This window comes from Nicotiana tabacum, chromosome 9 (assembly GCF_000715075.1).
Source record: "Nicotiana tabacum cultivar K326 chromosome 9, ASM71507v2, whole genome shotgun sequence".
NCBI classification, from domain to species: Eukaryota; Viridiplantae; Streptophyta; class Magnoliopsida; order Solanales; family Solanaceae; genus Nicotiana; species Nicotiana tabacum.
Window position 1 is genome coordinate 126,474,580 of NC_134088.1, and position 72,089 is coordinate 126,546,668.

The 72,089-nt window shown below is 38.3% G+C and overlaps 5 protein-coding genes, 1 non-coding gene and 1 pseudogene across 7 annotated transcripts; 2 read left to right on the forward strand and 5 right to left on the reverse strand.

The window, feature by feature from the left end:
• The first annotated feature begins 8,843 nt into the window (after positions 1-8,843).
• On the forward strand, positions 8,844-12,836 carry LOC142164140 (uncharacterized). The gene is made up of 5 exons (XM_075221328.1): positions 8,844-9,414; positions 9,901-10,052; positions 10,158-11,008; positions 12,379-12,600; positions 12,788-12,836. The coding sequence occupies exons 1-5, from the start codon at positions 8,844-8,846 to the stop codon at positions 12,834-12,836; spliced, it is 1,845 nt and encodes a 614-aa protein (XP_075077429.1).
• Positions 8,871-8,977, reverse strand: LOC142164432 (small nucleolar RNA R71). Its single transcript, XR_012695203.1, has one exon. It is a non-coding gene; the product is annotated as a small nucleolar RNA R71 (small nucleolar RNA).
• An 11,010-nt stretch (positions 12,837-23,846) lies between the features above and the next one.
• On the forward strand, positions 23,847-26,260 carry LOC107806107 (tetrahydroanabasine acetyltransferase-like; annotated as a pseudogene).
• Positions 26,261-26,904: 644 nt separating this feature from the next.
• LOC107806108 (uncharacterized) lies at positions 26,905-28,413 on the reverse strand. Its single transcript, XM_016630218.2, has one exon. It carries the CDS (start codon positions 28,372-28,374, stop codon positions 27,199-27,201), a length of 1,176 nt encoding a protein of 391 aa, XP_016485704.2. The 5' UTR covers positions 28,375-28,413; the 3' UTR covers positions 26,905-27,198.
• A 629-nt stretch (positions 28,414-29,042) lies between these two features.
• On the reverse strand, positions 29,043-31,559 carry LOC107764001 (pentatricopeptide repeat-containing protein At1g05600). Of its 2 annotated transcripts, none has more exons than XM_016582522.2 (2): positions 31,410-31,559; positions 29,043-30,652 (listed from the first exon to the last, which is right to left on the reverse strand). In XM_016582522.2, the coding sequence occupies exon 2, from the start codon at positions 30,626-30,628 to the stop codon at positions 29,132-29,134; it is 1,497 nt and encodes a 498-aa protein (XP_016438008.2). In that variant the 5' UTR covers positions 30,629-30,652; positions 31,410-31,559; the 3' UTR covers positions 29,043-29,131. The 2 variants fall into 2 exon arrangements, with proteins under 2 accessions (XP_016438008.2, XP_075078357.1); XM_075222256.1 differs by lacking the exon at positions 31,410-31,559 and adding an exon at positions 31,078-31,324.
• Positions 31,560-64,438: 32,879 nt separating this feature from the next.
• Positions 64,439-65,964, reverse strand: LOC107782904 (uncharacterized). The gene has a single exon (XM_075222376.1). The coding sequence runs from the start codon at positions 65,958-65,960 to the stop codon at positions 64,731-64,733; it is 1,230 nt and encodes a 409-aa protein (XP_075078477.1). The 5' UTR covers positions 65,961-65,964; the 3' UTR covers positions 64,439-64,730.
• Positions 65,965-66,620: 656 nt separating this feature from the next.
• LOC142164141 (pentatricopeptide repeat-containing protein At1g05600-like) lies at positions 66,621-68,113 on the reverse strand. Its single transcript, XM_075221329.1, has one exon. It carries the CDS (start codon positions 68,094-68,096, stop codon positions 66,621-66,623), a length of 1,476 nt encoding a protein of 491 aa, XP_075077430.1. The 5' UTR covers positions 68,097-68,113.
• Positions 68,114-72,089: the final 3,976 nt, after the last annotated feature.

Here is a 72,089-nt window from a genome sequence, read left to right on the forward strand (position 1 = left end):
GAATCACAAGTATTTTGCACATTGTGCCAACTGAAAATTTTAATTTCCTTTCTTTCTTCTTTTCAATAAATTCCGTAAACAATTTTCACAACACATAATGAACCCCCATTCCAATAGGCCATAAAATTCATAAAATTTGAAATCAATTATTGCGAAATCATATCAAAACCCACTGTAGTGAGAAATAAAAAGTCACTTTTGGACTTATAGCCCTCAATGGTGTACAGAATAAAATAATAGACATATGCTAACATCATCAAACCTCCCAACAGGGATAAATATATAAGTGGTTTACAAAATTACGAAACTCACCCATAAGCAGAGCATAATAGGAGGACTCATATCAATATTCAGAACCGAATCAAATTAAGGAAAAATATCCTTTTATAACAAATCAGGATCATACCTATAATGACACCATCTAGTGTAGTGGCCTCAGACACACCATAGAAAATATATAAATGGGTTGGGCCTCCCCCTCTAGGACGCCCTCTACCCGCCTATCCTCCACCTCTAACTGGATGTGCACGTGGGGTAGTAATTGCATTGGGCCCCATAGCCTGAGTGTTCTAATAAAATCCACCCCTTTCAAGTCTGGGACAATCTCTCATAATGTGCCTAGTATCACCACACTCATAACAACCCATCTGAGGTTGCGGCTGCTCATACTAAGTATGTTCCGGATAACTGGAATAACCACTATAAGAATCTCGTGTCGGTGGTGCACTATAAGAACTTACTGGAGCACCCCGAGTAATCTGATGCACGAACTGAGCTGGACGACTACTCGAGCCTCCGCCATAATGGGTCATAGCTGAAGAGTAAAATCCACTGAACCCTCCAGAGCTTTGAGACCTTTTGGCCTCCTTAGACTCATTTTCCTCACCTAGAACACCCTTAATCCTCCTCGCAATCTCCACTACTTGTTGAAATGGAGTATCAGTTTGCAACTCTCGATCCATGCATATTTTAAGATCATAATCGAGCCCCTCAATGAATCTACGAACTCGTTCTCTGACTGTAGGTACCAAGATAGGTGCATGACGTGCCAACTCACTAAACCCGATAACATATTCTGTCACTGTCATAGTGCCCTGACGCAACCATTCAAACTCTGTGCGCCAGGCATCTCGGAGAGTCTGGGGAACAAATTTTTTCAAAAACATTTCCGAAAATTGAGCCCAAGTTGGTGGTGTTGCATCGGCTGGTCTACCTTCTCCATAAACTTGCCACCACTGATACGCTGCGCCTGATAGCTGAAATGTAGTAAAGGTAACTTCACTCACTTCCACAATACCTATGGTGCAGAGAATACGGTGACACTTTTCTAGAAATCCTTGGTCATCTTCTGAAGCAGTGCCACTGAAAGTAGGTGGACTATACCTTTTAAACCTCTCAAGTCTCTTTTGTTCTTCTTCTGATGCCTCTGGCCTGACCTCAGGCTGAACCGGAATAACAGGTTGTATCGGTACTACACCCGAAACCTGACCAATGTGAACCTGTACCTCTGGAGTCGTGGTAGGAGTCCGAGCTACTCTCCCAATCTGTGAAATATTTGGTGCAACAGAGATCAATCCCGCCTGGGTTAATGTACCAAACATACTCAGGAACTATGCTAAAGTCTCCTGAAGTTCGGGGGTAACAACAGGTGCTTCTGGTACCTGTCCCCCAACTGGAGCTATTGGCGGCTCCTCAACTGCTGTTCTGATAGGTGCTCTAGTCGCGACACGTGCCCTTCACCGGACTCTACCTCGGCCTCTACCTCGGCCCCGACCTCTTGCGGCCCTAGCAGTATGTGCGGGTGTCTGCTCAGCTGACCCGATAGCGCGTGTCCTCACCATCTGCGAGAGAATAGAGATGCAAAGGCTCAAATTCCAAATTCAACAAATTCCGCACGACAAGAATGAAAGAAGTGGAAATTTCCTAACAGTTCTGTAGCCTCTCGAAGATAAGTACAGACGTTTCCGTACTGATCCGCAAGACTCTACTAGACTCGTTCGTGTCTCGTAAAACCTATGAACCTAGAGCTCTGATACCAACTTGTCACGACCCAAAATCCCACCGCAGGCGTCGTGATGGCACCTAGTCTCTGAGACTAGGTAAGCCGATTACAATTACATTTCAAGTCATTTAAAAAAAAATAGATAAACGAAACCAATAGCGGAACAAATATGAAAACCTCCCAAGACTAGTAATACTGAGTCACGAACTCTAACTGAATACATGGAATGATCTCAAGGATCAAATACTCAATACTGTTTGATTAATAATTAACAGTACAATAAAATAGAAAGACTCCAAGGGACTCCGACGACCAAGTAACTCTACCTTGAATCATTGCGATCCCGCTTTAACTCTGTCCGAGTCCGATATCTCCAATATCTGGCTCTGCACAAAAATGTTCAGAAGTGTAGTATGAGTACACAACAGTCGGAACCCAGTAAGTATCAAGACTAGTCTCAGTGGAGTAGTGACGAGTACAATCAAGATACTCACTAGTCTAATAACCTGTGCAATATAGTATACAAAAAATAATAGGAAACAAATAACAATAATGGCAACACTAATCAACCAGTGATATGCACAACAGGGTATCAAGAACACCATTAATATTGCTCAACAAATAATAAATACAAGTACACCCATTTAAATCAAGTCCTTCAAATATAAATCTTTCGCCTATATGCTTCTCAAATAATAATCTTCAGGATATAATTCTTTCAAATATAATTCCTTCAAATAAATATTTTTCGAATAAAAGTCACTTGTGACACCTTATTTCAAAATTATAAAATACGGGTCTCAGCCCACTTTCATATTTCTACAGCACCTCGTGCCAATTTCTTTATCACAACCACACGGACAACTCACGTGCCAATATCATTATCATTTAACCATGGCACCTCGTGCCCATATTTCATATCACAACTGCACGGACAATTCAAGTGCCAATATCATCATTATTTACTCACGGCACCTTGTGCCCATATTTTATTTCATAATCCGCCTGACAATAGCTATAGGCTCCCAATTTCAACGTAGATCAGACTATTATCAAGTTTACCGAATCAACAAGACAAATTGAACAAGATATAGAAACAAACACGAGGAAAATCACAACATCACATAAAAATTACCAATGCAATAACTCCACATCATCACATATCATCCCTGACAATAGCCACACTTATCACTCCTATAATAACCTCTCTTATCCCTCCGCCCTGACAATATCAATAGCCACCCTTATCGCTCCTATAGCCACCCTTATCTCTCCTATTGCCACCCTTATCATTGCGCCCAAATAATACCCCAACACACATAACAACATTGAGATGCCACCCTTATACCCACATAAAATCAACAATAGAATGCCACCCTTATATCCTCAAAATAATAATTCAAATAACACAACAATTTACACAGAATTTTATCACGTCAACATAACAAAATCAATTCATATAACAATTTGCCTAATGGCCACAACTAATTTCAAAGATATAACAAAATTAACTAATTTCACAACAAATAGCCCAAGGCTCCACATAATGTGTATAAAACCTAAAAACATCAACAAAGATGGAAAATACTCAGTATAGGGCAACACCTTCATTAATCCAAATTCTTAATAATTATATTAACGCCTTAATTTAAACTTATTTCATCAATTATTTGCAGATGAAAATCCATAATAAAATTAAATTCCAAGAAATATCAAATAATCAAACTCACGGAATTCACATAAATATACAAGTAATAATCACATCAAATTGTCATATAAAAATAAATTCAACAAACACGAATTGACGCATGGCAAATGGATGATTTAATAAATACCAATGGTTATCCAATTTACTACACAATATGCCAAAGACTTTAACCCAATATATTTTGCATATATAAGCCCGAGTACGTACTCGTCACCTCGCGTACACGACTTTTCACATTTCACAAATAGCACATGAGACTCGATGCCTAAGGGGTAATTTCCCCACTCAAGGTTAGGCAAGATACTTACCTTTTTGAAGTTAGGCCGATATTCCAAAATAGCCTTCTTGCTTGAATTGACCTTCGGGCAGCTTAAATCTATCCAAATTAATTGTATAACTTCATTAAAATTTATCGAAAACAATTTTGGATAATAAAATACCAACTTAAAATTTTATTCTAAAAAGTCGACGCTGGGCCCGCCCCTCAAAACCCGATAGAACTTTTACGAAATCCGAACACCCATTCCGATACGAGTTCAACCATACCAAAATTATCAAATTCCAATAATGGATCGCCCTTCAAATCTTAAATTAAAGTCTAGAAGATTTCTATCATTTTCAACCCAATTCACTAATTTAGTGATAAAAACAATAATAGATTCATGTAATTTAACCAAAATCAAGTTAGGAATTCTTACCCTAATATTTTACTTGAAAAACTCTCGAAATATCGCCTCACCCGAGCTTCCTTGGTCCAAAAATGGAAGACTGAGATGAATTTGGACTTTATTCTGCTGCCCAAGGGTTTGTTCTTCGCGTTCGCGACCCTCCCCTTGCGTTCACGATGAACAAATTCTCCAACAGACATTTTTAAACTTTTCTCAAATAGCCTCTAGTATAATGATCATAACATTTTGTGCAAAATTCTAAATAATGAATGGTTTAACTTTCTGAAAACTAGACTCCAAGATCTATAACATTCATATGTTGCTTATCTCCTAATTCCTTATAGATTGCGAGATATAAGCTTCCAAAGTCAGTCTTGTGCAGCAAAAATTTCCAAACTCTTCCCCGATAGCCTGTAGTATATCTACTATACCGTTTCGTACACAACTCCAAATGACAAATGGTTTACCTTTCTGAAAAACTAGATACAAAGAGCTACAACTTTCATTTTTGAATCATCTCCAAATTCCTTATAGATTGCGAGATATAAGCCTCCAAAGTAAGGCAACGGACAACAAAAATTCCTTCTTCGCGAACGTGAAGAACAAAGTCCCAACAGCAAAATCCTTCTTCGCGAACGCGAGAGGCTCCTTGTGAAGGCGAAGAACAATACCAGAACTAGCAACCAGCAACATCAATACATCCAAACTTAGTCTGAAACCACCCCGAATCAAATCCGAGGCCCCCGGGATCCCGTCCAATCGTACCAACCAGTCCCAATACATAACACGAACCCGCTCGAGGCCTCAAATCACATCAAACAACATCAAAACTATGAATCGCACCCCAATTCAAGCTTTATGAACTTTAGAGCTTCAAACTTTTACATTCGACGCCAAAACCTATTAAATCAAATCCGATTGACCTCGAATTTTGCACACAAGTCATAATTGATATTACGAACTTACTCTCACTTTCGGAATCAGAATTCGACCCCGATATCAAAAAGTTCACTCCCGGTCAAACTTCCCAAAAACTTTAAATTTATAACTTTCGCCAAATGAACCCGAAATAACCTACAGACTTCCAAATCCACATCCGGATGTTCCCCTAAGACCATAATCACCATACAGAGCTATTCCCAGGCTCGGAATCCCAAACGGACATCGATAACATTAAAATCCACTTCAACCCAAACTTAGAAAATTCTTAAACTTTAAAAATGCCAACATTCAGTAATAGGCACTGAAATACTCCTGGGCCACCTGATACTCGACCCGAACATACGCGCAAGTCCAAAATCATCATACAGACCTATTGGAATCATCGAAATTCCATTCCAGAGTCATTTACTCAAAAGTCAAACTCCGGTGAACTCTTTTTATTTAAGCTTCAAAAATGAGAATTGTTCTTTCAATTTAAATTCTGAATCTTCCAAAAATCAAACGACCGCACACATAAGTTATAATACGTATTACGAAGTTGCTCAGGACCTTAAGTAGCTGAATGAGGCATAAATTCTTAAAATAATAAGTCGACTCATTACAACACCCCCTCTTACACATACGTTCGTCCTCAGGATGGATTTCGTCCTAATTTGGCTAGGACTTGATAGTTTCGACCCTACAAGCCCTTAACATGTATAAAAGGGGTTCTAAACCTATTTCTTAGGGGTTAGACATTATTGGAGAGGAAAAAGCCTATGGGAACACTTAGAAGCAATGAATCGCAAGAGTGTTTCTCTTCCATTCTTACTTAATCTGTATTTTAATGCTTTCAATTATTATCATGATTGTTAGTATGGTTATGAGTAGCTAAACCTTCCCATCTACGGTTTGATGGAACCTATTGGAGAATTATTTGTTCACAACGTTTAATATAAATTGGCAAAATGACCTCCCAGCCACTTAAGCTTGCACCTGTTATTCAACCCGGTAAATCAACTTAGCATTTTCCCATTTAAACACTCCAACTTGGTAAAAAACAAATACTAAACACTTCCCGTTGAGCGTATCTCTCAAGTGAAGTGACATAGCTGACATATCATATTCTTAGCCTATTATTATTTGACATGTATGATTAGTAGGTCCCAATTTATTTTCACCAATTTATCAAAAATTCTAAGATCATTCTTTCTTTTTTTTTCTTCTTCTTCACCGGGCAGCCACCAGTACCATTAATATTTCATAAACACCATTCTTCTCCGCTCTAAAGTATCAAATCAATACATAAGCAAAGTTAAAATTTTATCTTATTTTTACTCTCTTCCTTTTCACTTTTTTTCTTCAGTTTCATAGTCGTTGGTATCACCGTTCCCGCTACCTGTCTCGTCGGAATTTCTGCAAATCGTAACAATTTTCTCTTATTCCTTTTCGTTTAGCAAAACATTCAAAATTTTTATCATATTCCCTTCAAAGAGGGATTTCGTACCCCTGTGAATTGGATTTCATCCATCCAAACTTTTACCGGCGCAAGCAAGCTTGCCGGACTGATTTGCGGACTTGGGCAGATTTGAAACCTTGCCTATCTATGTAGTTTGTGGTAAAACAATCACTAGACTGCTTCTCTAGTAAGCTTGCCATACTGATCCGACCAATTTCTGATTTCTTTCTTCAATTTCACAATCCCCGGCGTGGCGTCTCTAACCCGACCAGCTAAGTTCTCGGACTACCTGCATTCTTTAGAAAAAGTGAGCTCTTGATACAAATGGTTGTGAGTGATATTTGGGATTGCAAAGAAAATGGTAACTTCTAAGGTGGATTTTAAAGAAATTTAGTGGGGGGAGTAGGGATTTTGAGAAGACGAGGAGAAGGCAGTGCTGAAGTGAGGGGGTTTGGAGAAGATGGAGAGTGGGTGGGGGTGGATTTTCAATTTTGTTTTTATATTTTAGAATTCATTTACTCAATTAATTTATACTCACGCGCCTAAATTAGGTGAATTGCACACAGTATTGCCACATCACACATGTGGTTGCCACATAAGCATAGTCAACGGTCAAAGAAATTTATTAATATGCAAATAGTTAAGTTGAGGTGTTAAAATAAAAAAATTCTAAGCTCCTTTATCTGGTTGACAAACATCTACAAGTTTAGGTGGCCTGGAGGCCATTTTGCCATATAAATTTGTGGTTGATCTTTCTCTACTTGTTCAACTATATTGTTGTTGCTGTTAATTGAAGAGCTCTCAATTAACTGTACCTATTTAGTATGTATTACTCGAGAGAGAGTACTTATTTAGGTAGTCGTTGAACAACACCACTCCTAACGTATTTGAGAGATCAATACGGAGGGTTTAAAAGCGGGATTAGAGATAACAAAACCTTGGTGCGATCGTAGTGAGCTGTGAATTAGTGCCAACTAGCGTAGTTCGAGAGAATATGTATAGTAAATTATGGTAGTTGCTCGAGAGGGAGCTATGACATCCAAAGTGCTCATGATCGGTACAAAATACTTAGGCAAATTTATAGAAAATATAGCGGGGGAGATTCCAATAATAGGGGAAATTATAACCATAGACTTTTCCAAATCTTGTCTACAAGGTTTGCTATATTAATATAAATTACTGCATTTTAATTACTCTTATTTTAGTTAGTAAATACTCAAATCGATATTTAGTATTTTGAAGGTTAATTACTTGAATTCTTGCGAAACTAGTGGTTACAATTAATAGGTTAATTCCCTGTGGGATTCGACTCCAAACATGTAAACTAGATTATATTTGCAACGAACGCTAGACCTCTTAGGAGGCGTAGTTAGACGTGATTAAATTTTGGCACCATTGCCGGGGAATTAACAGTGTTATTAATTACAGCTAGAAAAATTGCTAGGATTCTAAGTTTAGTCAATTTTTGTCATTTTAAATTCATTATATTGAAATTCTTACATTTTTAGTCTTGTGTGTTACAGATGCATGCCTAGAAACTACTCAAGAACTGGTGAATTCTTTTAAGCATTTTCGGATCTTGAGAAAGCTTTCAAGACATTAAATCGTGCAAACAAGAAGGACAAACGACAACAAAACCTAACAGAACAGATCGAACTAGAAATGGGGGACGTCATAGACGACCAGAACAACCGAAACAATGTGAATGACCCGAAAAACTAGGGTGTGGCACCTCTTGTGCCAGAAGCGGCCTTGTATGATTGGGCACAACCCACCACTGAAAATCTGGCAACCGCAATTGTAGTCCCTCAGATACAAGCGGAGTCTTTTCAAATAACAAACAACATGTTACATCTGTTGCAGAACAAGGGACTGTTCTCCGGGTCTTACATTGAAGATCCACAACAGCATCTGAAAAATCTTTTGTCAATTTGTGTCACTCAAAAGTAACCGAATGTGACACCGAAAGCAATCAGATTATTATTGTTTCCATTCTCAGTGACTGGAGATGCTCAGACTTGTCTTAATTTGCTCCCCATAAACTCCATCACTACTTGGGAGGAATTAATCAAGTAGTTTTTGAATATGTTCTACCCACCCAATAAGACTACCAAGCAAGTTGATGAGATACTGAGCTTCAGGCAGAAACCAACTGAAACACTACAAGAAACATGGGAGAAGTTCAAAGGTATGCTGGTTAAATGTCCACATCATGGCATTCCAAATCAGATGTTGGGACAAAGGTTTTACATGGGATTGGCAGATAGCTTGAAGGCCAACATTGATGCTTTAGCAGGTGGAGCATTTTTTAGCAAATCATTTAGAGAGTATAAGGTCCTGCTAGATAAAATGGCTCAAAACACAGGATGGATTACAAGAGACACTACAATCACCCCTGTAGTTCACTCAGTAGCTTTTGACCCAAACAACTCCATAGTCGAGAATATGGCCACTCTGATGACACAAATGAGTATCCTCACCAAGAAGATTGACGAATCATGCCAGAAGCAGGTACACATAGTTGACACGACTAATGAGGGCTTATGTACACCATGCATTAACCAACCATATGTGTGCTCGTGGAGTGGTGAAAGTGACAACCAGAACTTTCAGGAGAATATGAACTATGTGGGCAACTATGGGGGCCAGAGGCAAGGTGGTTAGAATTGGGGGCAGCAGAATTAACAGTATAGACCAGCACAACAGCAGTACAATAACAACAACAATTTTGGAGTTATGCGACTACATGGTCAAGTCGTGCCTTACCAAAGGCAACATGGATACAATCAACAAAATTATCAGCTTGCTTATCAACAGCCTCAACAACAACAGATAGTGAGATAAGATGATGGGTTGTCTGAAATTGAAGGAATGCTGCAACAACTGATTGGGTCCAATGAAAAAATTCAAGAGAAGGAGGAAGCACATGACTCAGTGATAAAAGGCATTGAGATTCAATTGGGGCAGATATATATGGCTCTGCATAATCGTCCCCAAGGAAATTTACCTGCAAACACACATGTCAATCTGAAAGAGCAGGGCCCGAAGTAGCTTATGGCAGTGAGTCTAGGAAATGGTTGAGATCTTGATCTAGAGCAAGAAATTGCTTGCAAAAGCTGACAAACTGAGATACTTGTGCCAGTACCAATTGAGCTGGACAATTCAACAGGGTTAATAGAGGTAACAACACAACATGCACAAGAGGAACCAAGTAAAGAAAAAGAGGTTGCAAGAAAGACTGAGAAAGTGCAAGAGCAGGCATCAGAAATAGTGCCGGGGAAGGATCTAACTCAAGTCACATGAAGGAAGCGACCTCTAGCACCCTTCCTACAAAGGTTGGATAAATATTATAAGGATGAGCAGTACAAAATATTCATGTAAATATTGAAGCAAATTCAGGTAAACATTCCTCTGATTGATGCTTTGAGGGAGATGCCCAGTTATGCAAAAATGATGAAGGACTTGATGTCTCGTAAGTTCGACTTTCAAGACTTAGCAACTGTGACATTGACTCAGACCTGTAGTGCTGTTATGACAAGACCTATAGCGGAGAAGCTATTTGACCCTGGAAGCTTCATGATTCCATGCACCATAGGTAGCTATACATTAGCCAAAGCATTGTGTGATTTGAGGGCGAGCATAAATCTGATGCCATTGGCTATCTATAAAATGTTAGGCATTGGAAGAGCAAGTCCCACATCCATGTTACTACAGATAGCTGACCGAATGATGAAAAGGCCATCAGGTATACTTGACGATGTACTTGTGCAAGTTGGAAAGTTTGTGTTTCCGGCAGATTTTGTCATTTTGGACTGCCAGGTTGATGAGGAGATTTCCATAATTTTGGGAAGGCCGTTCTTGGACACAGGAAGAGCTCTGATTGATTGTGAAACTAGGGAGCTAAAAATGAGGCTAAATAATGAAGAAATAACATTTAATGTGCAAAATTCCATGCGGCGACCTAGTGAGTTTGCAAATTGCTCTTTGATAGAAGCTGTGGATGTGATCATGGAGGAAGCTGATGAGGCACTTAATGCAAAAGACCCTCTAATAGTCTTCCTCATGAATTTAGAAGAGGTAAATGGTGAGGACTTGGCGGAGTGGGTGTTGGCTCTTGAAGGCCAAGGGTACTGGAAAAAAGAGCTCAAATTCGAGTTTTTATACTTAGAAGAAAGAAGGACCCCTCCAACTAAGCCATTGATAGAAGAGCCACCACAATTGGAACTGAAACCGCTACCATCTCACCTCAGGTATGCTTTCTTGGGACCTAAATCGACTTTACCAGTTAATTATCTCATCGAGTTTGTTAGATGTGCAGAAAGAACAACTTTTGCAGGTATTAAGTGAGTGCAAAAAACTACAATTGGTTGGACCATTGCAGACATTAAGGGTATCAGCCCGGCCTTCTGTATGCATAAGATTCTACTGGAAGATGGCCACAAACCTTCCAGAGAACATCAAAGAAGGTTGAACCCCAACATGAAGGAAGTTGTGAAAAATGAGGTGATAAAGTGGTTAGATGCGGGGATCATTTTTTCCATCTCTAACAATAACTGGGTTAGCCCAGTTCAATGTGTGCCAAAGAAAAGTGGAATGACTGTGGTGCAAAATGAGAACAACGAGTTGATTTCAACAAGTACAGTCACGGGATGAAACATTTGTATGGACTACAGAAGATTGAACAAGGCCACCTGAAAAGACCTTTTTCCCCTGCCGTTCATTGATTAGATGTTAGATAGATTGGAAGGGAGGTCTCACTTTTGCTTCTTGGATGGATACTCGGGGTATAAAAAGATCTCTATTGCCCCGGAGGATAGAGAGAAAACACCATTCACCTGTCCATATGACATCTACGCTTTTCGGAGAATGTCGTTTGGCATATGTAATGCACCCGCCATATTTCAAAGGTGCATGATGGACATCTTCACAGATATGGTAGATGACATAAATGGAAGTTTTTATGAATGATTTCTCAGTGGTGGGAAACTCGTTCGATGACTACTTTAGGAATCTGAAAAATACTGCTGAAGAGATGTATGGAGACTAATTTGGTGCTAAAATAGGAAAAATGCCATTTTATGGTACAGAAAGGTATAGTCTTGGGACACATAGTGTCAAGTTAGGGCATTGAGGTGGATCGTGCTAAGGTTGATGTAATAGAGAAGTTTCCACCACCCACTTCCATCAAGGCAATAAGAAGTTTCCTTGGTCACGCAGGTTTCTACAAGCGGTTTATAAAAGATTTTTCTAAGATTGCTAACCCCTTGTGTAAATTGCTTGAAAAAGATCACCCTTTTGTGTTTTCTAATGACTGCAAGGTAGCTTTTGAGGAATTGAAGAAGAGGCCGGTGTCTGCACCTATCATAGTTGCACCCGACTGGTAGTAACAATTTGAGCTGATATGCAATGCAAACGATTATGATGTGGGAGTAGTGTTGGGAAAATGAAAGGAGAAAGTCATGCACCCAATTTATTATGTAAGTAGAACCCTAAGTGGGGCCTAACTAAACTACACAGTGACCGAGAAGAAAATTTTAGCAGTGGTGTTCGCATTTGATAAATTCTGGTCATACCCGATAGGCTCGAAGGTAATTGTTTATACTGACCATGCTGCTATCAGGTACCTAATTGAGAAGAAGGATTCAAAGCCGCGCCTGATTCGATGGGTGATCCTACTACAAGAATTTGACCTTGAAATCCATGACCGAAAGGGAATAGAGAACCAAGTGGCGAATCACTTATCCAGGCTGAAAGGAGCGGAGAAGAAGGTTGATATAGAAGAGATCGTGGAAACCTTATCGAATGAACAACTGTTGGCCACAAGACTTGTCGTAGCGCCATGGTATGCAGATATCGCAAGCTACCTGGCGAGCGGTATTGTTCCATATGACTTGTCCTTTGTGCAGAAGATAAAGTTCTTTCGTGATTGTCGCATGTATTTTTGGGATGAACCATATTTGATTAGGATTTGTATTGATAACATGATCCGGAGATGTATTTCCGAGATATACCAAGCTTCTGTTTTGCAGGCATATCATGCTTCGCCTTATGGAGGCCATTTTGGTGGAGTCAGGATAGCTGCTAAAGTGCTGAAGTCGGGCTTTTATTGGCCGACTTAGTTTAAAGATGCACACTTTTGGGTAAAGAGCTGTGCAGAGTGCCAACGGATGGGAAATATTTCCCATCGACATGATATGCCCATGAACCCGATTCAAGAGGTAAAAGTATTTGATGTATGGGGAATCGATTTTATGGGACCATTTGTCAACTCATATGGCAACAAGTACATACTGATAGCTGTGGACTATGTCTCGAAATGGATAGAAGTCGTGGCACTCCCAACAAATGATGCAAAGGGAGTTATTGGTTTTCTAAGAAAAAATATCTTCACCCGATTTGGCACTCCAAGAGCGATTATCAGTGATGGAGGCACCCACTTCTGCAACCGAGCCTTTACAAAGTTGTTGGAGAAATATGGTGTTCATCATAAGGTTGCCACTCCGTATTCACCCCCAAACAAGTGGGCAAGTGGAGGTGTCAAACATAGAAATCAAGAGTATTTTGACCAAAACTGTAAATGCTACTCGGACTGACTGGGCGAAAAAATTGGATGATGCACTATGGGCCTACCGCACTGCATTCAAAACTCCGATTGGTATGTCACCGTATAAATTGGTATTTAGAAAAGCGTGTCACTTATCGGTGGAGTTAGAGCATAGAGCATCTTGGGCGTTAAGAAAATTAAATCTTTACTTGGAGGTTGCTGGTACGAGTAGAGTCACAGAGCTGCATGAACTTGATGAGTTTCGTTACCATGCGTTTGAAAGCACTAGGATGTAGAAAGAAAGGATTAAGATGATGCACGATAAACATATTCAAGAAAGAATTTTCAGTCTTGTTGTACAACTTAAGATTGAAATTATTTTCGGGTAAGCTGAAGTCTAGATAGTCATGACCATTTAGAGTTGTGCAAGTATTCTCAAGTGGAGTTATAGAAATTGAATCTGAGGATGGAACGAACAAGTTTAGAGTCAATGGGCAAATATTGAAACATCACTTTGGCATGGATGAGTAAAAACTGGTATCGGTGATTCATTTGAAGGAGCCTCAAGTGTTGAGTGAATTGTGAGTCCGATTGACTGCGTCGTGCCGTGAAGTTAAATTAAGCGCTTGTTGGGAGGCAATCCAATTTTCTTGTTTTCGTTTAGTTGTCATTTAGTCAACAAAAAAAAAAATAGTTCAGCGCCCAGTTGGGCGCCAGGAACCGATGAAAACAACAAAGGAAGAATCAAAAAAATGCACAGCTGCCCTATTCAGTGTCAGACGCGGATGAAAATGCCCAGGTAAGTCCCCCTACCTGTGTTACCCCCAACCCGACCCAAACCCATCTCCCCACCTAATAATAATATTAAAACACCACTTTCTAACATAAAAACCAACCCGAACCGTCACACCCTAAACCCCAAATCCCCCCACGCCAGTTCTCTTCCCCCCTTCCCCCACTCGCTTCTTCTTCTTCTATCAAGCATAAGGTGAGTATTTCTTCTTCTTCTTATTCTCTTATTTTCATTTTTTTTATTGTTGTCTTCTCTTATTTTTTTTTAATTAATTCTTGATTTGGTATTATTGCGTGTTTTCTCATCCCCCCCCCCCCAACTTCTCATAGAGTAGAGTGTTGGCAAGTGTATATTGAATAATATGTTATATTGGCGTTGTTAATTGACTAGGGGTGGATAACTCAAAGTCCCACCACCTCATTTAATTTGGGAGGGTATGTCACTTGTCCAATGGTTTGAAAGGCTTGAATGAAAGTGTTGCTCACCAAGTGTTCAATGAAATTATTTAAAGAACATTATTGATGGCTGGCAAAGTCTGAGTAGTCGAGCATTGTTTGTTGGCACTAAGGTGTGAGTGTGGGGGTATTAGAGAGTGATGTCGTGCACGAAGGTCGTATGTGTGAGCCTATCTGTGTGCACTTGTCATGTATTGTATTATTTCTTTTCTCTTTTAGGTGTTTCATTGAATTGTAGTGTATCATAATTACGTGGGTAGCGACTCGGGGCAAAGAATGCTCTGATCAATCTATTTTAAGGGTCTGAGTGTAGTACGATGCTTTGTGTTGTATGTGTTGCCGTTATATGCTATATGTGGATGTTGTTGGTTGCTAGGAGGAAGTCTTGAGTACTCGAAGCATTGCTTGAATTTTAAATGTGGGGTCACCCCAACCCTACCTTTTGTCTATCGAGGATCTTTGAAGTTTTCACTAATGCGACATTCGTTGTTCACATGTGTCAGTACGAATTTCTTGTGAAGGTTTGCAAAAGGCAAAGGCAACGAAAAAGCCTTCTACAACTGCTCCATCCACAAAGAAGCGAAAATAAAGTGAGGTTGCTTCATGCGAATCGGGAAAAGGAAAGCAAGTGGCGGAGCCTTCAGCAAGGCAGCCTTGTGTGCCTCGTCCAGCCCTTCAGCTATATAGAGAGGATGCAAGAAGTTGGTACCACTCCTTTGTACCATACGAGCAGTATATCTCAGAGATAGTCATCAACACCACAGATTTGGAGCATCATTTTCCTACCGTTTAAACCGGATAAAGGAGTTGAAGCTGGACCGTTAGTTAGAATGCCCGGGCTAGCTAATTTGAGCATGGTGAGAGAATTATATGCTAATTGGAATTGTAAGAAAAATGAAGCCGATGTGCGAGGTGTGGGGATCAACTTGCAAGGTCAAGCGCTTTGTGAGTTTTTGGGGGCTCTAAATCATGATCCGTGAATTTTTCAAAAGTTCGTGCGCAGTCCGGATTACCCAGCCATCCGTCAGACATTACGTGGGGTGAACTTGATGGCAAAGTGGATTCATTCACAACGAAATTACACCCTTATGGACATGTGCCGGACTGACTTCAACAGAATATCTAAGGTCTGACATAACTTTGTTCTTGCTCGTATTATGCCAGATGAGCATTCTTCAGATTGCACGAGAGCGAGGGTTTGTTTGATCTATTTTCTGATGACGGGGAACCTGTCAATATTGGTTAGTTCATGCTTGATGAGATGATTCGTATTGGATTTCTGAATGACTCTAGGAGATTTTTCTATGGGAACCTGTTGACACAGATGTTGCTGCAGCGGGAGGTGCCAGTTTATGAGGAAGCTGATGAGATTGTGCCGGCTCCGACTGAGTTTCTAGATATCTCGGCGATACCGCCGGAGAATGGTCCAAACTTGAGTGCTGCGGCCAGGTAAGAACGGGATGACAACCTGCATGTATTGTATGGTGAGCCTGCTTTTGCAAAAGGTGAGGTTGACAGAGGCAGAAAAAGCAAAAGCTAAACCAGGATTGTCCACTATTAGGGTCGACCAAGAAGCTTTTGGGATTGTCACCGGGCAACCCGCTCCACTCTTTTGAGGATAGGAACACTATTCCACCATCTCCTGATTGGGGCGAGGCTGGTGAGGAAGTTGTGGGCCTTTAGTCGTTGTGAGCTCTGCGGAGGACATCACATCAGGTGGTTCACGGTCTCTAGATCGGGGCAAGCGTGTAGATTGGTAGATAAGGACTCAGATGGAGATGGCTCCGACTACGACCCGAATGGGCCCGCTTAGCCAAAGAGTTCGTTCTAGCCACCCTCATGCTTTATATTTTTGTTGTATGTGCATTGGGGACACTGCACTTTTTAAGAGTGGGGTGGAGAATTTCCTTTGATGAGTAGTAGTAGTATGTTAGTACCTAGTAGTAATGTAACTTCGTAGTTTTAGATTCTAGCTTCTTGATTTTAATTGCGTAGTTAATAGAAGTAGTAATGTAGTATATTAGAATTAGTTTGGTAGTTTAATTTAGAAAAAAAAAGTTTGGACTTTTCCTGACGATGGATCTCTTGGACAGCTTTCTTGAGGGATTAAGGTCCAATAAAAAAATTTAAAAATATTTTTATTTTTATTTTTAGTTAGTCGTAGTTAGATAATAATCCCCCTTGATTTTTTTTTTGCTATCGGTTCTTTTCCAAGGGATGTAACTTGAACCGGATATTTTTTTTAATTTTTTTTTTTTTACATATTTTTGATTTTTTAGGAAACACATGGAAGAAAAATAAATTGAGTGTCCTATAGGCCTTTTGACCTGTTTGATGCTAGCATTGTTAGACCATAGCGTGCAAATTATCTTCCTAACATGTTTTAATGAAAAATATGTCGTAAAAGATTAAATCGCCTGTCTGCGACGCCTTCTCTCAGTTACCTGATCTCATTGTTCATGTAGTTCTTTATTGCTTAATACTTCTCCACTTTGTGATTACTTGCCTAAACTTGAGAGTTGGAATGGAACCGTACCGATTGGGGTCATGTGCATTGTGTGATGTGAGATGTTAAGTACATTCGGTGCTATCATGTGTTTGTTTAAAACTTGCCCTATGTGTTAGTCGAAGCGAAATAAGTAAGCTTTGTGAGTCTAGGAGATGATGTAGGCGTTTCTTTGATTGTCTATTGAGCTATTATGCCACCATAAATATAAAATAATTATCCTTAGATAGCCCATTTGAGCCTATAAGCTTTTTATTTGGCACCCACATTACAAGTCGAGTTCCACTTTGTTCTTTAAGTAAATTTTTGTTGAACCTTCTTCGTAAGCACGTAAGTCACTAGAAGAGTAAGGTGAGAATTGGGGTAGCTTTTGAGTAGAACCATAGAATAGGACAAAAAAGTACACGCATGTTCGAATGATCATTGGCGAGGCAACCTAAATTTAGGGAGAGTGTTGGAGAAAAAGAAGAAGAGAAAACATATATATAGAAAATACACCTCCTATTCATCGTGATCCGGGCTAGTGAATGCAGAGTTGTGCTTAAAGAAAAAGGGCCAAGTTGTATATGGTTTCGTAGCATTACTTGAATTGGTCATGAAAAGTGGGTAGTGGAAAGTTAAGTGTAGTGTATTAAAGTGCTTAGGAGGGTGAGTCACTATACCCAAAAATATATCCTACCTGTCCCTTAGCCTACATTACAACCCGTAAAGACCTAATCGATCTTAGACTTTACGAGCTTAGATTAGTGGAGATATACACTACGGGCAAGCCTATGGTACAACCATGGAATGCACATGAATTTCTTTGTGAGAGTGAGTGGTTCTTTGTTCATATATGTGATGTCCTTAAATTATATTCGAATGCATATTTGAAGGAGTGAATGAAATACCATCTTACTCTTTGGTGAGGCACATGATTCCATGACGGATAAGTAACGTTATTAAACATCTCTTATTGGGTGAGTGCACAGGTTCAGAGTGCTGATTGGCGATGAGTCGGTCTTTGAGGTTGGGTGGTTATGAGCAGGTTGTTTGAGTGTTTTTAATTGGTCACTAATATTTCGGCATGTGAAAGTTGGGAAAGGTATGAATGCATATGCAAGAGCTAAATTGTCGATATCAATCATGGTCATAAGTGTAGTGTGTTGAATTGCCAAAGGTTCCTCTATTGTATGATATCTTGCGTGCATTGTTTGGTTAGCAAGGTTTTAGGCTTCTCGAGGACGAGCAAGAGCTTAAGTGTGGGGTGATGATGTTAGGCTAAAAATCCATATTTTTGCATGTAATTTGCCTTGCATTATACCTCAATCTTGTTAACATTGGTGTAAATATTTGTGACTCGAGCTTAATAATGGTGTTTATATGTGTAGGAGTCAATTTGAAGTGATTTGGCAAGCTTGCATGCAAAGTGAAGTAAAAACAGAAAAATTTGGAGGGAGTATGATTTTGGTGCCTAGCTGGCACCAACCAAAACGCCAATGGCAGAATAGCACAGAAGTGGAAAAATTTCGGTGTCCTGGTTGGCGTCAGGCGCCAAGTGAGACGACGAAGGGCGGATTTTGTCCTAATTCGGCTAGGCCTTGGTAGTTTCGACCCTACATTCCCCCAACATGTATAAAAGGAGTTCTAAATCTATTTCTTAGGGGTTAGACATTATTGGAGAGGAAAGAGGCTATGGGAACACGTAGAAGCAATGAATCACAACAGTTTTTCTCTTCCATTCTTCCTTAATCTATATTTTAATACTTTCAGTTATTATCATGATTGTTAGTATGGTTATGAGTAGCTAAATCTTCCCATCTAGTGTTTGATGGAACCTATTGGAGGATGATTTGTTCACTATGTTTAATATAAATTTGTCGTTGATCTTTCTCTACTTGTTCAACTATATTGTTGTTATTGTTAATTGAAGAGATCTCAATTAAGTGTGCCTATTTAGTGTGTATTACTCAAGAGAGAGTACTCATTTAGGTAGTCGTTGAACAACACCACACCCAACGTATTTGAGAGATCAATACGGAGGTTTTAAAGGCGGGATTAAAGATAACGAAACATTGGTGTGATCGTAGTGAGCAGTGAATTAGTGCAAGCTAGCGTAGTTCGAGAGAATATGTCTAGTAAATTGTGGTAGTTGTTCGAGAGAGAGTTACGACACCCAAAGGAATCACGATCGATAGAGAATACTTAGGCGAATTTATATGAAACGTAGCGGAGGAGATTCCGACAATAGGAAAAATTATAACCCTAGACTTTTTCAAATCTTGTCTACAACGTTTGCTCTATTAGTATAAATTACTGCATTTTACTTACTCTTATCTTAGTTAGTAAACACTCAAATCGATATTTAGTATTTTTGAAGGTTGGTTACTTGAATTCTTGCGAAACTAGTGGTTGGTAATAATAGGTTAATTCCCTGTGGGATTCGACTCCGAACTTATAAACCGGCTTATATTTGCAATGACTGCTAGACCTCTTAGGAGGCGTAGTAAGTCTAGAGTCTTGTTTTTGTTAGAGTCGAAGTTCTAGTAATTTCTATTACTACTTATTATTTATTTGGTTTTGGTAATTTAATTATCTAACTGTTTTTATTGCCTCCTTTTCATATCTTCTATGCTACCGTATTTCTTTTTTATCACTGTGGTGCTTATATTTTTCTTGAGCTGGGGATCTATTGAAAATAACTTTTCTACCTCCACAAAATAGATGTATAGTTACATATTACCATACTCAAATCCCACTATGCAAAATTATACTGGGTATATTATTGTTGACGTTGGGTTCTTGGTAATAGAGTGTTTGATTTTTAACAGAATTTTTCCACTCCTCACTCAAGTTCAGTCAATTTAAAACCATTCCATTCAATGTACTAAGACCCATAAAATCCGCATTACGCAATATGTGAAAATCCACGGCTGTCGTCTTCTTCTTTTTTGCCCCATAAACTACGGCATATAAAAATAAATAAAAAAGAGGTTAAAAAAATGATACAGATTGCTCTAGTAAAAAAGTGATTAAAGAGCTCTAGAAGGTCTCATTCTTTAACCAAATATAAGAATAAGAAATACATTGTGAGCACCTAATTTTTTAATATATTTAAATTTTTATCACCTTCTACTATGTAAATATTTTTAGAAATTTAATATATATATTTTTAGCTTTATTATATTTTTTTTATATATGGTAAAAAATAAAAATAATTTAAAAGGTCAATTATTACGATTAGTATTATTTTTATTTTTTTTATCTTTATTTTAAAATAAAATAAATTAAAAAACCGATTTTGTTTAATTTTCGGATGGGAATAAAATAATAAAAAAATTAAACGTATGGAATTAAAAAGTAAAAGTAAAAGTAGGCAAAAATTGTTTAATAAAAAAGTAAAAGAAAGTGGAAAATTAAAAATAAAAAAAAAGTAAAAGAATGTGGAAATTTAAAAAAATAAAAAGTAAAAGAAAGTTGGAATTAAAAAATAAAAGTAAAGGTAGCTGAAGTTTTTTAAAAACAAAGTAAAAGAAAGTGAAAATTAAAAAAAAGAAAAGTAAAATAATTGAAAAATAAAAAAAAGGAAAGTAAAAAAAGTGAAAATTTAAATATAATAAAAGTAAAAAAGTGAGAAATTAAAAAATAAAAGTAAAGGAAAGTGGGGAATTTGTTTTTCATAAAAAGAAGAAAAATAGGAAGTGGAAATTATTTTAAATTAAAAAATAATAAAATAATAAAAACAAATCTGAAAAAAAATTTAAAATTTTTTCTATAAATAGAAGAGAAATGTGAGCAGAAAAGGAGAAAGAGAAAAAAATAAGAAGGGAGGAGGGAATTGAGAGAAATTGTTTTTCTTCTTCTACGCTAAGGGAATTTCTACTCGTATCATTCTTTCTTCGTCTTTCTTTCGAAAAATCCAGCAAGTCATCACCCAAAACCCAACAAAAATACTTCATAACATGCTTTTTACACGCCAAAATAGTGGAGTTAATAGTTAAGGTCGAGGATTCTGTTGGAGCTCCGTTCACTAGGTTTGATGTTATTCGTCGCTTATGCTTGTTCGACGTTCGTTTGAGTTATTGTACCTGTTCTTGGGGACTCATTTAATTGGAAATTTTGTATTAAAGGTTTATTCTTCCCTCTGTTCTTTTTATCTTATTTCATGTGATTTTATTTATTTGCCTTTAAACTTTATAAATAATAATGTAAGCTAGTCCATAAATGCTATATGCTTAATCATATTTTTGGAAATATGGTATTCAAACTTGCTTTAAAGTTGGGAAGATTTGGACCCTAATGAGTTTGGGCTTCAATTGTTGGGTTGTAGGGTATTGGTATATGATGGTTTATTTATTAAAATATCTAAAATCATACACTTCTTGCACGAGTAATTCCATAATTCATGGCCTTCACAATAATCTCAAACTTAGGAAAGAAACAAATCATGAATGCGCTAGAATGTTTTAGGTGTATTCTTAATTAATTGAATCATCGTGATTATGTATACGTTCGCGCAACTTTGGGCGAAACAACCTTAAATATAATAAAAATGCTATTAATTGCGTACACGTACACGTGACATGATTTTGGCACAATAAACAAAATGGATTCACACACATGATTCGTTTCAAAGATGATTCAATATTTTAATATAAAAGCGGATAGATAAAATATGAAAACCAATAAATCACAGTTTATTTAAAATTAATTCAAGCCAAGTTGTAGTCAATAAAGCGATCGTGCTAGAACCACGGGACTCGGGGAATGCCTTACACCTTCTCCCCGGTCAACAGAATTTCTTACCCGGACTTTGTTTTTGCAGACCAATAATAATAGAGTCAAACATTCCTTTGACTAGGGATTCAAATAAAAGGTGACTTGGAACACCCAAAAACTCAATTCCAAGTGGCGACTCTGTAAATAAAATAGTCCCTACTCAAGTTTGTCACTTTAATTGAAAAAACTCTTTAACCTACAACAATCCATAACACATGTCTTTTTGGGGTGTATAAAAGGGGTGTGACAATCCAAATGTTGAAAGAATAATATATATTTTAATACTTGTGATCATGACCAACATTACTACTTCATTCGGTTCATTTTATTTGATTTTTTAGTTATTTTCATACATATTAAGAAATGCAGCTTTTAACATTAATTAGCAATGAAATACTATATTAACATTTACTATCTTTTCACATTTTTTTTTATTTTACATAATGTCATTTTGGATTTGGAATGTGATGATTAGCAACTTCCAGTAAACAAAGCAACTGGCAAAACTCGAAGCAACCGGCAGAACTCATTGAATCTTCAACATTCTTTGGGGAGTCAACTCTCTTGATTGAGTTTTTAATTGCATTGTTCATCGAATCATCAAGCTTATCTATTAAGTTTTCAATCTTTTCGAATGAGTCTTCAATTTTACTGTTCATAGATTACTCTTGAACTGTTTTGATTGAGTCTTCTAATTTAAAATTCATGGAGTAGATCTTGATCATCTCTCTCATATTGCCTCTCCATTATTATCTTACAAAAATAATTAACATGAATTGAAGGAGATGAAATGATCATCGGATTTTATATCAAGTAGTATAACACATGATAAAATGATCATTAGGTTTTATAACAAGTAGTACGTGAGCTACTAGAGAAGTGAAACCCCAATAGGAGATGGATGACTTCAATTGCATTGAAAGATAAATATAACATATATTCCAACACTATTTACTCCAAAGGTAATTACGGAAAAAAATAATTCACTCTTGAAATCTGAAAAAATCAAATATTTTTTACCACAAAAAAGGCCAAAAATCAAATAAAATGGACCGGAGGGAGTAGTGTTTTGCTTCCTAAGACACCATGAAAGAACCTAAGTATCAGAGCAAATAACCTAAACTGTCCTAAACCTTAAACAATTGGCAGATTTAATTTGAACCTAAAAATCTTTATAAACCACTTTAAAAACTTTAATCAACGATACTTTATTTCTACCAAATTCTTATGGCTTAGAGGACGTTAGCATAGCAACTATCTGTTATTATAGATCAACTTAAATTAATAGTCTAAGAAAATTAGAGTATGCACTATCAATGCATACAACAACTATCGGTTATTACAAATCAACTTAAATTAATAGTTTGAAGAAATTATGCACTATCAATGCACAATACTTTAAACTCTTTCTTTAATGGTCTTGACGTACCTTTAACTCTCAAATTTTGATTCCAACTCTCTTTTAGTCCTTACAAATTTGAAGACCTCATTGGACTGCAAAGTTTCCCCGCCTTACATACAGTAAAAACTTAAGAACTTAAGTAAAACGTTAAAAACTTAAGCAAAGTCTAAATTACCGATGAGGGTAAGTTTTTACTTCTTACATAGGTATGATATATGGTAATAGATACATCCAAATGGGATTTTTCTGTTTCTTCCTTTTCTCTCTCGCTAGGTGCAGCGAAGAGCTAGTTACCGATTTTACTAGACTATACAAGCTATTTTTATTCCGAATAAAAGAAATGAAGCAAATGTAAAATAGGAATTCGAGCAAATGTTGTCGATGTAAACATATGGTGCGAGCAAATATTTTTTCTTGACATTTCACTTTAAATGGTTAAAATTTGTGCTCCATGGTTTGTCTGTATTTGGACTTAAAGCCTTATTTTCTCCTAACTTTTTAGGCATCTATTTTAAAATTTTGTTGCATAGTTAAAGTAAAATATAATAAGTCAAACTTAAAACCATCAACAAGCCATTTCCAACCAAAAAAAAAAAAAAAAAAAAACACATCAACAACGTGCTTCTTTCCACTTTTTGCTACCTACCAATTTTTCAAACTCTATAAACAAGATGACTATAAGGAGACCATTATTCTCCCACCACCATTCTCCTCCGTGTCTGCCGTCGTCAACCACCGCAAAAATGGACGTTAACATTAAGGAAACAACCATAATTCTCCCATCAACACCTCCTTTCGCCGACGATCACGTCCTCTCTCTTTCTCACCTAGACACTGACATAAACCTCCATGTCACATTTCGATACCTTCGGGTCTACGTCAATGACCCGGAAAACCAAACCCGAGCACAACCTGACCCGTTTCAAGTTGTCACTTCCTCCCTCTCCGCCGCCCTCGTCAGCTACTACCACTACACTGGCAGCCTCGTCCGTCGTGACACGGACAACCGTCTGGAGCTCCACTGCCACGCTGGCAGTGGAGTCCTAGTGAGACGCGCCACGGTGGATTGTTCCTTGAGTGAAATTAACTACCTTGATGACCCGGAGGAAAAGTTCGTCGAGAAGTTAGTACCCGACCCGAGAGAGGAAGATTCTTTGATCCGACCCTTTATTCTACAAGTGACCCGGTTCAAGTGTGGCGGGTGGGTTCTTGGAGCCGCGATACATCACTCATTATGTGATGGACTCGGGGCGACCCTTTTTTTCAATGCGATGGCGGAGCTGGCTCGTGGGACGAGCCAGCTAAAGTTTGAACCGGTTTGGGACCGGTCGAGTTTGCTTGGACCCAGGAACCCGCCCCGAGTTGAGTTCCCGTTTCATGAGTTTCGTAATTTGGATAAAAACTCTTTGCCATATGTGGAATCGGCTAAACCGGCGGTTCGAGAGTGTTTTAAAGTGAAGGATGAGTGGTTGGACCGGCTTGAGGGGTTTCTGCACGAGCAGTCCGGTTCAAATTATACTTCTTTTGAAGCCTTGGGAGCTTTCATATGGCGTGCAAGGTATATCCTACACATAAAAAATTGACTTGTTTAATACTCCCTCTATATCGGAACCATTCAAATTCCGAGCGTCAAACTAGTTTTTCTTTGTTGCTTTATCTTATCTCTACTATTTCTTAAGTTGAGAGTCTCTCGGAAATAACCTCTTTATCTTTATAAGGTAAGGTTTAGGTCTGTGTACGCTAACCCTTCCAAGACCCCATATATGGGATTATATTGGGTTTGTTGTTATTGGTATTGTTGTAAACCCGTTTTTCTGTGATCGCAATACGAACTATGCCGCATATATAAATTGAAACTATCTTTAAGTTTTGCTAATTTTTTTATAATTCTGTTTTTCCTTAGCCGAGGGTCTTCCGAAAATAGCCTCTCTGTCTTTTTAAATGCAATGGTAAGGTCTACGTACACTCTACCATCTCCAGACCCCACTTGTGGGACTACATTGGGTATGTTGTTGTTGTTGTTGTAAACTAGTTTTTCTTTAACCGCAATACGAACGATGCCACATATATAAATTGAAACTATCTTTAATTTTGGCTAATTTATTTATCATTCTGTTAGGGACTAATTTCTCAAAGTGTGAAACAGGGTAAAGGCTACTAAAATCTCAGGTGAAATTTGCATATGCAACAAATATAAGAAGAATAACAAAACCACAATTACCTCCTGGCTATTGGGGCAATGGTTGTGTCCCAATGTATGTTCAACTCCTTGCAAAAGACCTGTTGGATCAACCATTGTATAAAACTGCAGATTCAATCAAGAACAGTAAATATAACACGACCGATGAGTACGTTCGATCCTTCATCGATTTCCAGGAGCTTCATTATCATGAAGGAATCACAGCAGGTAATTTAGCACTAAATTTATTGTCCTAAGTTGAAATTATAAGTTCATAACTTAATTTTTGTTTGAGAAATTTGCGTTTTTAGTCCCTCAAGTATTAACGAATTCGTATTTTGGTTCTTGCGATAGTTGACTAAGCACATTTTAACTTTCAAACAATAGAAATGTGCACTTTTGATCCCTATGCTTGGGAATTTTCACAAATTAATTATTAGCCATTACACCATTTACCAATAACTAAGGGGCCAAAAGTGCTAATATCCCTTGTAGAAATTTTAGTACTTTATTATTTATATCTGATGTCGAAAATACTGGATTCCGTTGCATTCATTAACTAAAGTTTTGATCCGCGTCTGCAGGCAGTAGAGTGTGTGGATTCACTGATTGGAGACATTTGGGACATGCCACAGTTGATTTTGGATGGGGTGGTCCTGTGACTGTTTTTCCACTTTCTAGGCACTTAGTTGGGAGTATTGAGCCTTGTTTTTTCTTGCCTTATTCTTCTGCTAGTAAAGGAAAGAAAGATGGATTCAAAGTTTTGTTGTATTTGCAAGAAGAAGCAATGGTTGATTTCAAGAAAGAGATGGAGAAATTGGAGCATGGGCTTTCTTGATTTTATATGGAGGTTTTTTTTTTTTTTTGGGGGGGGGGGGGGGGAATTATGTGATTCATTTTTACAGTTCTAATCTGTGAGGTAGTAAGAGCTATCAAGAATAATCATCAAATAAAAGAGCTTTTACAGCCGGTTTTCAGCATTTTCTGTCTAAGCTGTTGACCATCACCTAACCTACCATATGAGTTTCGGCATACCAAAAAGTCAGTTATTATGGACCAAAGAGAGTAGAACTTATAGAATTTGGAAAATGAAAACTTAATTAAGAACCTTTAAATAGTCAAGACACCCTACTAATTAAGGTAGTAAATCAACAGTGGAAATAGGGCAGCTCAGTTGCCGAACCTCAACGACACATTGGTACAGTAATTATTACACAGAACTAGTAAAGAATCAAAGTCCAAAAATGTATATCATTTAATTTTGATTCAATTCCGACAGAAACTTTTCATCAGAATTAGACTTAAAACTTGATTAGAACTCTCTCCAGTTAATTTCTTAGAATTCTATAAGAAAGAATTAGTTCTGGTTAAACGCGCTCATTGAGTAAGTATTGAAATTAATTTGATTAGGCCGATACATAACTTCTTCAGTTCATGAAATTTTTGCAGGAGATATACTTATAGACCAAGAAAAAAATAGCCCGATTAGAACAAACTATAGTAGTAATAAAGAAGAAGATACTATCAACCAATTAAAGTACAATTCTCAAGAGATTACACCGAAAGGAGCTTAATTGATACAATGAGCCAAACTACTGTTTGAGATCTCAAGGATCTTACTTGAATATCAAATAATGCAAATTATAAATTAAAATGAGCACACAGCAACAGAAGCCGACCCTTTGGGGAAGCACACATAAGATTTTGGGAGAGAAAATAGAAATCCTCCAAATAGGAGGATGAAAAGGATCTAAAAATCAAGGAAATGGTGAAAATTGATTGAAGTGAATGGTTTGATTAATATTAGTAGTAGGTTGCTGGGGGAGGTGAAACATAGGTGGCATGCTCGTATTTTGCAGGTGGCGGAGGTGAGGCATAGACGGGAGTTTGCTTATAGTACTTCGTTGGTGGTGGAGGTGAGAAGTATGATGGCAATTTTTCATAAGTCTTTGGCAGAGATGGTAAGTTGTAAGTTATAGGTGATTGCTTGTAGTATTTTGGTGGAGGTGGAGGAGATTTGTAGGAAGGTGTAGATTCTTTGTAGTACGGTGGAGGTGGAGACTTATAATTGATTGGTGATTGCTCATAGTATTTTAGTGGTGGTGGTGGAGAGTTGTATGACGATAGTTGCTCATAGTATTTTGGTGGAGGTGGAGGAGATTTGTAAGAAGATTGTGATTGTTCGTAGTATTTTGGTGGGGGTGGAGGTGACTTAGGTGATTGCTCATAGTATGTTGGAGGAGGTAGAGGTGACTTGTAATACGAAGGTGATTTCTCATAATAAGTTGGTGGTGGTGGAGATTTGTAGTAAACTGGGGACTTGTAATATTTTGGTGGCGGCGGTGACTTATAATATTTAGAGGGAGTAGGCGATTTGTAGTACTTTGCTGGTGATGGCGACTTGTAGTAGTTCTTTGAAGGAGCTGACGACTTGTAGTAATTCTTTGAAGGAGCTGGCGACTTGTAGTATTTTGCGGGAGCTGGCGATTTGTAGTATTTTGCGGGAGCTGGCGATTTGTAGTATTTTGTGGGAGTTGGCGCCTTGTAGTATTTTGCAGGAGCTGGCGACTTGTAATATTTTGCGGGAGCTGGTGACTTGTAGTATTTTGCGGGAGCTGGCGCTTTGTAGTACTTTGCAGGTGATGGCGACTTGTAGTAGTTCTTCGAAGGAGCTGGCGACTTGTAGTATTTTGCGGGAGCTGGCGACTTGTAATATTTTACGGGAATTGGAGATTTGTAGTATTTTGCGGGAGCTGGTGACTTGTAATAGTGTTTTGCAATAGCAGGTGACTTATAGTAAGGAGTAGGTACTAGGTACTTTGGTGGAGATGGTGATTTGTAATACTTCTTAGAGTTATAAGAAGGTGAGGGAGAAGCATACCCATAAGAGTAATCAGCAACAACAGTGCTGGCTATAAAGCAAATTGCCAAAGCAGTTACAAGTAAAGGCCATTGCCCCAGCTTCCCTATGCTTGTCATTTTGCTTATGCAGCCAACAATACTTGGAGAAAGAATGAAAAGAACTTAAACTTGACTTGCATATTGAGTAGGGAGCTCTGGTTTTTATATAGCAACATAATATTATCGCTTTAGGTTTGTGTTATTGGCACCCACTAAGATTATAGCTAAGTCAAAATATGGGCTCGAACTTTTCTATAATGTCTTCATGGTTAGCCACTAAGATGATATAGCATAGTCCAAATAAATAATAGGCCAGTACTTAGTGGTTAGCTTTTTTCTGGTGACAGAAAAAATAATTTACAGAAAAATATTAAAAGCGGAGAAAAAAAATAAGGATGCCACGACTTGCATCTCATTAGCGAATAATTAAGTTGACTTGTACGAATAATTACGGTATATTGAATATGAAGTTCGGGATATTCCATGGATTATCTATCCCGCCTCTGATAGATAATACCACCATTTTGGTATTAACTCTATAGTATCTGTATTGTCACACCCCAATTGAGGCGATCTTCACATACATGGATTGGGTAAGTGTTCTTGACTCGATTTGATTATTATTCATCATTCTACTTTTGTTTTTGGCATTTGATTGGTAGATCTAAGAGAGAGAAATTAGGAGTCTTGGCAAATGTATCAAGACAAGTAACTAAAATTCAGAGCTCAGGAAAAGGGAAAAGAGATAATAAAAAGGAATGCTAGGAAGGATTAAGCAGAAAATGTGTATTACGGGCGAAAAAATTATATCTAGCAATACAGCTGCAGTTAAAAACTATAATAAGGTCTGTAGCTGCTTTTCGATGCCAGAATTTTCACAACAGATTGCATCTAGTAATGACTGCCACACTTGGATATTTGGAGTCGAGGCTAGAGAGATCATGTCCTCCAAACACATTATTGCAGTGTGTAAATCACCTACTTGGCAAAGACCTTGGATAAGAGAATTCAAAGTCTCAACTCTAAGCCAAAAGGAATTGCTTGACATTTGCTCCAATATCTTACTTGCTTCAACATATTTACCATCTTTACATAACCCATCTACCAAAGTTTCATAAGTCTCATAGTTTGGCGCGCATCCTACTTGCCTAGACATCCTTTCCAAATACTTAACAGCTGAAGTAGATTTTCTTTCATGGCATAGGCCTTTTATAACACCATTATACAACTGAATATTTGGAACACAGTTTTTCCGCATCATCTCAGAATCAATGACCGCAACTGCTTCATCAACCTGGCCATCACTACACAATGCAGCTACCTTAGCTTCATAAATCCCCACCGATGGTTTGAAGCCTCTGTGATGCATTTCCGTCAGAACCTTGTTACCTTCATCAATCTTTCCTTCAGCGTAGAAGTCAACAGCCATTGCACTGTAGCTATCTGAACTGGGAACTATGCCTCTTATCAGAGCTTCATTAATCAATACTTTCATATCTTCTGTATCAGCACCATTTTGGCATCGAAAATGATCAATCTGCTTGTAGCATCTTTTCGGAGCTTTAAGTCCTTTCCGCAGTACCTTGCCGAGAATATTAATGGCTTCCTCCCCTTCTTCATTGTCACATAATGCTTCCAATAGAGTCCGATATACAACAACATCTTCACCACTACCCTTCTGAGATATCCTCCAGAACATTGAGTACAACAGATGAGTAGCCTCATTGAGCCGCTTTTCTTCACACAGACCCCTCATCAAGATCCTATAACTCTCTTTGTTTGGATAGCAGTTCTGGTAACTCATCTCTTGGAAAATATGCAATGCAAGATCTGAACGTTTCATTCTACAAAGAACATTCATCAACAAATTTAAGAAATAGGCCCGAGACTTCACTTCCCATCTACAAGAGTTCTCAAGGAATAACTGATAAACTGATTCTAGCTTAGATTCTTCTACCAATATCTCCAAAAGCGTATTCAAAGATCTTGTCCAATCTATACAATTGAACTCCGGAAGAGACTTAAAAAGAGACATGGCTTCATTTGTTAAACCAGCTTGTGCATAACTTCTAATGGCACTCACAAATATTGAGTCATGACACTCACATGAGTCATCTTTCATCTGATTAATTACTCTCTTCATCTCAGCTGTTCTACCTGATCTGCCTAAAATATTAATCATAGTGCCATAGGCAGGACCATTATGATGGTAAGTTGGATACTTGAATTTTGCTTCGTCAAAGAGTTGAAGCGCTTTTAGTGGGTTCTTCTGGCTCTGTATTATCTGTGAGAGCTGCTTCGGCGTTAAAATCCTTGGCCATCTTATGCCCATTAGCAGCAGCAAACTTGATGGATTCTGAAACAATAAAGAAGAGATATTATTATAAAAGGATGACGATTTCATAAGAAAGTCGAGACAGGGCGTAACCCTTACAAACCTCAAGTTGACATCCAAATTCAGCTCGGTGTCACAATTAAAACATAATAACATACAAGATAATATCAATTTAAGTCCATGGCAGTACGCGACATATACTTATCCTCCTCATTATTTTCCAACTAAAGTAGACTTAGGCAGTTCTAATTGGCATATAACATCTTCTTTTGATAATACAATTGAGAGTGATATTGAGAAATACGGCAGCAGGACTCAGGCAAACAAATAATACATCCAACAATCGTGCCAAACTATCAACTAACATTCAGGTGTGCTAACTTGCACTGCCAACGACACTACGACAGGGGTACACACGCACACCCATCACTAAGTTCATCTTCTACCTTAGTCAAGCAGACTGTGGTTACTCAGAACTTCATCAGCAGGCTCATTTTGTCCCCTGCGGCAATTCATCAAACATGTTGTGTGTAGTTTAGTGAGTGAATTTCGTGCTAGTTAAAGAATCTCGACACCCTCCCAAATCCACGTGGGAATTCAAGTTTATTGGAAAAGAGCACACCCAACACCACAATTCAGTCATCGCATCACACTGAATTCACCAGCTGACACAAAACTCACACCCAATACGCACACCCCTAAAGAACTAGGGGACTAGGGGGAGAATTGCGGAGAGGAAGAGAGAAGACAGACGAGGAGAAGAGAAGAAGATTGTTACCTGGTCGCGGGTGGCCCAAGTCGAGCGTGGTGGCCGGAGACAGTGCGTGCAGTGGTGAACTTAATGGGAGGAGTTTCGGGGGAGGCAAAAATACCCTTGTACCATGCCCCGTCCTTATAACATTGACTTTCAGGTCCAAATATATCCCTATACTATAAAAACATATTTAAATATACCCCTCGTTATATTTTTGTTCTAAATATATTCTTATCGTTATAATATTGATTTAAATATATACTTCTATTAAGTTTGTCCAAGATGGACATCTAATCGTACGTGACACTAATATTTGATTAAACGGATGCCACATTCAATGTCCCTAACCCATTTTATCCTTCCCATCCTTTTTCACCACTAAAATTTCCTTTCCCCCACAATCATTGTCACTACTGCCGTCACCATGAATAATCATGGCTTCACTGCTGCAAACAATAAGTGTTTATGATTCTCTTTATCCCACATCCTTCCAAGATTATCAATATAAGAGGAATTATTTTTTTTCAAAAAAGAAAAAAAATCTTATATTTCTGAGAAAGGGACTTTATTTAATAAGCTTGAAAAGATAGCTAGAAAATGTAAATATTTACCCAAAAAGAATTTGTTATCTGCAATTTCAAATGCCATGGTGATTGGAAAAAGTATTGAAGGAAAGATATTTGTTATCTGCAATGTAGACGTTGCTGGAAAGCGTCCAATGCTTCGCCACTTTCAATTATATCTTTCACGGCAGACTGATAATATTCTTTCAGCTTTTACAGCATACACGTGTAGTACCAGTGGCGGACTCAGAATTTTATGTAAACGGGTTCAATCTTAAAAGTACATAAGTTTAGTCGTAAAATAATAGTTGTCAAGTGGGTTCAACTAAAATATTTATACAAAATTTATGCAACTTTAATCCTAATATATATATATATATATATATATATATATATATATATACAGTATTATAGTATTTTCACCACCATCGAGCTATAATCGATGGCATGCGTCCGCCACTGTGTAGTGCAATTTTAGCCACCTCAGTCGAACTCGCTGGAAAAGCTTCACGAAAGGAGAATCCCCGAGGAGGGTTCTTCTCACCTCCTAGTCGCACCGTCGGCAACCTCTTTTTCCTGAATGTGATTTTCCGGCAGGCTGGGACCCATAGGAATACGTGGCATCCGTTAAGTTAGGGGCGCTAAGTGTCACGACCCAAAATTTCCCACCGACGGGACCGTGATGACGCCTAACATTTCACTTGACAGGCAAGCCAACGTTAGAGAATCATTAAACAAATTTCTTATTTTCATTCAGTAAATAATAATAATTAACTAAAATAAAATATAATAAGTGCGAAATATCATAAAATTGTATTAATTACTACCACTCGAATCTGGAGTCACAATTCACGAGCATTCTAGAATTTACTACAAGTAATAGGCTAAAAGAAATACAACTGTATGAATGAAAGAGAACAGTAGGACATAAAAGATAGACGGGGACTTTAAGGTCTGCGAACGCCGACAGATCTACCTTGAGTCTCCGGACAACGGACCAGTAGCAAATCTCGATCAACCTGAGCCGGTATCAAAATCTGCACAGAAAGTGCAGAGTGCAGCATCAGTACAACCGACCCCATGTACTGGTAAGTGTCGAGCCTAACCCCGACGAAGTAGTGACGAGACTAAGGCAAGGCACCTACAAATCAACCTGTACAATTTAGCGGTGTATATGCAAATAACAAAAATGAAGAACTAAACAGGAATTGTCGGGAGAGGAAACATACTAAGGGGAATACAAGATAAAGAACTACAACAGAATGATCACCGGAGCAATCAATATACCATGAATCAACAGGAATAGTGAATACAGTAAGAAAAAATGTACGGCATCACCCTTCGTACTTTTACTCTCAATCTCACCATAAAATTTATAGAAACGGCACGGCATCACCCTTCGTGCTTTTACTCTCATATCATGGCACGACATCACCCTTCGTGCATTAACATTCACAATATGGCACGACATCACCTTTCGTGCATTAATACTCATAATATGGCACGGCATCACCCTTCGTGCATTAACACTCACAATATGGCACGGCATCACCCTTCGTGCATTAACACTCACAATATGGCATGGTATCACCCTTCGTGCATTAACACTCACAATATGGCACGGCATCACCCTTCGTGCATTAACACTCTCCCTTACCATAATGCAATGCATAAATAACAACAGGGAGATATAATAACAAGTACAAACCTTACTTCAACATTTGGTTCCATAATATCAATCTCAACTTGAAATAAAAACTCAATTATCACCAGAAATTTCTGTAAACATGATAAGAACGATAATTTGAACAACACTAGTATAACACGTAGCAATTTGGCATATGAATGAGATAATATCAGAAAAACAGAGAAACATGGAAAAACAGGTAAATTGGCGGCGCATAGGCACTCGTCACCTCATATATACGCCGCTCACATGAATTTCACTTAGCAAATAATCTAAAGTTCCGAATTCCCTCAAGTGAGGGTTAGACACAACACTTACCTCGCTCCGAAGGCCACTTAATTCTCAATCACAGCTTTTCTTTTGGAATTCACCTCCAAACCACTCGTATCTCTTTAAAAATGACTCAATAATATCAAATATTACTAAAGGAATCAATTATATTTCATAAATTAAATTTTTCATTTTTTCCTCCAAAAAGTCAAAAACTCGACCCCGGGCCCTCTTGGTCAAAACTCGAGGTTTGGACCAAAATCTTTTTACCAATTCACCCCGAGACCAAATATGTAATTAGTTTTGGAATCCGACCTCAAATTGAGGTCTAAATTCCCAAATTTCTGAAATCCCTATTTTCTACCCTAACCCCTAATTCTACCATGAAAACTCAAGATTTTTCGGTTGAAAATTCAAGAAATGTAATGGGTAATTAAAAAAACATGATTTAGAATCACTTACCAACAATTTAGGGAAGGATTGACTCTTGAAAAATCGCCCATCACCGTTTGGTTTTGTAAAAAAATGAGTTTTTTGGCAAAAATCCCGTTTTGGGTTCTGTTAAGTGCTGGGCGTCAGTGTTCATCGCGTTCGCGAAGTGTATGGGCTGCCAAGCCTTCGCATAGGCTACCCTCCCCTGGTCTTCGCGTTCGCGAGACATTGCTCGCGTTCGCGATGAAGAAAAGGCTATCTCCCCCTCCCTAGTGCCTAACGCTATGCGTTCGCGATGAGCTTGTCGCGTTTGCGATGGGTAACGCCCCCATCGCTTCGTGTTCGCGACCAAGCCTTCGCGTTCGCGACCAAGCCTTCGCGTTCGCAAAGAAGAAATCCTCAGCTGCTCAGTTTACTTTTCGCGTTCGCGAGAGTACCTTCGCGAATGCGAAGAAGGACATGCCAGAACACAGATTCTGCAGGAAAACCAGATTTCCAATGTCCAAAACATCTCGTGGCCTATCTGAAACTCACTCGAGCCCTCGGGGCTCCAAACCAAACAAGGACACAAGTCTAAAAACATCATACGGACCTGCTCGCGCGATCAAATTGCCAAAATAACACCTAGAACTCTAAATTTAGTACCAATTCAAATGAAATTCTCAAGAACACTTTAAAACTTCTAATTTCTCAACTGGACGTCCGAATCACGTCAAATCAACTCCATTTCTAACCAAATTTCACAGACATGTCTTAAATATCATAATGAACCTGTACCGGGCTCCGGAACCAAAATATGGACCTGATACTAATAATGCCAAATATCAATCAATTCTTAAAAACAAAAAGAAATTCAAACTTTTACTTTTCATCAAAAATTCATAACTCAAGCTAGGGACCTCCAAATTCGATTCCGGACATACGCCCAGGTCCCATAATTTGATATGGACCTACCGAGACCGTCAAAGCACGAATCCAGGCCTGTTTTCCAAAAATGTTGACCGAAGTCAACTAAAATCAATTTTAAGGCAAAAAATCGTATTTTCATTAGTTTTCAACATAAAAGCTTTTCGAAAACCTGCTCGGACTGTGCACGCAAATCGAAAAGGGTAAAAATAAGATTTTTAAGGCTTAAGAGCGCATATTCGAGTTCTAAAATATAAGATGACATTTTGGGTCATCACATTCCCCACCTCTAAAACAACCGTTCGTCCTCGAACGGACATAGAATAATACCTGGGCTGGTGAAAAGGTGGGGATATCTACTCCGCATATCGGACTCGGACTCCCAAGTAGCTGCCTCAATAGGCTGACCTCACTACTACACTCGAACTGAAGGGTAACTCTTTGACCTCAACTGACAAACCTGTCGGTCTAGAATGGCCACCGACTGCTCCTCCTAAGTCAAATCCTTGTCCAACTGGACAGAGTTGAAATCTAACACGTGGGACGGGTCACCATGATATTTCCGGAGCATAGACACATGGAATACCGGATGAACTGAGGATAACCCTGGAGGCAACGCAAGTCTATAAGCTACCTCCCCCACTCTCTCGAGGATCTCAAATGGCCCGATATACCTAGGGCTCAACTTGCCCTTCTTCCCAAATCTCATAACACCCTTCATAAGCGATACCCGAAGCAATATTCTTTCTCCAACCATGAATGCAATATCACGAACTTTACGGTCAGCATAACTCTTTTGCCTGGACTGAGCTGTACGAAGTCGATCCTGTATAATCTTGACCTTGTCCAAGGCCTCCTGAACTAAATCTGTACCCAATAACCGAGCCTCCCCCGGATCGAACCACCCAACTGGTGACCTACACCGTCTACCATATAATGCTGCATAGGGAGCCATCTGAATGCTCGACTGGTAGTTGTTATTGTAGGCAAACTCCGCTAATGGCAAAAACTGATCCCAAGAACCTCCAAAGTCAATAACACAGGCGTAGAGCATATCCTACAAGATTTGAATAGTACGCTCGGATTTCCCGTCCATCTGAGGATGAAATATTGTGCTCAACTCAACCCGCGTACCCAACTCACGCTGAACTGCCATCCAAAAGTGTGAGGTAAACTGCGTACCTCGATCAGAAATGATAGACACGGGCACCCCGTGAAGACAGACAATCTCACGAATGTAAATTTCTGCCAACCGCTCTGAGGAATAGGTAACTGCCACAAGAATGAAATGCGTTGACTTAGTCAGCATGTCCACAATAACCCAAACTACATCGAACTTCCTCTGAGTCCGTAGGAGTCCAACAACAATATCCATAGTGATACGCTCCCACTTCCACTCAGGAATATCTAACCTCTGAAGTAAACCACCAGGTCTTTGATGCTCACACTTTACCTGCTGGAAATTTAGGCACCGAGCTACGTAGGCAAATATGTCCTTCTTCATTCGCCTCCACCAATAATGCTGCCTCAAGTCCTGATACATCTTGATGGCGCCCGGATGAATAGAATACCAGGAACTGTGGGATTCCTCAATGATCAACTCACGAAGTCCATCCACATTAGGCATACAAATACGACCCTGCATCCTCAAAACTCTGTCATCTCCAACAGTAACCTGGTTGGCACCACCGTGTCGCATTGTGTCTCTAAGGACAAGTAAATGAGGATCGTCATCCTGCCGATCTCTGATACGCTCAAACAAGGAAGACCGAGTGACTGTACAAGCTAGAACACGGCTAGGCTCAGAAACATCTAACCTCACGAACTGGTTGGCCAAATCCTGAACATCCAATGCAAGAGGTCTCTCACCAACTGGAATATATGCAAGGCTACCCATACTGACTGACTTTCTACTCAAAGCATCGGCCACCACATTGGCCTTCCCGGGATGATACAATATGGTGATATCATAGTCTTTCAATAGCTCCAGCCACCTCCTCTGCCTCAAATTGAGTTCCTTCTGCTTGAACAAATACTGCAAGCTCCGATGATCAGTGAATACCTCACATGGCACGCCGTAAAGATAGTGCCTCCAAATCTTCAGCGCGTGAACAATGGCTGCCAGCTCTAGATCATGAACAGGGTAATTCTTCTCGTGAACCTTCAGCTGCCGTGAAGCATATGCAATAACCTTGCCACCCTGCATCAATACCGCACCCATACCAATATGAGATGCGTCACAATATACTGTATAAGATCCTGAACCTGTGGGTAACACCAATACCGGTGCCGTGGTCAAAGCAATCTTGAGCTTCTGAAAGGTCGCTTCACACTCATCTAACCACCTGAACGGGGCACCCTTCTGGGTCAAACTGGTCAACGGGGCTGCTATAGATGAAAACCCCTCCACAAATCGACGGTAATAGCCCGCCAAACCCAGGAAACTACGAATCTGTGTAGCTGATGTAGGTCTAGGCCAGTTCTGGACTGCCTCAATCTTCTTAGGATCCACCTGAATACCCTTTGCTGATACAACGTGACCCAAGAAGGCAACTGAACTCAACCAAAACTCATATTTTGAAAACTTAGCATATAACTGGTTGTCTTTCAGAGTCTAAAGAACGATCTGAAGGTGCTGCTCATGCTCCTTTCGACTGTGGGAGTAGATCAAGATATCATCAATAAACTCAACCACAAAGAAATCCAAGTAGGGTTTGAACACCCAGTTCATCAAATCCATGAATGTTGATGGGGAATTTGTCAGCCCAAATGACATCACTAGAAACTTATAATGCCCATACCGAGTCCGAAATGCTGTCTTAGGAACATCGGATGCCCTAATCCTCAACTGATGGTAGCCAGATCTCAAATCAATCTTTGAAAACACCTTGGCACCCTGAAGCTGATCAAATAAATCATCAATCCTCGGCAATGGATATTTGTTCTTGGTGGTGACTTTGTTCAACTGCCGATATTCTATACACATCCTCATCGATCTATCTTTCTTTTTCACAAACAACACAGGTGCACCCTAGGGCGAGACACTAGGTCTAATGAAGCCCTTATCAAGCAAATCTTGCAACTGCTCCTTCAATTCTTTCAACTCTGGCGGGGTCATGCGATATGGCGGAATGGAAATAGGCTGAGTGCCCGGAGCCAAATCAAGGCAGAAATCAATATCCCTGTCGGGTGGCATCCCCGGCAGGTCTACAGGAAACACCTCTGGAAACTCACAAACAACCGGCACTAAATCCATGAAAGGAACCTCTGCACTAGAATCACGGACATAAGCCAAATATGCTAGGCACCCCTTCTCGGCCATATGACGAGCCTTCACATAAGAGATAACCCTACTGGCAGAATGGCCAAGATTCCCTCTCCACTCTAATCGAGGCAACCCCTGTAAGGCTAAGGTCACCGTCTTGGTGTGACAATCTAATATAGCGTGATAAGGTGACAGCCAATCCATGCCCAGTATGATATCAAAATCAACCATGTCGAGAAGTAGAAGATCTACACGAGTATCAAGACTCCCAATGGTGACCACACACGAACGATAAACACGATCTACAATAATAGCATCTCCCACTGGTGTGGACACATACACACGAACACTCAAAGAATCACGGGGCACAACCAAATAGGAAACAAAATAGGATGACACATAGGAGTAAGTAGATCCCGGATCAAATAGAACTGAAGCATCTCTACTGCAAACTGAAACAATACTTGTGATAACAGCGTCAGATGACTCAGCCTCAGGCCTGGCTGGGAGGGAAAGCATAACACCGGGACTGGGCCCCACCACCCTGAACTACATCCCTGGGACGGCCTCTAGCTGGCTGGTCTCCACCTCTAATGGCCTGACCTCCACCTCTAACTGTCTAGCCCCTACCTCTGGCTGCATGACCCCTGCCTCTAGCTGGCTGAGCAGGTGGAGCAGCAACTATAGGCTAGCTGGTCGGAATAATGCATCTGAGGGCCACGACCACCTGAGGCACCGTGGGATGACTGGAGCGCTGAATGAAACGGCCTGGGAGGATGACCTCTACCAAAAGTACTCCTGCCTCTAGATGAGGCACCGCTGAACTCACCGGAATGACGAGACCTCTTGTCAAACCCCTGACCTCCCTGAGTAAGAACCATCTCGACTCGTCTGGCGACATTAGCAACCGCCTGAAAAGAAATCTCACTCCCAATCTCCTTGGCCATCTTAAGTTTGATAGGATGCGTGAGTCCCTCCATAAACCTCCTCAGTCTCTCTCCCTCCGTGGGAAGAAGAAGAATGGCATGACGGGCCAAATCCACAAAACGGGACTCATACTAAGTAACAATCCTCCCTCAGTAGATGCTCAAATTGCTTTTGGTAATCCTCCCTCAGTGTGATAGGAAGGAACTTCTCCAGAAATAGCTGAGAGAATTGCTCCCAGGTAAGTGCAGGCGATCCAACTAGTCTAGTCAATGTATAATCCCTCCACCACCTCCTGGTGGAATCCGTCATCTGAAATCCAGCAAAATCAACCCCATTGGTCTCAACTATACCCATGTTCCGCAGCACCTCATGGTAGCGTTCTAGATACTCCTGTGGGTCCTTGGAAGGTGTACCACTAAAGTGAACTGGAAAGAGATTGGTAAACTTATCTAGTCTCAATAAGGCCTCAAAGACATGGCGGGCCTATCACTGGTCTGTGCCGCAATAACTGGCTAAACTACCCCAACTGGCGGGGCTTTTGGAGTGGCTATGAACCTTCCGGGACCTGAACTGGTCCAATTGGTACATTTTGAACTGTAACCTCCTCCTGAAAATCCACCAAAGGTTCTACAACAGGTGCGGATGCTCGAGCTCTTGACTGAGCTCTACCTCTGTTTCTACCTCGGCCTTTGGCGCGACTTCGGTCTCGGCCGTTGCCCCTAATCGTAGTTGTCACTAGGGGCTCTGGCTCCTGTCCAGTTATAGATGCAGTGCGTGTTCTCGCTATTTGCGAGGGGATAAGAATAGAAGAGTTCAATCGTCAACGATAGAAATAAAGCGCACGACATAATAAAATAGAAGTGAAATTGTTCCTAAACCCCATAGCCTCTGAGAGATAAGTACAGACGTCTCTGTACCGGTCTTCCAGACTCTACTAAGCTTGCTCATGAATCGTGAGACCTAGGCAACCTAGTGCTCTGATACCAACTGTCACGACCCAAAATTTCCCATCGACGGGACCGTGATGGCGCCTAATATTTCACTTGATAGGCAAGCCAACGTTAGAGAATCATTAAACCAATTCCTTATTTTCATTCAGTAAATAACAATAATTAACTAAAATAAAATATAATAAGTGTGGAATATCATAAAACTGTATTAATTACTACCACCCAGATCTAGAGTCACAATTCACGAGCATTCTAGAATTTACTACAAGTAATAGTTTGAAAGAAATACAATTGTCTGAATGATAGAGAACAGTAGGACATAAAATATAGACGAGGACTTCAAGGTCTGTGAATGCCGACAGTCTCCGGACAGCGAACCAGTAGCAAATCTTGATCAACCTGAGCCGGTATCAAAATCTGCACAGAAAGTGCAGAGTGCAGCGTCAGTACAACCGACCCCATGTACTGGTAAGTGTCGAGCCTAACCCCGACGAAGTAGTGACGAGGCTAAGGCAAGGCACCTACAAATCAACCTGTACAATTTAACAGTGTATATGCAAATAACAGAAATGAAAAACTAAACAGGAATTGTCGGGAGGGAAAACATACTGAGGGGAATACAAGATAAAGAACTACAATAGAATGATCACCGAAGCAATCAATATACCATGAATCAACAGGAATAGTGAATACAGTAAGAAAAAATGCACGACATCACCCTTCGTGCTTTTACTCTCAATCTCACCATAAAATTTATAGAAACGGCACGGCATCACCCTTCATGCTTTTACTCTCATATCATGGCACGACATCACCCTTCGTGCATTAACACTCACAATATGGCACGACATCACCCTTCATGCATTAACACTCACAATATGGCACGGCATCGCCCTTCGTGCATTAATACTCACAATATGGCACGTCATCACCCTTCGTGCATTAACACTCTCCCTTACCATAATGCAATGCATAAATAACAACAGGGAGATAGAATAACAAGTACAAACCTTACTTCAACATTTGGTTCCATAATATCAATCTCATCTTGAAATAAAAACTCAATTATCACCAGAAAATTCCGTAAACATGATAAGAACGATAATTTGAACAACACTAGTGTAATACGTAGTAATTTGGCATAGGAATGAGACAATATCAGAAAAACAGAGAAACATGGAAAACAGGTAAATTGGCGGCGCATAGGTACTCGTCACCTCACATATAAGCCGCTCACATGAATTTCACTTAGCAAATAATCTAAGGTTCCTAATTCCCTCAAATCAGGGTTAGACACATCACTTACCTCACTCTGAAGGTCACTTAATTCTCAATCACAGCTTTTCCTTTGGAATTCACCTCCAAACCACTCGTATCTATTAAAAAATGACTCGATAATATCAAATATTGCTAAAGAAATCAATTATATTGTATAAATTAAATTTTTCAAATTTTTCTCCAAAAAGTCAAAAAATCGACCCCGGGCCTGCTTGGTCAAAACCCGAGGTTAGGACCAAAATCTTTTTACCCATTCACCCCCGAGCCTGAATATGTAATTAGTTTTGAAATCCGACCTCAAATTGAGGTCTAAATCCCAAAATTCCCGAAATCCCTATTTTCTACCCTAACCCCCTAATTCTACCATGAAAACTCTAGATTTTTAGTTTGAAAATTCAAGAAATGTAATGGGTAATTGAAAGAAAATAATTTAGTATCACTTACCAATAATTTGGGGAAGGATTGACTTTTGAAAAATCGCCCCTCACCGTTTGATTTTTGAGAAAAATGAATTTTTTGGCAAAATTCCCATTTTGGGTTCTGTTAAGTGCTGGGCGACAGTGTTCATCGCGTTCACGAGAGCACTGTCGCATTCGCGAAGTGTATGGGCTGCCAAGACTTAGCGTTCGTGAGGCAGTGCTTGCGTTCGCATAGGCTACCCTTTCCTGGTCTTCGCGTTTGCATAAGCTACCCTTCCTTGGTCTTCGCGTTCGCGAGACATTGCTTGCGTTCGCGATGAAGAAAAGGCTGACCCCTCTCCCCAGTGCCTAACGCTACGCGTTCGCGAAGGGTAACGCCCCCATCGCTTCGCGTTCGTGAAGAAGAAATCCTCAGCTGCTTAGTTTACTTTTCGCGTTTGCGAGAGTACCTTCGCGAACGCGAAGAAGGACATGCCAGAACACAGATTCTTCAGGAAAACCAGATTTCCAATGTCCAAAACATCCCGTGGCCTATCCGAAACTCACTCGAGCCCTCGGGGCTCCAAACCAAACAAGGACACAAGTCTAAAAATATCATACGGACCTGCTGGCGTGATCAAATTGCCAAAATAACACCTAGAACTCTAAATTTAGCACCAATTCAAATGAAATTCTCAAGAACACTTTAAAACTTCTAATTTCTCAACTGGACGTCCGAATCACGTCAAATCAACTCCATTTCTAACTAAATTTCTTAGACATGTCTTAAATATCATAATGAACCTGTACCGGGCTCCGGAACCAAAATACGGACCTCATACTAACAATGCCAAATATCAATCAATTCTTAAAAACAAAAAGAAATTCAAACTTTTACTTTTCATCAAAAATTCATAACTCAAGCTAGGGACCTCCAAATTCGATTCCGGACATACGCCCAGGTCCCATAATTTGATATGGACCTACCGGGACCGTCAAAGCACGAATCCGGGCCTGTTTACCAAAAATATTGACCGAAGTCAACTAAAATCAACTTTTAAGGCAAAAATTCTTATTTTTATTAGTTTTCAACATAAAAACTTTCCGGTAACCTGCCAGGACTGCGCACGCAAATCGAGGAGGGTAAAAAGAGATTTTTAATGCTTAAGAGCGCAGATTCGAGCATAAGATGACATTTTGGGTCATCACACTAAGGTGGTATGTCAAGTGACATCTACCTTATCAAATGTCAGTGCCACGTAGGATTGGATGTTCACCATGGACAAACTTAACGGAAGTGGGTATATTAGAACCAATAGTATAACGATAGTGGTATATTTGGACCAAAAGTATAACGAGAGGTATATTTAAACATTTTCTCATAGTACATGGGTATATTTGGATCTTTTCCGCATTAACTTTTATCTGCATACCCATGAAAGTTTTCTATTTTATATCCCAACTAAATTTCTATAAGTTATTTTTATATAAAATCTTAAATATTCTTGAATATCCTTAGCGAAATTCCTGGCTCCGTCATTGGCGACATGAATAATAACGATTTATATTACCGACTCTAACTTGCTTACAATCGAGACTTCATATTATTGTTATTGCTGTTGTTTTTAGGTTATCAATCATGGGGTTTCCGTGGAAGTTCTGAAAAACATAAAGGAGACATGTTATAGGCAGGGGCGGCTGAAGCCTAAAGCAACTAAAGGCCCCAAAATTTTGGGGGCCCTAATTTTTCATATTAATATATATATTTTTTATAAAAATTTTTATAATTTAAATTGGTATTATGTGACATGATTAATTCTTATACAAAAGTTATATAAAGTTTTGGAATAGTACAATATATAAATCCACTATTTTTTCTTCTTCTAATAAGCCATCAAATATTTTAAAAGATAGTGTATCTAATAAGCTATTAAATATTTTAAAAGATAGTGTGTCTAACCTAACTCTTAAATCATTGTCTCAAACATGTCGGAAAGTCGTATCAAAAGTATCAAAGCTAAGATTTCAAGCTCCACAAATATGAGATATTTAAATAAGTAGAAGCTTATTAGGATCCAAAAATTAAAAATGAAGCTATTTGTTCAACATATGAGCTTGAAATATTTGAGTTTTTATTAGGGATGACTATTTGGTATAATGTACTGATTGTGGCTAGTTCATTTAGCAATGGTTTACCATCAAAATATATATATATTGATGTTGCCATAGACCGTTAAGAGGTCTATTATTTTTAATCCATAAAAGTATAGAGAAAAATAATTTACAACTTTGAATATGCATATTGAGATCCTTACATTATGTGAAAAAATATTGCCTTTAACGTTGATTCTTTTCTAAAGGCCTATATTTCTTATAAAATAATTTTAAAAATTCATGTAACGGTTTAATTTCCTCAGCGGAAAGAAGAAAATTAAATTGACAAAATCTTACCTAAGAGAAAAAATGATTCAAGAGCAACTAAATATATTAGTTGTATTATTAATGGAAAATGAATCATTAATGACTTTGCATCTACAAATAATCCCAGTATTTCGTCGTGAAAGTATCACATTTAGATTGTTCTTATTAAAGGAAAGAGCCGAGTAAAAAAGGGTTTACATAACCGCTCGGTGAGCCGCTGTCCCTCATACTCTTCTTTCCGTTTTGGCTCGCTCTTCTTATCTGCCGAGCTAATGACCGCAGGTGGAGAATTACACGATAAATAGAAGACCATGCTACCGTTTTGGGCCAAGATAGAAAAAGTTGGAGAGAATGACTCTCTGAAATTCTCTCCTTTCTAAAGTTGAGGAAGGCGCACCCCTCCCCTCGGAACAAAGCCCCACCCCTCTTTTGCCCCTTTAATGAAGGACCCTCGTTTTGCTTCCTATTTATTTGTGGGTCTGGACCCGAGGGCCTTTTGTTTCAAGAGATGATTTCGATAATCAACCAACGGAAAAAAGCTAGAATGATAAAAAAAATTTAAGGCCTCTCATTATAGTTTGGCTTTAGGCCCTCAATCTTCTTTAATATTCCAGATGAACAGATGAAGATATGAAGAAGTACTCAAAAACTTCGAGTAAGGTCAGATACGGACAAACTTCAATCCTGAAGCTGAGAATATTTTGGTATGGAAAGATTACCTTGGTTTTGTTTATGATTCTGATGATGGTGCTACTTTATTTTCACTACTAAAAATCTGCTAAAAATCGACCAAATATTTCCGACCAACGTTAGTCGGTCAAAAAAAGTGACCAAAAACCGTCCAGCTTGGACGGAAACTGAAAAAAAAAATTATATTTTTTTAAAACTAAATACCGACCAACGTTGGTCGGTAAATTGGTCAACGAATTGACCCAGCTGGCCAGAGAAGAAAATTTTGGATTACCGACCAATGTTGGTCGATAATCTGGACCCAATTTTTAAAATTTTAATAATTATTTTATTATTTAAAATATTTTATAATATTTAAGAATTTATATTTAAAATTACCGACCAACGTTGGTCGGTTAATGCAGGGGAAGCATTTACCGATCAACTTTGGTCGGTAATTGTTATTTTCTGCAAAATAACCAACCAAAGTTCCCATTACTCCTAGGCACCGACCAAAATTACCGACCAACTTTGGTCGGTAATTTGGAAATGAGAATTGAAAAACGGGGGAACCCCCATTTCTCTCTTATCTTCCCCTCTCCTTCTCTATTTCCCTCACTCAATACCTTCCCCTCTCCTTCTCTATTTCCCTCACATAAATCCCATTCCCCACCCCGCGTTGCCACCGCCCAGCCCCCGCCGTCGCCGCGCCGTTGCCGCTGCCACTACCACTGCCGCCCCTCTCCTTCTCCATCTCCTAAAAATTCTAGGTTTGAATTACAACCCATTTATTTATTATTTCTAGGTTTTGTTAATTAGTTATGAATTAGTTTCAATTGATTAGTGTTTCAATTATTTGAACATTGCATTTTATTGAGGATTAGGGTTTAGGTCTTGTTTTAATTAGTTTTGTTAATTAGTTTTATTAACTAATTAATTTTGTTAATTAGTCAATTAGTTATAAATTAGTTTTAATTGACGAGTGTTTCAATTTTGAGTTTGTATTGTCTTGAATAGTTTAGTTAGAATTGAATTATTAACTTTGTATTGTCTTGAATAGTTTAGTTAGAATCTAGAGTTTACGATTTATTCTTGTGAATCGAACTTTTAGGGTGTGAGTTGAATTTCTTTAGTTTAGTTAGTTTATGTTTAAACTCGTAGGATATGAATTGAAATTTTAGTTTTTAGGATTTGTTCTTGTGAATTGAACTTTTAGGATATGAATTGAACTTTTAAGATATGAATTGGACCTTTTGGATATGAATTGAACTTTTAGGATATAAATTGGTGTAATTAGAAAAAGATAATTATCTTGAATTAACTAAAAAAGATATAATTAATTTATAATTATAGAATAAATTAATTTGTTCTTGTGAATCAAACTTTTAGGGTATGGGTTGAATTTCTTTAGTTTAGTTAGTTTATGTTTAAACTCGTAGGATATGAATTGAAATTTTAGTTTTTAGGATTTGTTCTTGTGAATTGAACTTTTAGGATATGAATTGAACTTTTAAGATATGAATTGGACCTTTTGGATATGAATTGAACTTTTAGGATATAAATTGGTGTAATTAGGAAAAAATAATTATCTTGAATTAACTAAAAAAGATATAATTAATTTATAATTATAGAATAAATTAATTTGTTCTTGTGAATCGAACTTTTAGGGTATGGGTTGAATTTTCTTTAGTTTAGTTAGTTTATGTTTAAACTCGTAGGATATGAATTGAAATTTTAATTTTTAGGATTTGTTCTTGTGAATTGAACTTTTAGGATATGAATTGAACTTTTAAGATATGAATTGGACCTTTTGGATATGAATTGAACTTTTAGGATATAAATTGGTGTAATTAGAAAAAAATAATTATCTTGAATTAACTAAAAAAGATATAATTAATTTATAATTGTAGAATAAATTAATTTGTTCTTGTGAATCGAACTTTTAGGGTATGGGTTGAATTTCTTTAGTTTAGTTAGTTTATGTTTAAACTCGTAGGATATGAATTGTAATTTTAGTTTTTAGGATTTGTTCTTGTGAATTGAACTTTTAGGATATGAATTGAACTTTTAAGATATGAATTGGACCTTTTGGATATGAATTGAACTTTTAGGATATAAATTGGTGTAATTAGGAAAAAATAATTATCTTGAATTAACTAAAAAAGATATAATTAATTTATAATTGTAGAATAAATTAATTTATTCTTGTGAATCGAACTTTTAGGGTATGGGTTGAATTTTCTTAGTTTAGTTAGTTTATGTTTAAACTCGTAGGATATTGAATTGAAATTTTAGTTTTTAGGATTTGTTCTTGTGAATTGAACTTTTAGGATATGAATTGAACTTTTAAGATATGAATTGGACCTTTTGGATATGAATTGAACTTTTAGGATATAAATTGGTGTAATTAGGGAAAAATAATTATCTTGAATTAACTAAAAAAGATATAATTAATTTATAATTGTAGAATAAATTAATTTTTTCTTGTGAATCGAACTTTTAGGGTATGGGTTGAATTTCTTTAGTTTAGTTAGTTTATGTTTAAACTCGTAGGATATGAATTGAAATTTTAGTTTTTAGGATTTGTTCTTGTGAATTGAACTTTTAGGATATGAATTGAACTTTTAAGATATGAATTGGACCTTTTGGATATGAATTGAACTTTTAGGATATAAATTGGTGTAATTAGGAAAAAATAATTATCTTGAATTAACTAAAAAAGATATAATTAATTTATAATTGTAGAATAAATTAATTTTTTCTTGTGAATCGAACTTTTAGGGTATGGGTTGAATTTCTTTAGTTTAGTTAGTTTATGTTTAAACTCGTAGGATATGAATTGAAATTTTAGTTTTTAGGATTTGTTCTTGTGAATTGAACTTTTAGGATATGAATTGAACTTTTAAGATATGAATTGGACCTTTTGGATATGAATTGAACTTTTAGGATATAAATTGGTGTAATTAGGAAAAAATAATTATCTTGAATTAACTAAAAAAGATATAATTAATTTATAATTGTAGAATAAATTAATTTGTTCTTGTGAATCGAACTTTTAGGGTATGGGTTGAATTTCTTTAATTTAGTTAGTTTATGTTTAAACTCGTAGGATATGAATTGAAATTTTAGTTTTTAGGATTTGTTCTTGTGAATTGAACTTTTAGGATATGAATTGAACTTTTAAGATATGAATTGGACCTTTTGGATATGAATTGAACTTTTAGGATATAAATTGGTATAATTAGGAAAAAATAATTATCTTGAATTAACTAAAAAAGATATAATTAATTTATAATTGTAGAATAAATTAATTTCTTCTTGTTTTATTTGTATAGATGGAACATCGTACTTGGATGTACAATAAGAATTATCCTAATCGGCGGGGATTGCAGGAGGATTTTGTAGAAGGGGTTGATAACTTTATTAGAACAATTTTCTTTAAGTATTATAATTTACTTTTATAAAAATTTTGAAATACTAATTTAATTTAAAATAATATAAGGTCGCTACCAAAGTAACGTGGAGGAATTCATCCGTAGTCATCCAGCTGGTGAATCGGGTGAGCCAACCCAACCTTCGGACGAGGATTATGAAAGAATATGGTTGGAGTCTGTTGGCGGTCTAAAATGGGGGAAGGTATACAGGCTTCCTACTAAAAACTTCCATCGCTATAAGTGTGGAATGCGAGGAATAGGGACTTCCTCGCAAGGCGAGCAACTTAATAGGGAGAGCCTCTCCGCTATGCGGGAGACAGTGAAAAAGCTTACATCCGAGCTAGAAGCGGCCAAGGAAAGAGAAAGGCTTAGAGATCATTCAGAGGGTCGACCTCCACGTGATCGTTCCTCCTGTCCTGCTCGTGATTGTTCCTCCCGTCCTCCCCGTGATCGTTCTTTCCGTCCTGCACAAGACCGTTCTCTATAACGTCTTGTAAATGAAAGTTCATCAGACGGTGATGATGATGTTATAGAAAATTCCCCTTAATATTTATATACTTTGAACTAGACAAATAGAACCGGTTTTGAACTAGTTGTAATTAGTTTTAACTTGGTTTTGGATTTTTATGTTCAATTGAACTTTAATTTATTAGTTTTAAAGTATTTATTGAATGTTTTGGTTGTTATTGTTGTTGTTGTTGTTATTGCTATTAGGTGTATTGGTATGCTGGCAGGTGGTGTAGCTGCCAAAACAGGTATTTTATGCCAAAATTAAACCTAGAAAAACCGACCAAAGTTAGTCCGTTTTTAATAAAATAAAAAATTTATTCCAAAATACCGACCAAAGTTGGTCGGTTAATGAACATTGAATTCCTAGAATTCAATATTACCGACTAACTTTGGTCGGTATTTTGCCTGCACTGTTGAGGTTACCGACCATAGTTGGTCGGTAATGTTTAGTTTTTATTATTTTAAATATATATATATTTCAATTACCGACAAAAGTTGGTCGGTTTTTTTAAAATTTTAATAATTAATTAAAAAAAATATAATTTAGTTAAACCGACCAACTTTGGTCGGTAAAATTAAATTAATAAAATATGTTTCCGACCAAAGTTGGTCGGTAAGTACTTAAACTTGTCAGATGGTCGTTTTAAGCTACCGGCCAAAGTTGATCGGTAATTTCCGACCAACTTTGGTCGTTAAGCCATCCTGACCATCAAAACACCGTCCACACCCTAATGGTCGCATTTTGGTCGGTAATTGGCCATAACTGACCAACTTTGGTCGATTTTTTGGTCGATTTTTAGCGAATTTCTAGTAGTGTTTGGCCTCCTTCATGCAGGTTATTACACTCTTTCTTTTATTAAAATTAATTTTTTTCTTCCTATTAAAAAAATGTTTACACACTCAAATTAGTTATAAGGTAATAAGAAGTCAGATTTTATGCATATGCATTAGTCCAATAAAAATATAACTAATCTACTATAACATTTTATACTTTAGCTAACTTGTATACAAATATGACACTATATGAAAGAAAATGACACTTTGGACTTACATTGAATAAAATTTAACATTTGTTTTCAGGGAAGACACATTGGAGAATATGAAGAAGTGTGAGAGGTTGGATGTTGAATCCATTGTTGGGGGTGAAAGAATCCCTTTTAGTGGCTTCAAAGAGCATAAATAATCTCAACTACTATCCAAAATATCCAAACCCTGACCTTTTAGTCGGGGTACGACAGCATTCCTAATATATTGACGACTACCCTTTTCCTGCAAGACGAAATCTGAGGACTCTATGTTAGAAAGCTCGAGATTGATGCGTGGGTTCAAGTCACTATGATTAAAGGAGCTTTTGGTAATTAACATTGGTAATGCACTTCAAATATTAGCCATTTCTTTAGTAATATTAACCACTTCTTTAGCAAAAGTCATGATGGGAAGTAATATTTTTGCATCCAAGCCTTACTAGTGTTATTGGTGTAGAGATAAAATGTAGTTGAGGCATTTTGTACATTTATTATTTAACATATACTCTTCTAGATGCAGCTATTAGTTGGCTAGTTAGGACAACTTTGTATATATTAGACACAATTTGTACACTGTACATATAAGAAAAGAAATACATATTACAATTTCTCTCTCTATGATCTTTTGTCTCTTACTCTCATTTCCTCTCTTCTTCTCACTAGAACTTGCCTCCATTTCCATGGCAGATCTAGGTTAGTTTTGACATGGTATCAGAGCAGGTCGAGTACGATCTGTAATCTAAAGTTTTTAGTTACTCTCAATCTCACCAATTCAAGTTCTCTCTTCTCCGATTTTTATCCTAGCCCTAATTTCTGACTAATGACGAATTCAACTATGATGATGAGTGATTCTCCCCAAATTGGAGTCGAAACTTCACATGCAAGCGCTCAATTGCTCGATTGCAATGACACGTTATTTGTTCATCCCTCAGACACGCTGGGGATTGTGTTGATTCCTCAATTGTTGGTTGGAACAGAAAACTACTCGGAATGAAGTCGCTCTATGAAAATGTGACGTTTGGTGAAGAACAAAATAGGTTTCATTGACGGAACCTGTACTAGGGAGAAGTATGGAGCAGATTTGTTCAGGTTGCACCAGTAGGATCGATGTAATGCCATTGTATAGTCGTGGATCATGAGTTCAGTGGCGCATGAGCTTAGGAAAGGAATTGTTTACTCCTCGAATGCACAAAAGGTTTGGGAAACGTTTAGAGAAAGGTTTGACAAAGTAAACACGACTAAGGTGTATCACATGAACATAGAGATTAGTAGTTTGACTCAAGGAATATCGAGTGTCTCAATCTATTAGTCAAAGTTAAATGATCTCTGGGCAGAGTTTGAGTCAATTATACCATTTCCTGGGTGCAATTGTGTAAAATCTAGAGAATTTGTTGAGTTTTTACGCGAACAAAAATTGATTAAGTTTCTAATGGGACTGAATAACACATATGCTCCACAAAGAAGACAAATCCTGATAATGAATTCTACGCCTACAATTGATCAAGCTTATTCGATGTTGATCCATGAAGAAAGCCAGAGATTGAATAGCAACTTAGGAGTACAAAGTGAAATTCTAGGGAGTGAACCTATGGATGGAGAATCTAGTGCTATGGTATCGATCAACACCTCCAATGCAAGGCCTAGGAGTAATGGGAACCTGCAGTGTGACTATTTCCACATGAAGGAACACACAAAAGTAAATTACTACAAGCTGATTGGTTATCCAATAAGGCCTAAGTTCAAGAGCAACAATAGGAGAAGAGGAGGTTACAATGGTGCTCCAGCAGTGGCACATAATGCAAATATAAAGGCACAAGAGGAAATGTATACTACTGGGACAACAAACACTGGACATAGAGGAGGTCCAATATCTGTACCTATTTTTACTCATGAGTAATATCAACAGATACTTATGTTGCTGGACAAGAAAAAAGGATCAACTGCAATAGAGATGGCAAATATGGCAGAGTCAACTGCAAATAAGACAGCTAACATGGCAGATAAATCTGTTACTAACTATGGTTATTGGATAATTGATTCTGGAGCCTCAAATCATATGGCTTCCTCCTTGCATATGTTTTCTCACTCATAACCTGTACCTTCTAATTCTAATTCTAATTCTAATTCTAATTCTAGCTCTGTGCACTGCCTGACTCTACTACAATTGATTAGACCACACATGTCCCTACACCCACTGAAGGTGCAATAGTTCCTCCAATTGATATTCCAGTTCCACCTCCAGCCCCAACTTCCGATTCTGGTGTGCTTGTGTTGATTTTAGGGGAGCCATACAGATGTTGACATAGATAGTGGCTTCTCAGGCCCAGAGATCGAGTGTTGGACCTACTTCTTCTAGTCAACCAGGGGAATCTGCTAGTTCTAGGGTGAACAATTTTCTTAAGTTAGACCCTCCAGTGTTTACGGGTACTGATCCTGAGGAGGACCCCCAGGACATCATTGATGAGATGTACAAAACTCTCTAGGTTATGCATGCTACAGAGACAGAGGGAGTAGAGTTGGCCTCCTACCGCCTGAAAGGGGTGGCTTATTCTTGATTTGAGTTGTAGGAGGAATCCCGTGAGGAGAGAAGCCCTCCGGCAAGGTGGAGTGAATTCACAAATGCTTTTATGGATCATTTCTTGCCTGCCGAAACTAAGGCAGCCCTTGCCGTTGAGTTTGAAAGCCTGAAGCAGGGTAGTATGAATATGTAGGAGTATCATATGGAGTTTGCGTGCTTGTCCAAGTATTCTATTCATATGTTGCCCACTATGGACGCTAGAGTGCGTCGTTTTGTACAAGGCCTTAGCCCCTTGGTTATTAATGAGGCCTCTACAGCTACCTTAAATTCCGATATGAACTATGGTAAGATGGTGGCATTTGCTCAAGCCATAGAGACCCGCAAATTGAAGAATAAAATGGAGCGTAAGAGTAGCAGCAAGGCCCGGTCCACGGGCAACTTTGATGGTTCTTCCGGTGGTGGTGGTGGTAGGTCGACATTCAGGGGAGGGTCATCAGGACCATCCCAATCATTCGCCCAGTCTTCGATGGGTGCACAGTCATCTAGATCCAGTAAGGGCAACAGGGGACCCAACCAGCAGGATCGGCCCGATAGAAGGTTTCAGCAGTGGAGACTTCCATGCCCTAAGTGTGGGAGGATACACTTAGGGTCCTGCTTCATGGACCTACCAGTATGCTATGGGTGTGGTGTGAGGGGTCACATTCAGAGGGATTGCCGCTCGTCCCGCCGAAATATGGGCAGAGGTGCGGCGTAACCAGCTAATTCTGCAGCTACTACATTCACAGCACCTCCAGCTCGAGGCACCCCAGCGCCCGTAGGGCATGATGCAGCTAGGGGTGGTGCACAGAATTCAGGAGGACCCAATAGATTTTATGCTATGAGGAGGCGTCAGGAATTAGAGACTTATCCAGATGTTGTCACGGGTATATTGTCTGTCCAATCTCATGATGTGTATGCTCTTATTGATCCCGGTTCCACTTTGTCATATGTCACACCTAATTCCACAGTTTAAATACAACTTGTTGTCTGTCTCCAAATACACTAAGGATTTAAAGTGTTTGGTAGCTTTTTATCCTCATTTCTGCCTGTTTCAGGACCTCTTCAGTGGCAAGGTGAAGGGGACTGGTAATGAAAAGAATGGGCTATACATTCTCAATCCTTGCACACCTGCTGCTGCTCCTGCCTCTAAGTGTTTATCCTCTTCTCTCAAGAATAACTCAAATGTTTTGTGGCATCAAAGACTTGGTCATGCACCTCAAACTATTCTACTGAAAATTCCTGCAATTAGAAATCACTTGTCAAAGTCAAATGAATGTAGTTGTTCAATTTGTCTTTTAGCTATACAAACTAGGTTGCCATTTCCTATTGGTACTTCTAAGTCTACTTCTGCATTTGAATTGGTGCATATGTATGTTTGGGGTCCATATAGAGTATGTACTCATTGTGGCTTCAGATACTTTCGTACACTTGTTGATGATTACTCTAGAATGACTTGGACCTTCTTGTTAAGAGTCAAAAGTGATGTATTTGTTGTTCTGAATGATTTCCTTCAACTGATTGAAAACGAATTTTCTTCTGGTGTTAAGACCTTTAGATCAGACAATGGTTATGAATTCATTAATACAATTTGTTCAACTCATTTTGAATCCAATGGAATTATACATCAAAGTAGTTATGTCCACATCCCTCAATAAAATAGGGTAGTGGAAAGGAAACATAGACACCTTCTTGAAGTTAGTAGAGCCTTGAGATTTTAAGCCCACATTCCTTTAAAATACTGGGGTGAGTGTATTCTTGCAGCCACCTACATCATTAACAGATTACCTAGTAGTGTTTTGAATGGAAAGACTCCGTATGAGTTGTTCCATGGTCATTCTCCTAGCATACATCATATGAGAACTTTAGGATGTTTGTGTTATGCCACAAGACCCCACTATAGTGATAAGTTCTTTGCCAAGTCTTGGCCTGCTATCTTCATTGGTTATTTCTTAAATCAAAAGGGTTACAAACTCTATGACTGTAGCACCCCGAAAGTTTTCGAAGTACTTAAGCGCTATTAAGAAAGTTGATGTATGTTAATTATATTAGTTTATGTGCAGATAAGGACTATTAATATGATGGATATCAATTGAATATAATAATAAGTGTACTAGGCATATTATAAGTGATGTGGGGTCTAAGGATAGCCCTAAGTCCAAGTCAAGTTGGAAATTACATGATAGATTAAAGTTCCAAATGAGTACGCACATGAACTAACTTTCGATGAGCACACACACACACACACACACACACACACACACACACACACACATATATATATATATATATATATATATATATATATATATATATATATATATATATATCAAATGAAAGGTCTTCGAGTCTAGTTTCTAACTCTTTAAACCGTTTGCCATTTGGACATTCCTACAAGAAGTTATGATCAAATTATCGAAGGCTGGCAGTGAAGTACTGCCATAGCATCCGAGTCCGCATCCGAGCTTCGAAGAAGAGTGAAGTGCGGATGCGAAGCATCCGGGACCACATCCGAAACCCATAAATCTGGGCTTATAAATACAAAATCGGGGGAAGAGAGTATTTTCTGTATTGGGGGTTAGGGTTCTTGAGGTGAAGAGACGATTTTGAGCTCAAATCAAGTCCAATCAACTAAGAAAAGTTGTTAATGATGTTTTGGGTTGATTCTTACTCAATATACATGAGTTACAACATCATTCTTACATTCAAATACTAGATTTCATCATCAAATCCTCAAGAACACAAAAATTACTAAAGTTGTAATTTTTCAAGATTGATCTACTAGAGGTAACTCCAGAAGTATTTGCAGCATTTGTTACAAGTTTTAATGGTTGAAAAATTGGATTATAAAACTCTAGTTCATGGCATGAATAGTACCTTTGAAAAAATAAGAGAGAAAATGAATGATAATCTTGGCAATGAAATTTATGAATATAATGAACCTATGGAATTATTTGTTAGCAAAAGATGGAAGTGATCAACTAAGTAATCACTCGAATTGTATATTTTGCAAGTGTTGATTATGGAAGACGATGAATAGTATCTTGGTGGAAATAGACAATTGATGTAGTATCATTAATGACTTCGAATGGGTATTAAAACATAAGAATGAAGTTGAATGGTCTAGCATGTAAAACTATTTGGCGATTTGAGTTATTGTAGCCAACTTATGAGCCATATATGGATGTTGATCAATATCTTAGGTCATATTTTGATGTAATTAGGATATCTAATTGTAGATATCGACTTGTTGGTGATGTTGATCATTTTAATCAACATTGGAATGATGGAGAAGGATTGAAAGTTGTTGACTGTTAATAAAGCGAAATCGAGGTAAGTTGATTAAAACTTACTCTTCTTGAGGGACTTTCTCTAAAAGCATGTTTCGAGTTAATACTTAAGCTATTTGCAAATGTGTTTTTGTACTTGTGGAGACGAACAAGTACGGATGTCTCCATGTATTAAAATATTATGTTGCATATGTAGTATTATGCTGCTTTATAAAATTTTATTTTAAATTTTGTTGGCAAAATAACACTCAAGGTAAATGTTATAAGTTTTTATCAAAACTTACGTATTGACAAGAGTATACATATTTGAGTGCTAAAGACAAGTTTTTATGGAAAGTATTTCTTTTGTAAATTGACGAGCTGAATAACACTTGTGGTATCTTTTAAAGATTGATGTTAAATTGCAAAAAGCTTTAGCATGTAAAAGGTTATTTATTTAAATTTTGTTCAAATGATTTAGATTTTCTATAAATGCTATGATTTGATAAAAACAGATCCTTTGAGGCTACTATGCTATGAATCTATTTTTGAAGTATCAAATGTTTTAGGAGTTACTTGTGTTCACCGAGATTGACTTCAGATATATCGTGTTCGTTGTCATGAAACTACACATGTCGGTGTAGGCGTAGATGGCTACTTTGTGGTATAGACTACGGCAGAGTGCTCTCCCTCGAGAGGGTACTATTTTGTGATATTATTAGCATGACTGAGTCGATTCGTACGGCACTACGATGAGAAGACCTGAGCAAGTGGGGTATATAATCTTGTCGCTAGGTTCATAACCTAGTTGACCTTCTTATGTCGGTGATGGTATAATACTCCGAGTGAAAGGTAAGGATGATTTTCTTATGTTTAGGCCTAAGGAGCCGAAAGTGATTTCAATGACTTAAAGCAAACAGAATAATTTTGTATGATTTTATCCAATATCTTGGATTGATGTAAATGTTTTAAAAGTTTATATTGTGGGTTATATTTCACTTGGTTGTTATATAAAATGACAAGGGTCGTGAATTGATAAAATTTCCTATCGTTTTATATCAAATATTTGTGCATTATTTTTATAAAGTTTGTCCCAAGAACTTAAGTTAGAGAGAGTCTATGACACTTATTGAGTACCGCTGTGGTGTACTCAGCCCTTAGGGCCCCCCTCTAGGGTCGCGCTTACTTTAATATTTCAGGATGAGGTATGATACGTAACATGCGGTCAGGGCTAGGATGACTCTCTTCCTGAGTTATATGGTGAGGCACTACTCCTATTTCGTGGTAGCTATCATGTTATTTTCTTAACTTACGCTAGTCGGGTATTAACCCAAGTGTTTAATTCTATTCTATGGTATAGAGGCTCCATATATAGTTGTGAAAGGTTGTAGTAATGGGGTTGTACATGACATACATGAAAGTATATTTATTTTACTTAGTCTCATTGTTATTATCATGAAAGACGTCATGTGTGATTTTGAATTGGAAAATATTTTATCATTTAACTTGAAAATATATATGATTTTCAAGGAGCTTCCGCAGTTAAATTGGTTTTCATGCATATGATTTGGGTGCATCACATAATTTGGTTCGCTCGGGTCGGGTAGTGAGTCTTGGAAATTCTTTTTCAACAGGGATGTTGTGTTCAAAGAACACATCTTTCCTTTCAAATTCCCCGTATCTCATTTCCTTCCTTCTAATGCATCCTCTCCTTCTCCTTTTCATCCTGAGCCCCTTCTTAATCCTATACCCGAACCTTCCTTTGATTCAACTTCTCTAATTGAGTCTACACCTATCTCCCCTGATTAATCATCACCTGCTATCTCCTCTGAACATATGACAACCTCTCCTACCCCTTCTCCTACCTCTGTTACTCCTGTAACTACCACTCCTGATCAACCTAGAAGATCAGGAAGGGTAACCAGACCTTCTATTTGGTTAACTGATTATGTACATCTCCTCTTACCTACCACTTCTTCTTCCTCTTCCTATCCCATTCAACAATTTGTTTCCTACTCCTATCTACCTTCACACTTTCAGTCATTCCTTGCTTCTTTTTCTTCAGACACCGAACCTTCTTCTTTCTCCCAAACTAGTAAAGATGCTAGGTGGATTAAAGCCATGCAATTGGAAATTGAGGCATTAGAGCAAAACCACATATGGGAAGTAGTGGATCTACCTGCTGGTAAGGTTCCCATTGGTTGCAAATGGGTGTATAAGATTAAGTACATTGCAGATGGTTCAGTAGAAAGATTCAAAGCTAGACTAGTTGCTAAAGGCTACACACAACAAGAAGGTATGGATTTCCATGACACCTTCTCCCTTGTGGCCAAGCTCACTACTATAAGGACTGTAGTTACTACTGCAACACTTAAAGGCTGGCATGTTTTCCAAATGGATGATCATAATGCCTTCCTTAATAGTGACCATGAGGAAGAGGTGTACATGTCCCCGACCCAAGGCTTTAGTAGCTAGGGGGAGCATAGAGTATGTAGGCTACTAAAATTCCTATATGGTTTAAAACAAGCATCTAGGCAAATGAATTTAAAACTAACTCAAGCTCTCTTAGATTCTGGTTTTGCACAAAGCAAACATGATTATTCATTGTTTACCAAAGCTGACAAAAACAAGTTTATGCTTGTGCTGGTATATGTAGATGACTTACTTGTAACAGGGAATGATCTAGATGAGATTCAGAATGTAAAGGTTGTATTACACCAGAAGTTCAAGTTAAAAGACCTAGGGGAGTTGCGGTACTTCCCAGGGATAGAATTTGCAAGGTCTAAAGAGGGAATACTGATGTCACAAAGGAAATATGCATTGGAAATGATCTCAGATATGGGACTAGCAGGCTCAAAGCCTAAAGATACACGTATGGAGCAGAATATAAAGCTTACAAGTACAAAATTTGATAAAAGTATCAATGTTGGCACCTCTGATGAAGCACTGGAAGACGGGGGGAGTTTCCAAAAGTTAATTTGAAAACTTTTGTACCTCACAATAAGCAGACCAGACATTTCTTATGCAGTTCAATGCCTAAGTCAGTTCATACATGCACCCAAGAGATCACATTATCAGGCAACTCTACATGTAGTTAGATACATAAAAAGACAGCCAGGTCTAGGAATTCTCATGTCAAGCAAAGGGACACAATAGATTGAAGCTTACTGTGACTCTGATTGGGCATCTTGTCCCATGTCAAAGAAATTTTTGACTGACTACTATATCAAGCTAGGAGATTCATTGATCTCTTGGAAAGCTAAGAAACAGAGTACTTTCTCTAGAAGTTCTGCAGAAGCAGAATATAGAAGCATGGCACACACAGTGGCAGAGCTGGTTTGGCTCAATGGCTTGCTGAAAGAGTTAAGAATGGATGTGCAGTTGCCAATGAAGCTGTTTTGTGAAAACAAAGCTGGATTACAAATTGCAGCAAATCCTATGTATCATGAGAGAACAAAATACATATAAATAGATTACCACTTCATAAGAGAGAAGATACAAGAAGGGTTGATTGAGACTTCTCATATATCAAGCCAAAAATAACTGTAATGACCCAACCGATCATTTTAACTTTTAGAAACCGGTTCCCTAAAATAAAACTCCCCGAACATGCTTTTATTAATTTATGACTTGAGGGGATGGTTGGTTCGGGATTTGGAAGCGTTTGGGTTGAAATCAGCCTTAAAAGGCCAAGTTTGACTTCGTTCAACATTTTGAGAAAACGATCCCGGAATCGGGATTTGACGGTTCCAATAGTTCGTATGATGATTTTGGACTTAGGCGTATGTCCGAATCGGGTTTTGGATAACCCGGGAGCGTTTTGACACTTAATAGTAAAAATCAACTATTTGAAAGTTTAAAATTCTTTAAATTTGGTTTGGAGTAGGATTTTGAGTAATTGAAATCCGTTTGGAATTTCGAGTTTGGGAATAGTTTTGTATAGTGATTTAAGACTTGCACACTAATTTTCGTGTTATTCCGAGTAGTTTAAATATATTCATATCTATGTGTCTACACCCGTGGGTAATTCTATTATTGTTGATCGTGCGTATCAGTTGTGTCTGGTTTTTCTTAGAGGTTTTGAGACCAGAGCTGAGCATTGGAAGTAAATTGAAGAACTTGAAATTCTTAAGTTTGAATCAATTTAGTTTAGGGTATGATTCATAGATTTGATGTTGTTTTACGCGTTCCGAGAGTTCGAGAGAGTCCGTTTTATGATTTCAAACGTATTGGTATGTTCGGGCGGGGCCCGGGAGGGCCCGAGTGTTAATCGGATGAGGCTCAGATCAATTTAGGAAAAATATTGAAGAAGAGCTGAAGCCTTAAGCTTCTGGTGCGTTCACACCTGCGCTTGGACAGCCGCAGGTGCGACTCTCGCAGATGCGAGGTTTATGCGCAGAAGCAAAAAGGGAAGGGAGGCCTGCCATCGCAGGTGCGGAATCTCGGGCGCACCGGCGAACGTGCAGGTGCGAGAAAAAGAGCACAAATGCGGAAACTGGACAGTCAAGCTAAGCTCGCACCTGCGAGGCTTTTCCGCAGGTGCGGTAAACTGTCTGCAAATGCGAAAATCACTGTTGGGCAGAATGTGTTAAAGAAATCGGGGCTCAGTCATTTTGAGCCCATTTTCTTCCATTCTTGGGCGATTTTGGAGCTTTTTGAGAGGAGATTTCAACTAGCAATTGAAAGGTAAGTTAATTCCACACTCCTTGAGTTAAATACATAGATTATAGGTAGACTATAACTAGTAAATCTTAGAAATCAAGGGTTTAGGTAAAAAATCTAGATTTTTATAAAAATGAGATTTTAACCACGAAAATAGTTATGGAATTAGGTAGAAATTATATATTTGAGTTCTTGAGATTATGGGTAACGTTTTCATCCAAAAATTTCCAGAATTCGAGCACGTGGGCCCGAGGTGAATTTTAAAAATTTTACCATTTTGGATAGGGTAATTTATTTAATAGATGAATTTCGAATTATTGAACATATATTAATTTTTTTATATAACTTTCGGATAGTTTCGGATTTTTTGGCATTGAATCGAGAATTTTACGCGACGCGATAATCGAAAAGTGGACTTTGAGACGAGGTAAGTCTCTTGTCTAATTTTGTGAGGGAAAAATTACTCCATAGGGATTAAATTGAATAACTGTTGCTAATTGTGGGGGATACGTACGCACGAGGTGACGAGAGTCCGTGCGTAGCTACTATAAATACTAAAGTCCGGGTAGTTTAGGACTCAAAGCATGAATTACTTGTATAAATTGTAATTCTTGTTTAATTAGTATTAATTGATATATATGAATATATTGTGAATTGTTAGATAAAGTTATTGAAGGATGAAAATCTTATATGCTTGATTTTCTGTTTAAATAAATTAATTGTTAAAAGAAATTGTTCTCCTCCCGAATTTATCTTATAATAAATATACTCTCCTTCCTGAGGTACATAAGAAAATGTCCTCCTTTCTTGTAGAGCGGGCCGAACGCCTCGGCAGGATAGATGCATCTATGGATCGCGCCGCACGTCCCTCGACAGTGTACACGACACTCTGGATCGGGACGTACATTCTCGACAGAAATCGTGCTTAATAATAATAATTACACGATACTTTAATAGTTTATTTCAGCTTGCGAAGCTAATTGATAAATTAAAAAATCCTTGGAATTTAATGAATTATTATTCTTGCTTGTTAAAGAATTAATTGTTATTCCTGTAAATGATATTTAATTGATAAATTAGAAATTATTTGAATTAAAGGAATTTAATTAATATATTGAGAATTGTTGCATTTGAAGGAATTTGATTATTTCCGCTGATTAAATAAATTATTTTAAATTCTGTAAATCATGCTGATTTAAATATCCTAATTGTATTTTAATTATTATTATTGACCCATAATGAGTGTCAAAGTCGGCCATCTCGTCTCTACCACTTCGAGATTAGGCTTGATACTTACTGGGTACACGTTGTTTACGTACTCATACTACACTTGCTGCACTTTTTGTGTAGGACCTGAGGCAAGTACTAGGGGGGACCTATCTTACACCCACGCTATCCAGGGGCATAGTGGTGAGCTGCCTTTCTGAGCCGTTCTGCAGCTACTAGTGTCTCTCCTTGTATTGTTTTTTTTTTATTATTCTGTCTATTTTATTTCAGACAGTATTTGAGGTTTTGTATAATCTACTAGATGCTCATACACTTGTGACACCAGGTCTTGGCACACACATTGGTAGAATTTATGTTTTATTATTTTTTTTGGTTTTAGTTTTTGTCAATATATGCTTAATTTATTAACTTGGCTTGCCTAGCTGTAGTGTTGGGCGCCATCACGACCTATAGGTGAAATTTGGTCATGACAACATGGTATCAGAGTACTAGGTTCAAGTAGGTCTCACAAGTTATGAGCAGACCTAATAGAGTCTTGCGGATCGGTACGGAGACGTCTGTACTTATCTTCGAGAGGCTCTTGGGTGTTAGGAAACTACCTTTTTTCATATTCCATCGTGCAATTAATATAGTACTAAACATCATTCTCATATTCTCTCTCAGATGACGAGAACACGCTCGAGTGAGGTTCCAGGCCAGGGAAGAGCTACTCCCCCAGTTGCTAGAGGCCCAGGGAGGGCTCCAACCCATGGTAGAGGGCGAGGACGTCCCAGGACTATTTCAGTTATGCTGCCAGTGGGTCCAGCAGAGAACCACATTGTTGAGGAACAAGATGAGGTGCCTGTGGCAGAGCCAACTCCGGTGGATTTCACATCTGCACCAGGATTTCAGGATGTCATGGGTCGTATGCTGCGGTTCATGGACAATATGACCCAGACCGGTTTATTTTCGGCAGACCCAGCCACATCTCAGGTGGGCGGCGGAGCACAAACCCCTACCGCGCAGGCTCATGGACAGGCAACTATTGTATATTAGACCCAGGATACACTACCCGTGGGTGAAGTCTAGCCAGTGGCAGTAGCTACACCTGAGCCTAGGCCAGCTGTAGTCGCCGATCCTCAGAAATTATTGGACTGATGGAGTAGACTATATCCCCCTGTCTTCGGGGGTGAACGACATGAGGATCCACAGGACTTCATTGATCATTGCAGGGACAGACTGCACAACATGAGGATATTGGAATCTCATGGGGTTGACTTCACTACTTTTCAACTAGAGGGCAGAGCCCGTAGATGGTGGCAGTCTTATATTCTTGGCAGACCAACAGATTCTCCTCCCATGACTTGGGTTAGGTTCACCCGTATCTTCCCGGACAGGTATATTCCACCCTCCCAGAGGGAAGAGTTGCGGTTTCAGTTTGAGCAGCTCCAGCAGGGTCAGATGTCAGTGACTGATTATGAGTCGAGGTTTTCTGAATTATCTCGCCATGCACTTATGATACTCCCTACTGAGGCAGAGAGAGTGCGGAGGTTTGTAGCCGGTTTACATATTGGTATTCAGGCCACTATGGCTCGAGAGGTTGAGATGGGTACTTCTTATGAGCGAGTTGTGGAGATAGCCCGGAGGATTGAGGGTGTGCGTCAGCGGAGCCGAGAGCACATTATGAGAGATAAGCGGTTCAGGTACTCTGGAGAGTTCAGAGGTGCTCCGTCTGGGGGCAGAGGTCAGTTCGTGAGGGGGCAGTCCAGCAGACCCCCATTTAGTAAGTATTGAAATTAATTTGATTAGGCCGATACATAACTTCTTCAGTTCATGAAATTTGACTTATGCACATGTACATTATCTTTTAACTAACCCGATAGTGCAAAAATTATTTTACACCGTCCCTGTATAGAAGTTTTAACTCTATATAAAGGAAGGATACTGCATATTTGTGCACTCAAAACAAGCTATAACAATTGTTTTCAGGGAAGAAGCACTAGACTCTACGTTATAAATCTCAACTACTATCCAAAATGTCCCAACCCTGACCTTCAGTCGGGGTACGACGCCATTCTGATATATTGATGATTACCCTTCCCCTGCAAGACGAAATCGGAGGACTCAATGTTAGAAAGCTCAAGACTGATGCATGGGTTCATGTTGCAAAAAGTGTTCATGAAATTCTTAAGTGCATTGCTCGTGTAATCAGTTGCAAAATTAGGAATTTATATAAGACGATTCAAAAATGTTATACCTGAAATTTAGACATGTAATCTAAAGAAATTTTTGAACTCCCCCTTTCCACTTAATTAGTTAGAACTTTTCATTATCTCAAGGAAATTCAACAACTAATATGTAACTAAAAAAAATAGTTTTTGCCTTATTTACACAACATATTTTTTAATGAATGAATTTCAATTGAACCCACCTCGTTCAAGCTAGTTTCGCTCTCGCACATAATATGTAATGTATGTTTTTATATTACTAGAGTAGGTTTATGAAAAATAAATACAAAACTCTGCAGTGGTCGCTCTTCAACAAGAGTTCGGATCGAACAGAAGAGCAGGAGATATACTTATAGACCAAGAAAAGAATAGCCCGATTAGAACAAACTATAGTAGTAATAAAGAAGAAGATACTATCAACCAATTAAAATAAAATTCTCAAGAGATTACACCGAAATGAGCTTAATTGATACAATGAGCCAAACTACTGTTTGAGATCTCGAGGATCTTGAATATCAAATAATGCAAATTATAAATTAAAATGAGCACACAGCAACAGAAGCCGGCCCTTTGGGGAAGCACACATAAGATTTTGGGAGAGAAAATAGAAATCCTCCAAATAGGAGGATGAAAAGGATCTAAAAATCAAGGAAATGGTGAAAATTGATTGAAGTGAATGGTTTGATTAATATTAGTAGTAGGTTGCTGGGGGAGGTGAAACATAGGTGGCATGCTCGTATTTTGCAGGTGGTGGAGGTGAGGCATAGACGGGAGTTTGCTTATAGTAGTTCGTTGGTGGTGGAGGCGAGAAGTATGATGGCGATTTTTCATAAGTCTTTGGCAGAGATGGTAAGTTGTAAGTTATAGATGATTGCTCGTAGTATTTTGGTGGAGGTGGAGGAGATTTGTAGGAAGGTGTAGATTCTTTGTAGTACGGTGGAGGTGGAGACTTATAATTGATTGGTGATTGCTCATAGTATTTTGGTGGTGGTGGTGGAGAGTTGTATGACGATGGTTGCTCATAGTATTTTGGTGGAGGTGGAGGAGATTTGTAAGAAGATTGTAATTGCTCGTAGTATTTTGGCGGGGGTGGAGGTGACTTAGGTGATTGCTCATAGTATGTTGGAGGAGGTGGAGATGACTTGTAATACGAAGGTGATTTCTCATAATAAGTTGGTGGTGGTGGAGATTTGTAGTAAACTGGGGACTTGTAATATTTTGGTGGCGGCGGTGACTTATAATATTTAGAGGGAGCAGGCGATTTGTAGTACTTTGCTGGTGATGGCGACTTGTAGTAGTTCTTTGAAGGAGCTGGCGACTTGTAGTATTTTGCGGGAGCTGACGCTTTGTAGTACTTTGCAGGTGATGGTGACTTGTAGTAGTTCTTTGAAGGAGCTGTCGACTTGTAGTATTTTGTGGGAGCTGGCGATTTGTAGTATTTTACGGGAGCTGGCGATTTGTAGTATTTTGTGGGAGTTGGCGCCTTGTAGTATTTTGCAGGAGCTGGCGACTTGTAATATTTTGCGGAAGCTGACGACTTATAGTATTTTGCGGGAGCTGGCGCTTTGTAGTACTTTGCAGGTGATGGCGACTTGTAGTAGTTCTTCGAAGGAGCTGGCGACTTGTAGTATTTTGCGGGAGCTGGCGACTTGTAATATTTTACGGGAATTGGAGATTTGTAGTATTTTGCGGGAGCTGGTGACTTGTAATAGTGTTTTGCAATAGCAGGTGACTTATAGTAAGGAGTAGGTACTAGGTACTTGGGCGGAGATGGTGATTTGTAATACTTCTTAGAGTTATAAGAAGGTGAGGGAGAAGCAAACCCATAAGAGTAATCAGCAACAACAGCGCTGGCTATAAAGCAAATTGCCAAAGCAGTTACAAGTAAAGGCCATTGCCCCAGTTTCCCTATGCTTGTCATTTTGCTTATGTAGCCAACAATACTTGGGGAAAGAATGAAAAGAACTTAAACTTGACTTGCGTATTGAGTAGGGAGCTCTGGTTTTTATATAGCAACATAATATTATCGCTTTAGGTTTGTGTTATTGGCACCCACTAAGATTATAGCTTAGTCAAAATATGGGCTTGAACCTTTCTATAATTGCTTCATGGTTAGCCACTAAGATGATATAGCATAGTCCAAATAAATAATAGGCCAGTACTTAGTGGTTAGCTTTTTTCTGGTGACAGAAAAAATAATTTACAGAAAAATATTAAAAGTGGAGAAAAAAAATAAGGATGCCACGACTTGCATCTCATTAGCGAATAATTAAGTTGACTTGTACGAATAATTACGGTATATTGAATATGAAGTTCGGGATATTCCATGGATTATCTATCCCGCTTCTGATAGATAATACCACCATTTTGGTATTAACTCTATAATATCTATATTAGTTGTCACACCCCAATTGAGGCAATTTTCACATACTTGGATTGGGTAAGTGTTCTTGACTCGGATTTGATTATTATTCATTATTCTACTTTTATTTTTGGCATTTGATTGGTAGATCTAAGAGAGAGAAATTAGGAGTTTTGGCAAAACTTTTCTAGAGTAAAAAGTGGAGACTTGAACCCTGATTTAGAGTCGGTTCTGGATGAAACTTGTATATTCGGACTTGTATTCGAATGAAACTTGGATATTTGGAGTCGAGGCTAGAGAGATCATGTCCTCCAAACACATTATTGCAGTGTGTAAATCACCTACTTGGCAAAGACCTTGGATAAGAGAATTCAAAGTCTCAACTCTAAGCCAAAAGGAATTGCTTGACATTTGCTCCAATATCTTACTTGCTTCAACATATTTACCATCTTTACAAAACCCATCTACCAAAGTTTCATAAGTCTCATAGTTTGGCGCGCATCCTACTTGCCTAGACATCCTTTCCAAATACTTAACAGCTGAAGTAGATTTTCTTTCATGGCATAGGCCTTTTATAACACCATTATACAACTGAATATTTGGAACACAGTTTTTCCGCATCATCTCAGAATCAATGACCGCAACTGCTTCATCAACCTGACCATCACTACACAATGCAGCTACCTTAGCTTCATAAATCCCCACCGATGGTTTGAAGCCTCTGTGATGCATTTCCGTCAGAACCTTGTTACCTTCATCAATCTTTCCTTCAGCGTAGAAGTCAACAGCCATTGCACTGTAGCTATCTGAACTGGGAACTATGCCTCTTATCAGAGCTTCATTAATCAATACTTTCATATCTTCTGTATCAGCACCATTTTGGCATCGAAAATGATCAATCTGCTTGTAGCATCTTTTCGGAGCTTTAAGTCCTTTCCGCAGTACCTTGCCGAGAATATTAATGGCTTCCTCCCCTTCTTCATTGTCACATAATGCTTCCAATAGAGTCCGATATACAACAACATCTTCACCACTACCCTTCTGAGATATCCTCCAGAACATTGAGTACAACAGATGAGTAGCCTCATTGAGCCGCTTTTCTTCACACAGACCCCTCATCAAGATCCTATAACTCTCTTTGTTTGGATAGCAGTTCTGGTAACTCATCTCTTGGAAAATATGCAATGCAAGATCTGACCGTTTCATTCTACAAAGAACATTCATCAACAAATTTAAGAAATAGGCCCGAGACTTCACTTCCCATCTATAAGAGTTCTCAAGGAATAACTGACAAACTGATTCTAGCTTAGATTCTTCTACCAATATCTCCAAAAGCGTATTCAAAGATCTTGTCCAATCTATACAATTGAACTCCGGAAGAGACTTAAAAAGAGACATGGCTTCATTTGTTAATCCAGCTTGTGCATAACTTCTAATGGCACTCACAAATATTGAGTCATGACACTCACATGAGTCATCTTTCATCTGATTAATTACTCTCTTCATTTCAGCTGTTCTACCTGATCTGCCTAAAATATTAATCATAGTGCCATAGACAGGACCATTATGATGGTAAGTTGGATACTTGAATTTTGCTTCGTCAAAGACTTGAAGCGCTTTTAGTGGATTCTTCTGGCTCTGTATTATCTGTGAGAGCTGCTTCGGCGTTAAAACCCTTGGCCATCTTATGCCCATTAGCAGCAGCAAACTTGATGGATTCTGAAACAATAAAGAAGAGAAATTATTATAAAAGGATGATGATTTCATAAGAAAGTCGAGACAGGGCGTAACACTTACAAACCTCAAGTTGACTTCCAAATTCAGCTCGGTATCACAATTGAAACACAATAACATACAAGATAATATCAATTTAAGTCCATGGCAGTAGTTCTGTCGTGGATAATGAATATTGTGCGACCAGGCTTGTTGAGTAGTGTTGTATATGCTTCTAATGCTCACAAAGTGTGGGAAGACTTGAAGAAAAGGTTTGATAAAGTGAATGAATCTAGAGTACTTCACCTTCATATGGAAATACACACCCTAACTCAGGGTACCATGAATGTTGCTGATTATTTCTCAAATCTCAGAGATATATGGGATGAGTTTGACGCACTCATGCCCTGTCCTGGATGTCCTTTGTCACGACCCAAAATTCATTAAATGTCGTGATGGAGCCGGACACCGCTGTCAAGCAAGCCAAAAATAAATACTTAATTTGGGTCTCATTTTAATATTTTTGAAATCATATTTTCCTTTAATTAAATAGTCAAAGATGGAATTTACAGAGTAAATAATAATATTTTTAACAATTTCAATACAGGACAACCCATAATCACCCCAAAACCCGGTGTCACAAGTGCATGAGCCTCAACTAGGAATGTAAAATAAAATACAACATATGTCCGGAATACAAATTTGGACAGGAGAAATATAAATATTCTGAAGGAGACTCTGCTGGTTGCGTGTAAGGCCCCGTTAAATTTTTTTAATGATTTAATATTTTAAAGTATGACAACGGTATTCGGGAATAACTTATTCGAGTATCAAAGGACACATATGGGGTGGAACCACATTATTTTGACACCAAAAGTTTTTCAACGACGTCGTTTCTTCAAGTATAAGTGGCATCACATTAAGCAAATGAGATTCAAATTCAGTTTTGATTGAAGCATTAGATCCGTATTGAAATTACGGAACCATAGCAAAAAGAATCGTCGAATTCGGATATCGTATGAGAGAGTTATGCAATTTTCGGGCAAGATAGAAACGATTTCCCATCGCCAGCGCCTAGGGTAGTGCGGGGCGCTATCCCTGGCACTGAGATTTCTTTCAGGTACTAGAACCAGTGCCACAGGCAGCGCCCCCACGCCACCTATGGCGCCCGAAATGCTATATACTCATTCGGGGTTCATTTTACCCCATTTTTCTTGGCCGAACTTTGGGGTTTTCCTCCACTCTCTCAAGATCTCCAACTCCCCCCATATTCAAGGTGAGTAATACCTACTAATTTGGTATTTCATTCCATCAATTCCACCCTAAAACTAACTCAATCCTCCATAAGATACATAGATTTTCAAGAAATTTCTTCAAGAACTTAAAGGAGGGTTTTGCAAGATTTCTTCCAAAAGGTAATCCTACGCCCTTAGAATTTCATGTATGGATATATTATGGGTATATGAGTATGAATTAAGTATTGAAACTTATGGTATGGTGATTGGAAGCCATAAGTTCCCAATTTATATACATAACCATTGTAGAGATTGAAAGGTGATTATTTGATGGAAGTTTGTTGGTTGGGTATGGATGGATGGTCATGTATGTGATGTTGGAAGTTATGAATTGTTTAATAATGATGGTGGGATAAATTATTGATAAATGGTAGTAGTTGGATGAACTTTTCTACGGGTAAGAGATGTAAAGATTCATGCCTACTAGGTGTTTGATAAAATGCCTAAAGGGCCTAAACTATAGAATTTGTTACTAATATTGGTTCCATAGGATGTTGTTATTGTAGATTGAAGTTGCTTAGTATAGTGGAGCATTGTAGTATCATTAGGGACGAAGTTGAGGTATGTTGGCTAAACTACTCTTTTAGAAATGAATTTCATGATCTTCCTGTAAGTTTCAAGTATTGTTGGCTCAAGTTCCTTATTCTATGTTCCGAGTTGTTCCCAATAAATTTGATTGTCCCGAATAAGCAAAGTGTCGAGAATTATGTATTCAAAACGTGTTCCGAATGTTCCTATCACATTATGTTATCCTTTGGGAATGTGTTCAAGAATAATATGTGTATTAAAATGCTATGTCTTTGAGTCGTGTTTCAAATGAAAGTTATGATGCCAAATTGTGTGAGAAAATCTCATTATGCTTAAGACTCTTAATTGCTCATATGTGTACCTAAAGTCTTGATTGGAAATGTCTTATTGTTGATAATCTATAAAGATGGTTGGAAGTGAAATAAGTGAATTGGAGATATAAAGTGTGGCCAACGTGCCAAGAGTGAAAGTTATACTTGTAGCCAATGGTGCCAATAAAATGAGATGATATGAGAAAGATTATAAAATGAGCTTTGATTCAACTGTTCCGAAATTGACTTCGAAAATAGAATAGCCTAAAAGCTTATAAACTCAAGTGATGCTCATATGTGGCTGTTTTAACTAATGCTATGCTTTGTAAGTAGTTTGGATGTGTTTTGCATTCTTACATATTCGTGAGTTGAAATTGTGTATTGCCCTTTTTGGGGAAAAGTACTTCAAGAATAAATGATGTGTTACTTGTTTATGATTTTAACTTGTGCTTCGATTGCCAATCATTTTACTCAATTTCTTGAAAAGGAATCCATTGTGTTTAAAGCCTTCAATACTAATGAGCCTAAGGTAGTGATTTTCGGAATATTCTATTTGTTGATATTTATGATGATGATACATGAAAAGGAAGGAATGAAAGTGTTAAATATGAAATACAACCATTGTACCATGAATGAAGAATCATATGTATGGCCAAGAGAGCCCATGAAATAATGATATTGAAAGTGCCAATGAGGCTATATACGGTATGAAAGGTTATGAGGTAAATGCATTTGTATTGTTGTTTCCTTTGTAAGCAAATCAATAATATTTTTGGGAGTATCGATAATCACCGAGGAAGGGTAGGTTGAAATAACCTAACTTCAAAACTGCACGTGCCGATGTAGGAGTGGATTGTAATTATTTCCCTTATTTGGGATGAGATTGGTGTGATAAAATTATTCCCCTTAATTGGGATGAGATGATTGATAGAAAAGGATGATGTCGATCCACATAGTATTGTGGTGTGAAGGCCTAGCCGATCGGGTCGTGATCAGACACCATGCCGTACACATGGTGGTGTTTGTGCTGGAAACTGTAATTGAAATTGTTATTGGGGTTGGTGTCTCGGATGAGACGGCCTAGACGATCGGGTCGTGATCGGACTCCATGCTAAAAGTACGGTGGTATTGGTATTATGAACATTGGTATTATGAATATTGGTATTGTGAACAGTGGTATTGTGAACAGTGGTATATCAGTGCTAAAGATCTCCCAACCAAAAATAATAGTATCATCATATTTTGATTATCACTTCACAGTGTTATCTTCATAATGTGGGAATTATTATGTTTTCACTTGGCAATTGAATATCATTAATTGTTGTTTCCATGGTTTTCCCTTTCTTACATATGCATTCTATTTTGAAAGTAGATAGTTAACTTTATATACTAGTACTATTCCATATGTACTAACGTCCCTTTTGCCGGGGGTGCTGCATCTTCAATGGATACAGGTGGTTCATCTGCGGGCAACTTTGGTCCTCGTTAGCAGTCACTCTCTATTCAGCAGGTTTTGGTGAGCCCTACTCTATTCCGGGCCTGATGTCATTTGAGTTGTACATTGTGTTTTAAGGTATAGCCGGGGCCTTGTTGCTGGCAGTTCCATACTACTCTTCTGTTGTACTTCGAGTCTCTGTAGACAGGTTGTGGGTGGTGTTTGATGTGGGGAATTGAACTAGAAATGTTGGTATTTGGCAAACATGTTTTTCATTATATCTACAAACTTGTACTATTTTGAAAATATTGAATGATGCTGTTAATGGGGATGAAATGGAAGTGGTTAATGAAATCTTTTCAATAATTGATTAATGGAGTACATCTCCTCTTTATTCAGGGATGAA

Bases quoted from the DNA above. Each gene is read 5' to 3' on its own strand.
- LOC142164140 (XM_075221328.1), top strand. From the start codon at position 8,844: ATGTTCTACCCACCCAATAAGACTACCAAGCAAGTTGATGAGATACTG. The intron at 9,415-9,900 runs GTGGTTAGAATT...TACTTGTGCCAG, and splicing joins CTATGGGGGCCAGAGGCAAG to TACCAATTGAGCTGGACAAT. The intron at 10,053-10,157 runs GTCACATGAAGG...AAGCAAATTCAG, and splicing joins CGGGGAAGGATCTAACTCAA to GTAAACATTCCTCTGATTGA.
- LOC107806108 (XM_016630218.2), bottom strand. From the start codon at position 28,374: ATGACAAGCATAGGGAAGCTGGGGCAATGGCCTTTACTTGTAACTGCT.
- LOC107764001 (XM_016582522.2), bottom strand. From the start codon at position 30,628: ATGGGCATAAGATGGCCAAGGATTTTAACGCCGAAGCAGCTCTCACAG.
- LOC107782904 (XM_075222376.1), bottom strand. From the start codon at position 65,960: ATGACAAGCATAGGGAAACTGGGGCAATGGCCTTTACTTGTAACTGCT.
- LOC142164141 (XM_075221329.1), bottom strand. From the start codon at position 68,096: ATGGGCATAAGATGGCCAAGGGTTTTAACGCCGAAGCAGCTCTCACAG.